Here is a 72,089-nt window from a genome sequence, read left to right as displayed (position 1 = left end):
AGGCTTCTATTGGCTCACCATGGAAAGATATTGTAACGAATATGCGAAGAAATGCCATGATTGTCAAATCCACGGAGATTATAATCACTTACCAGCTATGGAACTGCACGTGTTAGCACTCATTTGGCCGTTTGCGGCTTGGGGCATTGATATCATCGGGGAGGTGAGGCCTAATGCGTCAAACGGACATAAATTCATTGCGGTCGCCATTGATTACTTCACCAAGTGGGTAGAGGCAGAATCATTTAGCAAGTTGGGGTCTAAACAGATGAGGAAGTTCATTGAAAAGCACTTGATCACCAGGTTCGGAGTGCCTCATCACATGATCACGGATAATGGGGTCCAGTTTCAGGGAGAGGTGAGAAGTCTCTTCCAAGAATACGGTATTGAGCATCATAGGTCTTCTCCGTATCGTCCACAAGCTAATGGCGCAGTAGAGGCGGCTAATAAGAACCTTAAAAGGATTCTCGTAAAGACAGTAGAATCGCACCGGAATTGGCACGAGCAGCTTCCACTCGCTTTATGGGCTTATCGGACGACAGTTAGAACATCAACTGGGGCAACGCCGTTCTCCTTGGTATATGGGGCCGAAGCCGTCCTCCCAATTGAGATTGAAAAGCGATCGTTAAGAATCGCAGTAGAAGCAGAGATTCCCGAGACGGAATGGGTGAAAAAGCGATATGAGCAGTTAGCATTGGTGGACGAGAAAAGGATGGAGGCCCTTTACCACGTGCAGTTATATCAGAGAAGGATGGCCCGAGCCTTCAAAAAAAAGGTCAAGGCCAACCCTATCAAAGAAGGGGACCTGGTGCTGAAACAGATCCGAATGACGCACACCGACCCTAGGGGCAAGTTCAGGCCAAACTGGGAAGGACCATTCCTCGTGAAGAAAATCCTAAGCAAAGGGGTGGTGAAGCTTACTACTATGGACGGCATGGAGTTCTCCGAACCTACCAATCTGGATAGGCTTAAGAAATACTTTTCGTAAAAAAAAAAAAGAAATGAAAATTCCCGATAGGTTGAAAACCCGCAAAGGGCGACCTATGAAACAATAAGGGACATCCCAATGGGTGAAAACCTGAAAGGGCACTCATTTGAAAATTCCGGGATAGTAAAAGGAGAGATGAAACATCGCTCGGATCTGAAAACCGAAAAAAGGCGGGTCCTGGTAACGGTAGTTATATCTTGAGCAATTATGAAAATAATGTATAAGCGGCTAAGTATTTCTATTGTTTGTAAATAAATAAAGACATGAATATATTTGAAGAGAATGATTGGAATCATTATAATCTACTGAGTGCATAGTGTTATAAATCATGAGTTTTATCTCCTCTCATAAAGCAAGTTCTACTAAAACCCCACCCAAACCGAAAAGCCATAATCAATCGACTTCATTAAAGAGTACAAACCCCACACGTGGATTATTGGAAAGCATAAAATGGTACAACAAGCCAAAACCTCGACCCTCCTAAGCCCTACGGCTGGCCTCAGCCTTCAAAGCCAACACCCTCGCCTTGTAAGAATCATCTGTGACAAAGGTGGTCCCAAACCTCGGGGTGAAGTATGACGAAGTCCACGAAGCAAGGACCTCCGGGGTATAATTAGGCCAAGAACAACAGCTATAGATATCCGAGCGATTGTCCCAGTTAGCCTCTAGCGTCGCCAGGCCCCGGGCTGTCAAAGGATAGACCTCTATCGTCCCCAAGTCAGGGGTAAATGCTTGAAACACATTGTATTGGCGCGACACCCGAGGGGGATAATAGCATGAGGATGAGTGAAGACCAGCGCAAAACATTCTCCTCCCGCCAAAGACGGTCGAGACCCTAGTCAAACGCCACCAGGGGCACATCCACATGATATCCTGATCAGAAGCACCCTCTAAGAAAATTCTCCATTGATCAAAGGACAAGCCTCGCACCCTCAAAGTCCGATGGAGGTGACACTTGGGGGAATACGACGAATAGGGTCCACCGAAGTCATATCGAGTCAAAGGGGGAGTCATCATTTGGAACTTCTCTTGAAGCCAAATCTAAAAAGGAAAAGGAAGAAGGAATGAACCGATGGAACTCAAGGAGATATATACTGAAGCATAGAGTATACCTGAAGTAACAAAGGGCTCCCAGACAGACGGGAGGATCGTCCAACCATCCAACTTCTCTGGCAGTCATTCAAGCCTAACAGCGTCTCCATGAGGATGGTGGGATAAACCGAGTAACCATTTCCCATCCGAGAAAGCAAAGTTAGAATGTGATAATCCCCCTTTCCTGTAGAAGATACCATGAGGTAATGGCTAAGAAGGAGAAATCTCACCGAATTATTGAAACCGACAGTTGAGGGGGAGATGCTCAGTATATGGGAGAGGAGATCCGGCAACTTGACGAAGTGGTGCTGGTCTGTCATAGAATAAACCCTTGCCTTGGAAAGCTCGAGAAGGGAGCACATTCTCGGGTACAAGGGGTTAGGATCAGGAAGGGCTGGTCGAAGAGGGGTAACGAAGTGAGAACCCATAATGGCCTCAAACTCTTCTAGAAGGGGACACAACCCTGGGGACCGAAGCGAAACACATGGTAGTCAGGGTCCCAAAAGGTGATGGCAGCCCGGATTAAGAAGGCGTCTATTTTGACTTCGCGTAGATATTTTAAAGCAGCTAACTGTGGACAATCGAGAGCGTCCCAATCTAGGCGGCGCATGAAAGAGCGAAGAACATCAGAATTGGAATCAGCCATGATGAGAATGTTGGTCCCTTGAAAGGTTGCAAATATAGTTCCAAGGGGGGGTTAGGAACTATTTTACCTTTTTAAAATAATTTGGGCAGATTTCTTTTCTTTAAGAAAAGTTTATAAAACAGCGGCACTTAACACTCAGCAAGACACTGGCTTAGTCAACTAGTGACTAGGACAGCTTCGTTGCTTAGGTCAGGAAATAGCACTTAGAGTCTATTCCTGAACCTGCTCGTTTGTAGCGCACAACTCAGCTTGACCTCTTTTACTTGGTCAGTTTTAGTTTGTTTTAAGCAAGCAATATAAATAAGGAGTTAAGGTTTAAGAAAAACTTCACTCAGCAGATTTATCCAGGTTCGGCTTCTTCTAAGCCTACGTCCTGTCCCCGGAACACTTCCGAGATTTCAAATCCTCTAATGAGCTCTTTAAAGGTAGAGCCTCAAACCTTTTACAATATCAGAAATTGAGTATGACAAGAGTACCTTCCTCTATACTTCTACTCAATCCTAATCTCTCCGCTGAGTACTTAAAACCGAGTACTCAGCCTCTCCTTTCTATTTCTAGAAATGATAAGTGTTTTTGTCCTAATACAAAGATGTGCTAAGACACTTTAGACGATTTACAATCACTCTAGACTTTTACACAAATATGAAAATGTAGTGTAAGAAATTTGCTTTGCTTCTTGCTTGCAGAACTTGTAGAGATTTGGTCAGCGTAATGGCTTGATCAAGTTCTGTGTGTTGTGAAGCTTGTGATGGCACTATTTATAGAGACGTCTGGTCATTCGGTCATTTCGAATTTCGAAATAACCGTTGGAGGGAAACGGCTATATGTCGTTGTCATCCTGACTTGCATAGAGCTCTCGGCCAATCATAATCGTGTATCTTCTGTCCTCGGTCAGCACAGCAGATGGTCTCTCCTTTTATGGTAAAGTCAACTGGACAGCATACTGTGTAGTCTGAACTTTGCCAAAAGAGGAAACACTTTATCTGGAAGTTTTCCTTTGCCAGCTGCTGTCTTGTACGCTTTGTCGAGACTACTCAGCAGCTTCATCTTGAAGTTGTTCCCGAAGGTCTTCTAGATCCTTCCGATTGCTGAGTTGCGTTTTGAACAAAAACGGCAGCGTCTTGACATACGCGGGCCGAGTGTACTGAGTTGTTTAACTTGGGCCTTGGTTTCCGTATTGGGCTTGGGCCTTCCAATCCTTATGACTTATAACATTTATACTCAATATTGAACAAACACATTAGTAGAATAAATCAAAGCATTTAAACTTAGTGTGTTTAGGATATGTGTTATAATTTATATTTAAACAATTTTGTCAAATCAAAATTATGTGGAAAGGTATTTCAACAAACTCCCCCATTTTGATGTTGGCAAAACTATTCAGCAAGGTATTCAGTATGAGCTCCCCCATGATAGTTGACCTTGTATCATTCAGCAAACTCCCCCGTAAGGGTTGCACTACTGACTTAGTTTTAATTGCATCATTTAAGAATTTAAATGAGTGAGTTTAAGGTCAGTTTTTAGGTGTAGGTCAGCTATATTACATATTCTATTTACTCAGTGTTAAGCGGAAGTTTTAGATATACAGAGCGCGCTGAGCAAATTATTGTTCAATGAGTTCTTTATCAGAATGTTTCATAAGATCATAGTATGATGTCAAACATGTTATCAGCATATCATTTAGTCAATAAATATTATAAGTGTTAAGTATGGCTGATGAAGATACAAAGTAACTCAGTACTATAAAAGCATATATCATAACTCAGTATTGAAATCAGGAAATAAAGTATGATATATATATTGAGAGAAGTCAGCAAGTATATAGACAAAAGAAGTAAACTAGACAAAATGGGTTACACAGATGTGGCTTAAGCATGCTAGTCTATCTATTTCTTTTTCTTGCCCTATGACTGACTTCGCTCGTACCGACGTCGCTCATGCTGAGCTCTGGCAGCTTGCGCTTTCTCCCCCGTTTTGTCAACTTCAGGGAGCTTGAACGCATCGGTTAAGACAGCACGAGAAAGTTCTTGTGAAAGCTCTTTTAGTTTGTCAGCACTTTCGTTCACGCCATCAAAAATGGCAACCCCATCAGCTGAGACTTCTACTGGTATATGAAGATCAGCAGCACTGAGCATATTTACACTGAAAGCTTGAGCTTTGGCTTGCCAGATGAGAGCTTCAGAGAGGCCAGCGAAGACTTGGTGGAATGTCTTCAGAAGTGCTGAGTCATAGTGATGTCGTTGAATATTATTATGACGGATATGGTTGAAGGATTGTTGTGCGAGGGACAGCAATTCATTCTGCTTCAACGCGTCAGTATCCATTTCTTGCTTGTTCAGGTTAAGTAGCCTGACAGCCTCACTGATTTGCTCAAATGAGCACTGACTATAGGACACCATTTGCTCATTTGTCTTGAGTTGCTCAGTATGCAGCTAAGCAAAAAGCATCTTCAGTTCTGAGGAAGTGGCGTAGTCAGTGTTCACAGCAGATAACCTCTGGACTTGCTGATGTAGCGAGTTCAGATGTTGAATTGTGGATAGTTGAATCTCTGCCAACTTGGCAAGTGAGTCTTGCTTTGCTTGCTGGGCTTGAAATGATAAGACGACATTCAGCAGGTCCTTGAGTCCCTTGACTTCGTTGAGAAGTAGAGTGACTTGGGAGAGCTGAGTTGTCTCTGGGAATGAGGATCCAGCAGCAAGTGAAGCAGACTGTTGAAGATCTTGGATGAGAGCTTGCACTGAGTCGATGAGATTCTTGCCGGACTCAGTGGCATCCCTATGTACATCCGTATGACCAGAAGAGAAGGGTGTGAGAGGAGTACCCTGGTTAGTGACAGGATGAGTTTGCTCAATCTGCACTTGAGATGGAGGAATTGTTGTGTGATCGGCAGAGAGATTGGTTGTAGAGGTGTTAACTCGAACACTGTCTGTGCTGACGGCAGAAGGATGGGGAGTCAGCACCATGCTTGAGGAGACAGCATGAGCAGTGGTCGGTTCAACCTGACTGGTTGAAGTAGTGGAAGTATGATGCTCGGCATGTTCCTGTTGAGAAGAAACAGAGGCTTGTTTTTCCAACGGCGTTGTAGTAGAGGAAGTTGAGGGCCGTTTGAAAAATTTTAATTGGACGGTAGAAGGATCCTTTGTTGTCTTGGAGAGGACAAGTTCAGGAATAGATGGTGATTGCAAAGGGGGTTCACTGACCATTTTCTCACTGGCCTTAACCAGCTTTCGCCTTCTACGTGGTGGAGAGGTATGATGAGCAGGTTCTTCTGAGTGAGTAGGTTCTTTTTTCTCATTATGGGTCTGGTCAGCTTGATCCACTTGCTCAATTCCAGCAGCTAACTCAGTGTCAGTCTGCACAGCTCCACCAGCTAACCCAGTGTTATCGTCCTCAGCTTCAATTTCGCTGTCATACTCTTCAGACTCCTCAGTGTCATCCTGACCGCTGGTTTCATCGTCTTCTTCTTCTTCTTCTTCTTCAGTATTATCTCCATCAAGTTCTTCCTCAACTTGAGAGATGAAGTGGTCATCTAACTGGACCTCAGGTTCCTCAGCATCAGTACCTTGGCATTGAGTGAAATGAGAATCACCTGGTACAATAAAATCTGTCGGCATGACGTCGAGAGGTGCCAGTGTTGAAGACTTCTGCTTCTTCTGAGATAGCTCAGCAGCTTCCTCAGTGTCAGGCTCATCTTGCCTGCTTCTCTTCTCAGCTGACTTTCCAGCTGACCTCTGTCTCTTTGCTGGAGACACAGCATTAGGTGCCTCAGCAGATTTTCTCTTGTGAGAAACTGGGGCCTTAGTTCTTCGCCCTTTCTTAGGCTCAGCAATAGTCTCCTCAGTCTGATCAGCTTGGCCAGCAGCAGCAGCAACTTTTCCTTTCTTCAAGGGTTGTCCAAATTTAAGTGCCCTCAGCGAGGCAGCTGTGATTTCAGTTCCTCTAAAAGATTCCTCACCTTCGAGGTCAATCTTGTGGTCGATGAGGATCCTGGTGATGATTGATCCCAACCTCATTGTACCCGTGCTGCGTAGGAACCCAGCAACTAAGAAAACTGGCATGTTGATGGGGGTGTACGTCAGCATGTGCCATATGAAGCAATGTTCAAAGTTGGTTGCTGATGTAGTGCAGTTGATCTTTGGGTAAATGAAATAGCTCAGCAGGTAGTGAGCCATCTTCTGATGCTGTCCCATTGAAGATGCTGAGATCTCTCCTGAGTGACCCTCAGGTTTGCAGAAGGTATGGACGTAGTCGGTCTTGTCCTGATCTCCTGACTTTCTCAGCCTTACTCCCTCAGTTTTGAGCTGGAGGAGATTTCCTATGTACAGAGGGTTGATGAAGATGGTTTTCCCTTTTACTTCAGTGCTCAGGTAGTCGGCGGAGTCACTGGCAACCTTGAGGTTGTGGTAAAATTCCCTCACTAGGTCAGGATATGTCTCATCCCTGACCGAGAACAGCCCAGTCCATTCATTCTTGGAAATCCACTCAGCAAATGGCTGTTCGTTCTGTACAAAGTGCTCCGAAACCCATCTAGAGGGTTCTACCTTCCATTCACGTACATTGTCGAAGACCTTTGAGTAGGTCCTGATCTTAATAGCTTTCCCTTGGCCAGAGGTTTGGCCAGTTTTACCCTTGCTCGGTGTAGAGGGGTTTCGTGAAGGTTCATCGAAGCTGGACTTTTGGTGGCCGGCACCGGAGACGTTGAAGGATAGCTTAGTCATTCTTTTAAGATGGAGAGAATAGAGGTATTTGAGAGAGAGAAATTTGAGTAATTTCTTAGCCTTAAGAATTTGTTAAGCGTAAAGAGTAAAAAATGGGGAAATGCCCATAATTTATAGACAAGTTGAACGGTGTGGATCTTAACCAAATCCATGTGTCAGTTTTGCCTTGGGATTATGTACCGACAAGGATCCTGGCATTTATGACACATTACGGCGAATACGTCATCCTAGGTTATACGCGTGCTTGGCATTTATGCTAACAGATTAATCACTCAGTATTTAGAATGTCAAGCGTTTGATATTCTGAGTGGTTAGTGCATTATTTAAGGATGATTTTAAGTTCAAGTTCTAAACTAATTTACTCAGTGTGCAAGTTTACTCAGTATTGTATATTCAGTCAGTTTCAAGGAGATACTCAGCAAACAATAAATCATTCAGCATGTAATTCACTCAGCATTCAATATTCATTTAGCACAGGAATTTACTGAAGAGGATTAAACATACCAATTGCTTCTCTCAGTATGCTGAACTGCTCATGTGCCAGTGGCTTCGTGAAGATATCCGCAAGCTGTTCGTCCGTTGGGACAAAGGTCATCTTAATCTCACCCTTGAGTACATGGTCTCTAATGAAGTGATGTCGGATGCTGACATGCTTCATTCTGCTGTGTTGTATTGGGTTCTTGGACAGATCAATTGCACTTTTGTTGTCACATTTGACCTCAATTGTCTTCGTTTGAACACCATAATCTTCAAGTTGTTGCTTGATCCACAGGACTTGAGCAACACAGTGACCAGCAGCAATGTACTCAGCTTCAGTGGTGGACAAGGCTACTGACGCCTGCTTTTTGCTGAACCAGGATACAAGACAGCTTCCTAAAAAGTGGCATCCTCCAGAGGTGCTTTTACGTTCCAGCTTATCTCGTCCATAGTCAGCGTCAGTGTATCCGATAAGTGTAAAATCGTGAGTATTTGGATACCACAAACCTGCGTTCACTGAGCATTGCAAGTATCTAAGGATTCTTTTTACAGCAATGTAATGAGATTCCTTAGGGTTAGATTGATATCTAGCACAATAGCATACTGAAAACCGAATGTCCGGTCTACTGGCTGTTAAGTAAAGTAGAGAGCCTATCATACCTCGATATAACTTGCTGTCTACTGACTTACCATTCTCATCAGCGCAGAGGACAGTGTCAGTGCCCATAGGAGTGGATATTGGCTTGCAATTTTCCAAGTCATATTTCTTTAAGATCTCCTTGGCATATTTTGCTTGACTGATGAAGATGCCATTGTTTCCTTGTTTAATTTGAAGACCGAGGAAGAAGTTGAGTTCTCCCATCATAGACATTTCAAACTCAGTCTGCATTTGTTTGCTAAACTCCTTGCACATTGATTCGTTAGTTGCACCAAATATTATATCATCAACATAAATTTGGGCCAGCAGGGTATCTTTACCCTTTTTCTTAATGAATAAGGTTGTATCAGCTTTGACCCTGACGTAATTTCTAGTCAGCAGGAAACTGGTCAGCCTCTCGTACCAAGCATGTGGTGCTTGCTTGAGGCCGTACAGAGCCTTTTTGAGTTTGTAAACATGGTTTGGGAAATTAGGGTCCTCAAAACCTGGAGGTTGATTTACATAAACCTCCTCGTTTATAACTCCATTAAGAAATGCACTTTTGACATCCATTTGGAATAATTTAAAATTCATGTAAGATGCATATGCACATAATATTCTAATTGCCTCCAGCCTTGCCACTGGGGCAAAGGTCTCACCGTAGTCTATACCTTCTTACTGACTGTAGCCCTGAGCTACAAGCATTGCTTTGTTCCTGACTACGTTTCCTTGTTCGTCCATCTTGTTCCTGAAGACCCATCTTGTTCCGATGGTCTTTTGACTCTTTGGATGAGGCACTAACTCCCATACATCATTTCTTCGAAATTGATCGAGCTCCTCTTGCATTGCGTTCATCTAGAATTCATCGTGCTCAGCTTCAGCGAAATTCTTCGGTTCTTGTACTGAGACGAAAGCAACATTGCTGAGGTATTTCCTGAGTTGATTCCTCATCATCAGGGTATTCCCAGCAGAATCAAGGATTGCACTTTCGGAGTGCCCTTTAGGAATCCTTATTTCTTTGGGTAGATTCATGTCTTGTGCTGTTCCTGTTTCAACAATCTCTGCAGAAGTAGATGGGTCAGTAAAAGTAATCTTAGGTTCACTCTTACTCTTGGTCAGCCTTTTCGTGAATGACTCAGTAACTGGTTCTGAGTCAGCGATGGTTACTGAGTTTGGATCATCTTCGGTCAGCGGCTGGTATCTACCTGCAGGGTCAGTTTCATCGAACTCTACATGTATTGACTCTTCTAAAACTTGAGTTCGCTTATTAAAAACTCTTTATGCTTTGTTGTTTGTTGAGTAGCCCAAAAAGATAGCCTCATCAGCTTTTGAATCAAACTTTGCTAAGCTATCTTTGGTATTTAAAATAAAACATCTACAGCCAAAGGCACGAAAGTATCCAATATTGGGCTTTCGTCCTTTCCAAAGTTCATAGGGGGTTTTCTTGAGTATAGGTCTAACTAGAGCCCTATTAAGAATGTAGCATGCTGTGTTAACAGCCTCACCCCAAAAATACTTTGGAAGCCTATGCTCATCCAGCATTGTCCTGGCTATTTCAACCAGAGTTCTGTTCTTCCTTTCTACAACCCCATTTTGCTGAGGTGTTCTAGGAGCAGAAAAATTGTGGTCAATGCCGCTGGCTTCACAGAATTCAACAAACTTTTGGTTTTTGAATTCTCCACCGTTATCACTACGGATATGAGCTAATTTTAGGTCTTTTTCATTTTCAATTTTTCTAACCAAATTTGAAAATGTCTCAAAGGTCTCATCCTTGCTGGTCAGCAAGATAACCCACGTATACCGAGAGAAATCATCTACAATAACCAAGGAAAACCTTCTTCCACCCAGACTCAGCGGCTGGACTGGACCAAAGAGATCCAAGTGTAGCATTTCTAACGGACGCTTAGTTGAGACAATGTTTTTACTTTGAAAAGATTGCTTGGTTTGTTTTCCAGCTTGGCAGGCATGGTATAATTGATCTTTTTGAAATTTAAGTTCAGGCAGTCCCTCAACCAATTGCTTTCTTGCTAATTTGGCCAGGAGGTCCATGCTTACATGACCAAGTCTCCTGTGCCATAGCCAGGAATTTTCTTCCTTTGTGACTAAGCATACAGTTTTTGAAAACTTCTTTTCGAGGTTTAGCATAAAGACATTGTCTATCCGAGGGGCAGTTAAAATTAACTCATTTGATTTTCCCTCATATATTTTACATCCAGTTTCGTCAAATATAACTTTTCTTCCATTATCACATAGCTGAGCTACGCTGAGTAAGTTATATTTGAGTCCGCTGACTAGGGAGACAGATTCGATAGTGGGATTACCTCCAACGGTGCATGATCCTACTATTTTACCCTTTTTGTTGTCTCCAAAACTTACGCTTCCTCCTCGTTTACGTTCGAACGTGATGAATTGAGTTTCATCACCCGTCATATGCCTTGAGCATGCGCTGTCAATATACCACATTTTTTACTTCTCGGCACATCTCAGGCTTACCTGCATTGTAATCAGTTTCCTTTAGGTACCCAATTCTTTTTGGGTCCTGACTTGTTAGGTTCAACAGGTAAAGCATCATATTTTATTTTGTGGCGACATACATTAATAGTGTGGCCACTTTTTCCACAGAAGTCACAACTGACTTTCTATTTAGGACTCTTTACTGACTTGTCAGCACCCCAGTGCTGAGCGTGCCAGCACACCTTAGTGGTGTGTCCTAACTTCCCACAAAAGTCACACTGGACTCTTCGCTGGGGATTTCGTCTCTGCTGAGTACCTTGATACTTAGTTCTCAGAGGAAAATTATTTTTGTTTGGAACCTTTAGTTGGTTCTGAATGGTTGTGACATCCTTCCTCAGTTTCTTGGAAACTGACTGGACTTCAACGACAGACTCATGAATGGTTTTCATATTTTCATGCAAAACTGAGTTGTCTTGAAGAAGGTATCTGAGGTCACTCAGTTTGACCTCTTCCACCTCATCACAGCGCCGGTTGAGTGTTTTAATCTTTTTGTTACACTTTTTGACAAGTGTGTAAAGATCACTCAGGGCATTACCCATTTCATTTCTGAGTTGAGAGAGTGAGATTACCTCATTGGATTGCTCTTCATTGTCTGACTTATCAGATTGGTCAGCATGCTCAGAAATGCATGGCTCAGCAAGTTCGTCAGCTATGAGGCATATCTTCGCTGACTCGGTGGCCTCAGTTTCTGTTGATGAAGATTCATCACTGTCACTCCAAGTAGCCACCATTGCCTTCTTCCCACTTTTCTTGTCTTTCCTCAGCGTGGGGAAGTTTGACTTAATATGGCCATCTTGGTGGCACTCAAAGCATGTAATGGGCTTTGAGCTGTCCTTTCTGTATTTGTTGTCGCTTGAGTCAGCCTTATACTTATCAAACTTTTTGTAAGGCTTTTTGGAATATTTGTCGTTCTTCCTGAACAGCCTCTTCATCTTTCTTGTGAACATAGCCATCTCCTCATCATCAGTTGAACTCCCGTCAGTGGAGTCAGCCTTCATGACAAGTGACTTCTGCTTCTTGTCATCAGATTTTTCCTTCACCTCAAAGTTCTTCATTGATATCTCATGGTCAGCAATGAACCGATGAGTTCGTCATATTTGTAGGTGGTTAAATCCTGAGCTTCCTCAACTGTTGTCTTCTTTGCTTGCCAGTCTTTTGGAAGACTCCTGAGTATCTTTTTGACTTGTTCTTCCTCAGTGAAGATTTTCCCAAGTCTCTTGAGCTCATTAATGATGTTGGTGAACCTTGCGTTCATGTCTGAAATGCCCTCATCATTGTTCATCTCGAACAGCTCGTACAGTCTCATCTGCTGATTCACCTTTGATTCTTTTACTTTGTTTGTTCCCTCGTAGGTGACTTCCAGCTTTTTCCATATCTCTTGTGCCGACTCACAACCTGAGATTTTGTTATATTCTGCAGCATCGAGCGCACAGTGAAGCATATTGATAGCCGAAGCATGGTTTTGAAGCTTCTTAAGATCATCCTCTGTCCATTCAACCTCAGCTTTAACAACTGACTGGCCAGCTACAACTTTCACAGGTACAAACGGGCCTTGGACTATAGATAGCCAGGCACTCATGTTTGTAGCTTGAATGAAGTTTTTCATCCTATTCTTCCAAAAGGTATAGTTTGACCCGAAGAATAGGGGAGGCCTGGTAATGGACAGCCCCTCAGGTAATATCTGAGTTGTCTGGTTTCCAGGGAGAAACCGAGTGCTGTTTTCGCCCATGGTATGGATCAACTCAAGGTTGTTAGACCTTTAGTAATGAGCTTTTAGGCTCTGATACCACTTGTTGGTCCCTTGAAAGGTTGCAAATATAGTTCCAATGGGGGGTTAGGAACTATTTTACCTTTTTAAAATAATTTGGGCAGATTTCTTTTCTTTAAGAAAAGTTTATAAAACAGCGGCACTTAACACTCAGCAAGACACTGGCTTAGTCAACTAGTGACTAGGACAGCTTCGTTGCTTAGGTCAGGAAATAGCACTTAGAGTCTATTCCTGAACCTGCTCGTTTGTAGCGCACAACTCAGCTTGACCTCTTTTACTTGGTCAGTTTTAGTTTGTTTTAAGCAAGCAATATAAATAAGGAGTTAAGGTTTAAGAAAAACTTCACTCAGCAGATTTATCCAGGTTCGGCTTCTTCTAAGCCTACGTCCTGTCCCCGGAACACTTCCGAGATTTCAAATCCTCTAATGAGCTCTTTAAAGGTAGAGCCTCAAACCTTTTACAATATCAGAAATTGAGTATGACAAGAGTACCTTCCTCTATACTTCTACTCAATCCTAATCTCTCCGCTGAGTACTTAAAACCGAGTACTCAGCCTCTCCTTTCTATTTCTAGAAATGATAAGTGTTTTTGTCCTAATACAAAGATGTGCTAAGACACTTTAGACGATTTACAATCACTCTAGACTTTTACACAAATATGAAAATGTAGTGTAAGAAATTTGCTTTGCTTCTTGCTTGCAGAACTTGTAGAGATTTGGTCAGCGTAATGGCTTGATCAAGTTCTGTGTGTTGTGAAGCTTGTGATGGCACTATTTATAGAGACGTCTGGTCATTCGGTCATTTCGAATTTCGAAATAACCGTTGGAGGGAAACGGCTATATGTCGTTGTCATCCTGACTTGCATAGAGCTCTCGGCCAATCATAATCGTGTATCTTCTGTCCTCGGTCAGCACAGCAGATGGTCTCTCCTTTTATGGTAAAGTCAACTGGACAGCATACTGTGTAGTCTGAACTTTGCCAAAAGAGGAAACACTTTATCTGGAAGTTTTCCTTTGCCAGCTGCTGTCTTGTACGCTTTGTCGAGACTACTCAGCAGCTTCATCTTGAAGTTGTTCCCGAAGGTCTTCTAGATCCTTCCGATTGCTGAGTTGCGTTTTGAACAAAAACGGCAGCGTCTTGACATACGCGGGCCGAGTGTACTGAGTTGTTTAACTTGGGCCTTGGTTTCCGTATTGGGCTTGGGCCTTCCAATCCTTATGACTTATAACATTTATACTCAACATTGAACAAACACATTAGTAGAATAAATCAAAGCATTTAAACTTAGTGTGTTTAGGATATGTGTTATAATTTATATTTAAACAATTTTGTCAAATCAAAATTATGTGGAAAGGTATTTCAACAGAGAAGTGTGAGAGAAATGAAGGGAAGGAAGCCTTTTTTATAGGAAAATGGAATGATGTCATGGGCGTGAATGATGTCGTGGGCGTGAATGATGTCATGGGCGCAAATGATGTCATGGGCGCGAATGATGTCATGGGCGTAAGGACAAATGACGCTATAGGCGTAAGCACAAGTAAGGTCATGAGTACGATGGATATAGGGAAATAAGCGCAAATAATGTATTAAAAGGCGAAAGAGAGATAGCAATATTGGGGTGGGCGGAAGCCTGGTTCAGCAGAAGAATACAGCGGTAAGGCTAGTCGACGAGAGACAACCGGAAGATTGAAATTGCTGTAGAACGTCATTCATGCACATTCATTTCATATATACATGCATATACCACTACACGCATACAAAAATAAAAATAGGAGAAGGGAATGACATTCCCGTAAATAGTGAAAAAGGTACGATGTGACATAAAGGTAAAAAGTAAATAATTAATTACCAGGTGCACAGACCTCCGACTTGCAGTCCGTTTCAGCCTGCGTTTCTGCCAGGAGGTGACCAATACCCCAAGAATATGACTCCAGATGACAGTCGAAATTTTACAGAATAGTGGTGCCAGTCAAAATACAGACAACAGTCAATAGAAAAATAATTCTTAGTCTGAAGTGTTCCAGACGAAAAGATAAGGACGTTCCTATCAAACAACTCAAATACCCGAGACAATAGCTCTAGTGAAAATACAGACGACAGTGTTTTAGAATTCAGAATTGCTAGAAAGAACCTTTTTGCTTTTGAGCCATCTTACCTACGGTCCACGACCGGGGTTGCTTTTGAGCCGTCTTACCTACGGTCCACGGCCGGGGTTGCTTTTGAGCCATCTTACCTACGGTCCACGACCGAGGTTGCTTTTGAGCCATCTTACCTACGGTCCACGACCGAGGTTGCTTTTGAGCCATCTTACCTACGGTCCACGACCGAGGTTGCTTTTGAGAGGTTGCTTTTGAGCCATCTTACCTACGGTCCACGACCAAGGTTGCTTTTGAGCCATCTTACCTACGGTCCACGACCGAGGTTGCTTTTGACCCATCTTACCTACGGTCCACGACTAAGGTTGCTTTTGAGCCATCTTACCTTCGATCCACGATCAAGGTTGCTTTTGAGTCATCTTACCTACGGTCCACGACCGAGGTAGCTTTTGAGCCATCTTACCTTCGGTCCACGACCGAGGTTACTTTTGAGCCATCCTACCTACGGTCCACGATCGAGGTTGCTTTCGAGCCTTCTTACCTTTGGTCCACGATCGAGGTTGCTTTTGAGCCATTTTTACTCGCGATCTATTTAGAGACTAGGGTCGCTAGAAAGAGCTGTTTGCCCGCGGTCGATTTAGGCTAGGATCCTTAAGAAAAAAGTCCGCCGGCAGCCGATTCGAAGGTAAGGACGGAGAGGATCGAAGACGAAACTGGAGCGCGCAGCGCAGAGATCAGGTATTCTTCCTCCTACTCTATACGTGTCTTTTACTTTAATATGTTTACATTGCATGTGTTGCGTTAGCAAAAAACGTTTTCAAAACACACATATCACTGTCAAAATAGGAAAGTAGGGGCAACTGTAGACACCGAGTCGGAGGACCTGTGATGAAAACCTGTAACAAGACGGTTGAAGCGGTTGGTTCCGGGAGTTTTAAAGCAAAAAAATATAATAAAAAAACGAGAGGTCAGTAGGAGTTGCGGTCGTCGAGTGGACGGCTCGCGAGTGCTCAGCGACGTGGTGCGAGCGCATAGCGACAGTCGGTGCACGCCCGACAGCGCAGGGCGCACGCCCGACGGCCGCTGGGCGCGCGCGCCCGACAGCCGTTGGGTGAGCGCCCAACGACGTTGGGCGAGCACCCAACCTGCGTTGGGCGAACGCCCAACGCCTGTTGGGCGTTCGCCCAACGCAAGTTGGGCGCGTCGGGCTACGCCCAATTTTTTTGGGATCCGTGCCTATAAAAGGCACGGATCCCCATGCATTGAGGAAGATTTTTTAGGGGAGAGCTTTCTCACTCTATACATTTTTAGAGAGAGAAAGTGAATTTTTTTAAGGAAAATATTTTTTTTCTCAAAAAGTCTGAATTTCCTAAAAGTTAAATTTTTACTAAAAAACCCGAAAAACACAAAAAACGCAACTCGTGGAATCAACCGACTTCAGCCGTCAAATACCGATCTTGAGGTATTATCCGAGGACTAGACTCGTTTTATTTATTTTATTTATTTATTCATTTATTTTATTTTCTTAATTTATTTTTTAGGATATAGTTTTTATTTATTTAGTTATTTATTTATTACGTCTTATTTAATTTCCCGTATTTATTTATTTTTGTCTCGTATTAAATAAACGTTCGTTTTTATTTTGAAATAAAAAAAACCTCGTTTTAATATCCCAATACGAACCGTGATCCGATTCAAAGGTAGTTCGGGATTAAAAAACGTTGTAAGTATAAGTTTTTACAAATATTTCTAAATAATGTTTTAAAATAAAACATCGTTTTAGGATTCTCCGTTATAGACTATGATCCAATTTTGGTAGTTCGGGGATCCGAAATGATAGAATAGATCTAATCTAAAGCTTTTGAATAAATCTGGAAACTGTTGGACTGATTCTGTAAATTTCTATATTTATTTAATGTGTTTAGATATTATTTTTCATTAATTTGGTTTAATAAAAGTATATGTATATGTCCATATTTTTCTATTCCTTTAAACTATGCACATTTTGACATTTTGGGGGTTATTAGAAGGTTATTTTCTATATATACTTATCATAATAGTTTTGGGGTTAAAAAGCTAATTTCTTATTATTTGTGAATATAATTATCATTTCTATCCATTGATTATGGTATTTATTATTTACCCTTTCTTTTAAGTATATATGTATAGTATCATTTCTATCAAAAATATGTATATATATACTTTTCTTCTTTTCTTTTCAAATTTCTTATATGTATATATTATTTGGGAAAATGTTTTGATTGGGTGAATTTAGATTCAATTCATTACTTGTTGTCATTTTATTCACATGAAGGATAATTGAGTGAAAAAGGGGAAAATAAACCACAAAAAAGGAGTTTAACTTGTTTGTGTAAATTAAAGCTTTTCTAGATATTCCCAAAGTGTAAATAATGTTTTCTTGTTGTTTTTAAATCGTTTCTAAAATATCATGTGTTGAAACCTTAATTCGTTCCAACGACGGATTAAGCGAACCTTGTAATTAAAATTGCTTTTGTGAATAATGAAGTTTTGAATTGTTTTCCTAACTAAATGGTTTTTGTACAAAATAAATTGACTTGTATGCTTCACCACGCTTTTAGATTAAAAACGTTTGCTCAACGTTTTCAAACGCTCGAGTCGTTCCAACGGCGATTCGAGTGAACGTCATTAACGGGGTTTTGAAACGTGCCTAAATCGTTCCAACGGCGATTAAGGTACGAACCATGTAAATAAACTCGTTTTTGGGGAATGAGATTAGCGTAGAGTTAGTGTATAGTCTAAAGCATAAAATAACACTGTGAATAAATCAATTCTTTCTTCTCCCCCTCTCTCTCCTATATACTTTAAATTTAAGCAAAATGGGTGATTCTTTACTAAAATGGCTTTCGAATAACATGCTCAAAACGGTTTTCAAAGCGAGAAAGAAAAGGTTTCAAATGAATTTTAAACTTAAAGAAATATGTGATTAGTCCGTTATCGCCTAACACACTGAGTAGGAGGCCGGTGGTTCATAACCGGACGATGTCGGGGTGCCTAGTAGCCTTTCTCCGGAAAGGAGCTAGCCTTCTCGGCTCGTACCTAAGTTTCCCGAACCCTCACCGGTCTCCCGCAAGGGATCGGTGTTCATTTTCCCATTCGTGGGTGGCGACTCTTCCATACTCCGAGCTCCGGTCCTGCCGAGCAGCTTGATTCCATGATTGGTTGCTTTCGGCCCCAATCACCGCTTACGTCGCCATGAGGTGTCCACCCCCCGGTCCGCCCGGGCGAGGCCGTTCGGCACCTTGTCTAACACCAGGTCTGCCTGCTATGACATTGATGGTCCATTTTCCTTTCTTCTTCGGATCATCCCTGGAGCCATCCTTCTTAGCATCATTTTGGACGAACCGATCCAATTTGCCTCTTTCAATGAGACGTTCAATTTCTCTGGCCAACTCCCAACATGCGTCTGTGTCGTGGCCATTTTTCCTGTGGTATTTGCAATAATTTTTGGGATTTTTACCAGTGTTGGTGTACTCCCCCCCTTTTGGTTCGGGGTATGAAATGCTCCGTTTATGCTGACTGTTCTCGATCCATATGAGCACTTCACTTTTAGAGGCATTGAGTGGCGTAAATGATGAAACAAATGCCGATTTGTTCTTAGAGCCTCTTCGCCGACCTCTAGAGGATGAATCATGGTACTTATCTTTCTCCTTCTCCTGACGGCGAGATTCGCCTTTATTTTTTTTGAGCGGAGAAACTGATTCTCGGCGAATATCATCCACCTCCATGAAGTCTTTGCAGCGTTCCATCAATTCTGCCATGATGTTGGGCTTCTTTCGAATTAGATCCTCCTGCAAACTCTTACATGTTGTGTTCTTTACCAGGGATTCCACTGCCATGGAGATATCCACATCAACAATTTGTATACACAATTTGTTAAAATTGTTTACATACTCCCGAAGGGATTCATTCGCCTTCTGCTTTAATTCAAAAAGCTTCCGTGACTTGACCACTGGAGGGATACATCCGGCGAATTTAGCACAAAACTCTCTGCTTAGTTGATCCCAACTGTCTATCGTTCCAGGAGGTAAAGATTGGAACCAGTCATAAGCGGGACCTCCTAACGTGGTGATAAACATCTTGCATAGCACCGGGTCCGTTGCACGGTTAAGGCGAAGCAGTATTCGATACTTTCTGGCATGGGCCTCTGGGTTGTCAGCACCCGTGTATATTGGGAGATTAGGTATTTTAAAATGCCTATCCGTTTCCTCCACTTTGATCCAAGCCGTAAAGGGCGAATCACGATTGGCGAATGGATTATGTCGAGCATCCTCCTCATTCATGCGGAGCACCGCAGCTCGAACTCTATCATCAAAATTTTTCGGACCCGCCCTTGGACGTCCTCTCCGTGGAGATCTACTTGGAGAAGATGAAGAGCTGGATTCAGAAGACGGATCCGAGGGTGAATGTCCGCCTCCACTTCCACGTCTGCCGCCACCTCCACCTCCACCTCCTCCTCCTTGTCCGCCCGGAGGAGCTTGACCGTTACCCCCTCCATGGCCCCCTGAGGGAAGGTGCCTATCATTCCCTTGGCGTGGTGGTGGTGGTGGCCTATCCGAACGTGGTATCTTTACTGGCCTTTTGCTCTGTCTACGTCCAGTAGATGGGGGTGATCCACCCTTGCGAGAGGATCTCGGTCTCCGAGGCGAAGGTGATTCGGACCGCCTACTTTTCTCTTTTCTACGCTTTTTGTGCCTTCGCCCTTCTGATCCACCCAAGGAGAGATTCGATCGTGGCCGCCTTGGGACACTTGATCCGCCTAGGTTTATCCCCTGGCTTACAGACCCGCCAGGAAAAGTTTGATCGTTCCGTTGACTTCCTCCTGCGCCAGCAGGGAATAATTCCCGATTGAGCGGTCGATCCCCAAGCGCTGCCGTGGAGGTTACCATGGAATCTGTATTATGAGCTTGGAGAAATGAAGAATTGATGGTGTTTGATCCTATAGTTGCCTGGGGCCATGAAGATATCGTAGACGTGGGCGTCATGCTCCAAAACGGAGGAATGATCATGAATGACCGTAGGCGATTACCCATCTCAGGGCCAAACTCCCTTTCTATTGCTTCTGCACACATGGTGATGAATGCGTCTGGTGTCACACTACTTTCAGCTTGTGTTGTGGGAGCATTTGAATCAGCGCGTCCAGCACTAGTTACAGGTTGGCTCGATGGTGTTACTAATGGTGTTTCTTCCCCCGATGTGGGGTTCGGTTCTCCAGTTGCCATGTCCCTTTAAAGTGAACGAAAAACCCTTTATTTGATTAAGGATTCCACCTTCACCGCACCAATTGATGACTTGTGGAGAAATTCTGATCAGTTTTCGTCCCTGTGGGGGCGTCGTTGGGTTCGACAGGGGGAAGCTCCGATGCCAAAGTTAGTAAGGAAGAACAAGAGAACAAACTGAATTGACAAAGAATGAGTGAATGTGTACCTTGATAGCCTGAGACATAGGCTATATATAGTCATGAAGTTGTAACTTTCGGTAACTAGAAAGTCTCCATTAATGTCCCATTAATGGCGTTTACAGGTTACTCTTAAGTTGGCGGTTAGCTAATTGATAGCTCATTAATGGTCTTTATTGTCGGATCGGCCCAGCCGTTCTAGTGGCGGATTGAGAGCTTATGGAGATCCACCTCACAGGTTCGCCTGCGGGCTCTCTTGGCGAGTTCTAGGTGATCCGCCCGTCGGATCTCTTTACTTCGATACGTCGCGGAATTCCCGTATCAGGCAACCAACACGTGGCGTTCTTCAGGCGAATATCCCTTTTGATCCTTGGGATAATATCATAATGTTATCACCCGTATTTGAAGCAACCGTAAAAAAGTTTTCTCGGATTCGTATCACGCTAAAGATCAGATTATCATACTCCACGAGCGTTGCAGATTTTGCATTTCACGTGTTTCTTCAATTGCAGTCCATGTTAGCAATTTGGGGTTGTGTTTTACAATTGGACAAGTTTAAGGGGTATGTTGTTACAATTGGACAAGTTTGAGGGGTAAGTTGTTACAATTGAAAGTTGGAGGGGGCAGTTGCAACATTTGGACAAGTTCAGGGAGTTATTTGTGTATTAGGCCAAAAAAAGTTAATGAAAACTTTCAATCTTTTTTGTTGTTAACAAAAGTTTAGGTAAGGGTAGGTCTACCCACTTCCAAGATTAGGGCAAACCACAGACCTCGATGAGTGGGGAATCGAACCTCAAACCTGTCAAGCAGAGGTTCAACGTCTTACCACTCGGACCAACCCTCATTGGCTTTCAATCTTTTTTATTGATTGAGTTTTAGATGGATTTATTTACCGTTTTTTGTTTTCTGATGTGTTTGTTTGTTTAAAAAATAAATAAGTTAAAAAAAATTTAGGTTACTAAAATTTTTTTTGAAGAAAGTAAACATTTTGGAACCAATATACTCCATTTCTTCTTAACTTTTTTCAAGACAACAATCACTCACAACTTATTCATATTTTTCAGTATTGTTATAGATAAATACCAAAATATATTTTATTTTAAAAAAAAATCTTATCATATATTTTTCGACAAACAAATAAGACCTTAAATCTTTTAAAATAATATAAACAGTTTGACTTATTTTATGTATCTATATTTATGGTTTGATATATATATATTCCAACTATTAAAATAAAAAATTTTGTATTCAAAAAATTTACTTTTTTTTCTAAAAAAAGTAAATTTTTTTAATACAAATAAAATGAATAATGCTCTTAAAATCTAACCTTTTTATAATTAAAAATTTAACATATACGATTATAATTAATCAAGATAGAAAAAACTTAATATGTCAAATTAAAATATTAAAAATTTGATTAATAAAATTCGGAAACTAGAAACCTTATAATGCTTTATTTCTTTAATTTTGTTTGTTGGAGATTATATCCGATGTTTCTATCAATTTTTATTTTTATTTTTTTATGGAACCAATTTTTATACTTACTCCCTCAGTTTTAGGAGGAATTCTTTAAGGTTTTAATAAATAAATTGAAAATATTATTAAAACATACCAATTACAGTGTAATTTTATTAAAATATTTGTACAAATATGTTTTTTTTTTATGAAAATATCTACATCTTCATTAGATACGAAAAGAACAAGTACAACAAGAAACAGAAAAGGTAAAAAACATTACAAAATTCATAATAGGACGAACACGACTACAAAGAGCAATAAAATCCATAAAAGGTACTATAAAACATACAGAAAAACAATAACACATATACTTCATTGAAATCCTAATCCGCAGAAAAGCAACTGTAATCGAATCTTCATCATTTAGGCCCTTCCGAATATTTGGATCTGAGTCATTTCTTTTGTTGCAACCACGCAGATATATTGATCCACGTATAATTAAAAAATCGTTTCCGCTCTTACTAAATCCAAAAAAGGTATAAATAGCAGAATAATAGAGTAGATACAAATACAATAAACCTAATCCGATAAGAGGAGGAAGAATCCTTAAAGTAGATCCACAAAAGAGAAGGTTTGAAAACTCGAGTAAAATAGTAAAAAAAGAAAAAAAAAAAAAGAAGAAAGGAAGAACGCCAGTTCTTGTTTGAGAGAGAGAGAGCAGTTCTTGCTCTTCATTTGTACAAATATGTTGAGATTATATCTATTGTTTTATTTATTTTATCCTAAATATTAAATATAAGGATATGTTTGAAAAAATTACTAATATTTTCTTAATTTTTATAAATGATACAGATTTTTTCTAAAACAGTATCCCTTTAAAAATAGAAAGAATATATGTTTGCCTCACGCATTATTCTGCTTGCAAATGAAAAAAAAAAAAAAAAGAAGCTAAAAATCTAAAATATTTCTCAATTGCTTTTTAAGAAATAAAAAAGAAAATTGGATAACATAAGAATGTCGTGGAAAGTATCAAAATCCACCCAGAAATGTTGGATTTTCGTCTGAGTGGGGTCCAATTCGTTTTGGACTTCTTGTGGGCCCGCAAAAGAATTCTCATGTGCTTGTTGGTTAAGGTTCACGAGGCAATTATTACAAATAATAATAATAATAATAATAAAATAAAATGATTTATCAAAATAAAATAAAATGAATAAAAGCTTATCCAACATAAAACTGATTCTCCCTGAATTTTAAGGATTACTCGTACTTAAAATATCTAGTTAATCATTTAAATTCACATTATAAAATAAATAGACATATAACTTCCATCATAATAAATTAGAAGCGAATATACCAATTTAAATAAATTAAGAATTGATAAATTTTGTAAATAAATTTAATAAAACTAATGAGATACCCTTAGATCAATTAATTTTTTTAATCAAGTTAATGCCTAAAATTAAATAAAATAGGATAAAGAAGATAGTACATATTAGGTCCACCACCTTAACCTCTCCAAACAATGTATGCCATGGAATGGAATCTCTTCACTTTCATTTTCATTCATGAAACCATATTTCAAATAAAAATAATAAAATGGATTATTTTGTAATAACTGTATTTTATATATATATAACAATAAATATAATAAAAAAAATAATTATATCAACTGAGTCTTATTAAACAATTTATTTAAATTGGATTAAAAAAACCACCATCCAAAATGGGTATAAGGATTTATATATAAAATATACGGGAATAAGGATAAATTTTTTCCAGAAAAGTTGAGAAAACTTATTTTGTCATGGAAAAAAGTGGTTTAATTACTAAAAAGTGTATAGTTCAGTTGTATACAACTTTAAAATTAGAGGTGGGAAGATTGCGGATTCGACTTGTACTACTAATAATAATAATGAAAAAGTGGTTCAGTTTTGTCCCGTAATAAAAATCTTAGTTTAATTTTATCATTTTCCATTACATAGCATATATGAAAAAAATAACCTATTTTGTAGGATAAATATAAAACTAATCTCCTAACCAAACTTGGTCTAAAATGTCAAATGATTCTAAATTTAATTTGTTTAACGTGACATGGTTAACTTCATATATTACCACATGTAAGTTTAAGAGTAGATTTGGTCAAGTTAAAGTGTGTACCACTTTAAATAAGTTCAAAAAACCAGTAAAATACTTTAAACAAGTTAAGGGCGTCAATAAACCATTTTAAATAAGTTCAATGAGTCAATAGATTAAATTCAATAAGTTCAGAGTGTTAACAAGACATTCCCAACTTCAAAAGATCAATCGATTTTTTCAGATCAAATTCAAAGAATCCTAATATATCTAGCCTTGTCATTATTATCGGTGTAACTAACTAATAATAAAAAGTTCGTACTATCAAACTAGGGTTGATTACAAATCTTGAACATTCTTGAACCATATATTGAATATCTAAATAAAAATATTCAGAATTGGATTTAACGATGATTTTTTCATTAAAATCGAATCAAATTATATAACATTAAGTACAATTTTGTAAAATTTTTAATTCTCACTATCACTGAGCAAATGTATTGAAAATTCTTCAACCGGATCAAATATGCGAATAATTTAAAACTGAATTGTACCAGTGACTTCCAAATTTCCGAATTGGACTTAACCCATATCACTCATATCTCACACATAGTTTTGACCTTGTTTGTAGTTGTTATAAGAGCATCTCTAGTGGGAACCAACTTCATTGTTATCTAGTGAATTTGTTTATAACCAACTACTATGAGCCATGTTACTAATTGTGGTTTGTTATTGGCTTAATAGGCACCCAACCCTCTAAACTTGTAACTTTTTTTCACTTGGCCCCCTCAACTTAGGGGACAAGCTCTCAACTCCCTCAACTCTCCAAAAAATCACATACAGCCACTTACACCCCTATGTTCGGTCAAAATATTGACCCTTGTAGAAAACGCGCTTGACTGTTGACCACACCAATGCCACGTGTCATTTTTTATTAAATTTTTCCCTTGAGACCTGCTCGGCGAGCAAGCCCAATTGTGCTCGGCGAGCAACTACCAGAGATGGATTTCGATCAGAATTCTTATGTCAGAATGAAAAATTTTAATAAAAAAATGACACGTGACATTGGTGTGGTCAACAGTCAAGCGCGTTTTCTACACGGATCAATATTTTGACCGAACATAAGGGTGTAAGGGGCTGTATGTGATGTTTTTGGAGAGTTGAGGGGGTTGAGAGATTGTCCCCTAAGTTGAGGGGCCAGATGAAAAAAAGTTACAAGTTTAAGGGGCTAGGTACCTATTAAACCTTTGTTATTTCTTTTAGTTACAAACAGTGTTAACTTTGTTAAATTAGCAAAAAAATTAGAGGTTGAGACACACCAAGCATTGGTGGGTGGGTGATGGTGCTTTACACGCGCGTTTGGTGCCAACTTTTACAAATAATAATTATTTTATAGAGCACTAACTTTTTTCTATTTACACCCATTTTATATGGAAAATTTCATTTTCACTCCAATTTTATTAATTAGTAATTTTTTTTATCCTTTCAAAATTGAAAAGTAACAATAATTCTAATGGTATGTTATTTGTGCTTATTTGGCAACAAAGGTTGTAACTACCACTAGGGATGGTGTAAGTTGGTCCTTGGCCTAGACATGAAAAAGAAAGAAAGATAGATATAGCATTCTTGTGTGGATAGCCTAAGTGATAGCAACTAGTTCTTGTAATAGTAAGACAAGTCTATGGGAGATAGAAAAAAAAAAGGTGTTTGTGCATCCCAAATAGCTCACTGTCCAATCAATTTTGAGAATTAGTTTGGAGGTAGGACAGAAAGGCTGTCAGACATGTGAGAATAAAAGAATAATAAGGACAAAACCTAGACCACAAGCAATCACCTATTCTTACATTATTCTCTCCTACCTTTTTGTCTCTCTACTCTACACTCATCAAAAGTGTAATTCTGTTCCCATTTACCATTTGGATAAGGTCAATTTTGTTCTATGGTTTCCTTTAAAAGTGTAAATTTATTGTTAATGTACACAAATTAATTTTACTCTTATATCCAATAGAAGATTTGAAAGAACTGGCTATTATTACACATGCGAATTTCGTGTTCGAGTCGTATCATTTTCGGGTTTCTATTAAAAAGAGTAATCCAAATTCAACCCAAAAACTTTTGTATCATAATCGTATTAACATGTTCGGGTTACTGTCGATTTCGTATCATGTTTTCAGGTTAAACGTAATTTTGTTATGTATATATATTAATGATAAAAAAATATAAGAAATATGCTATTATTTTTAAATACTTTATGTCATTTTTAGATTAGTATGTTAACACTAATCATCGAAAAGTCCGTTAATATAATGTTAGAGGGTCATGTAATGTGTTTATAACAATTTAGGAGGTTTTAATCATATTTGCAAGTAATAATCATAATTTTATTATTTTTATTAATAAACTGACATATAAAAATACGAGAGAATATAACAATAATTTTAAATATTCGTGTCATTTCGTGTCGTTTTTGGGTTAGCACATCAACCCTAACCCAACCCAAAAATTTACTACTCAGTTTCGTGTCAATCCAAAAATGACACATTACCTACTAAGCTAAACTCAAACATTACAATTGCGTGTCGTGTGTACTTTTGCCACCTCTAACTATTATTAGATGTTTTAATATTATTGACAAATTAAAGTAGTTTCATGCATTTTGACAAGTTGTGGGGATAGTGCTAGTGTTAATAATATAGTAAATATTTTAATCATTTTTTTTTTGTGATTAACTTATATGTGGAAGACTTAGGCATCTCCAAGAAACTCTTAGTGCACTCCCTAAAAATAATATAAATAATTGACTCTTAGTGATTTAAGAGTGACTAAAATATATTATCTCCAACAATACTCCTTATATTCACTCCTTATTTATTATTTTATCATTAAAATTATTGATTGTTGTTATATTTACCAATAGTGTGAGGAGAGAGACTTCTCAATAATAAATTATTAATAAAAAATGAATTAAGAGACACTAAGAGGTGGAGAGAGAGAGGCTCTCTATTAATAGAGAAGATGAAAATGCTCTTGGTGATTTGAGGAGCTGATTTTTCATTCTCCCTCCTCAAATTTTAATTTAAGAGTCAACTTAAAATACTGTTGGAGATGCTCTTAGTTGTTAAAACTTTGACAAGTTGTTTGTAACTATGTAACAAAAACATTTTAGAGTAGTTAAATAAACAGTCATATAACTGTAAATGTAAATTTGACCTTGTTTGGAAACATTAGGAATATATTTTTACCATTTTATGTGTTAAAAGTAAATACGCACTTTTCTAAAAATGATAAGAGAAAATTGAATTTTATACCATAAATAAAAGTTAAATAATAATCAGGAGTGAGATTGATTCGATTCGATTCATATGTACCAAAAAAAGTCACAAAACAATTCTGTTATATCCTTGAAAAAAATCAACTATTCAAATCAATTTTAATACTTTTTATTTCAATGTTTGGTTGGTTCGATCAAACAATCTCCAAGATTTATAACATCAAACAACAGGTAGGATTGTAACCGAGCGGAGCTTTGACCTGTTCAAGCTCAGCTTGTCATAATGTTAACAAGCTCGAGCCGAGTTTCGAGGCTCGAGCTCAAATTTGTATTTGAACTCGGTTCATTTAGAAACTTGTTTGTTCGCGAGGTACTCACAAGCCGACTCGTTTATCCTGTTCACGAGTTTAGCTCGCGAGCTGTTCATTTATTTTGTTCACGAGCTTTGCTCGCAAGCAGTTCGTTAAGCAATTTCGTTTATAAATCGAACCGAATTGATTCGAGCATTTATCAAGCCGAACACCGAACCGTTCATGAGTGGCTCGGTTCATTTACAGCCCTAGGTAAAACAAACGGGCTTTTATAGAACAATAGGACTTTTAAACTATAAAAGAAAATCATCAGAATTATACCTAATAAAAACCAAGGGTAAATTACACCCATGGCCACTGAACTTTACCTATTTTCACATTATGGCCACTCAACTTCATTTCTTCCCGGTATGGCAACTGAACTTTACACTTTTTAACACCGGTGGCCACTTAACACCTCAAAACGACCATTGACGGCTAAAAATAAAAAATCCAAAGCGTTAATGATATTCTAAAGAACTTTAATTCTTGAAAATTTTCGTTTTGAGATCATTTAGGTGTTGTTTAGTTATGAGAGAGAAAGCTCCAAAAAATGTGATTTTTGAAAATAAAAAATGTGGTTTCATGGTAAATGTCATTCTGAATAACTTTAATTCTTGAATATTTTCATTTTAAGATCGTTAACGGTCATTAACGGCCATTTTGAGAAGTTAGTTAAAATTGAGTGGCCACCGGTGTTAAAAAGTGTAAAGTTCAGTGGCCATACCGGGAAGAAATGAAGTTGAGTGGCCATAATGTGAAAATGGATAAAGTTCAGTGGCCATGGGTGTAATTTACTCTAAAAACCAAGAGTAGAATGTGATTCGATCTTAAAGAAAAAAGTTTAACATTTCAATCTAACATGCGATATTTAGTTAGCTTTCAAAAGAGGAAACTTTATCTTAGTGGAATGTCAAGTTGAAGTGTATATATATTAAAATTACTATATATATGCAAATGTTTCCTCATCCCCTTGCTCTTGGAATGATTGTGTAGACCTACAAATATACATGCTCAACCATAACATATAATCATTACATCCCACATAACAGAGACAAGTTTTCCCATCCCAACAAAACTGTCACTCTTCTAAGGGCATGATTGCACAACTCCACACCTTCTAGGGATCATTTGGGTATGACTTTAGGAACCTTCTAACCAACCAAGTGGCCTATTCTCATATCATATCCCATTTTCATAAAGAAATATCAAGCTAATGATTTTGCCTAATCATAGAAAGTGAACCCACCAATTTCTATGAACTCAAGTGCTTCATAACATTTTGGCAAAGAGATTATGCCATTGTTTTCTTCCATTGCCCACTTAAAACACAAATCAATGAGCATGTTGGAAGTTGATACCGTTACTTTAACGACACGGTCCTGAGAAATGGTATCGGAGTAAAGGTCTGAGTGAGAAACGATCATAAAAGATGATGATAGGAGCAGAAATGGACTTAATTTTCCACATTAAAATGGAGAGAGAGCGACTACTGATTAAACTATATTAATAAGGTGTGACTATATAAGTAAGGTGTGTTTTCTAGATATGTAAGCGTGCTTTAAAGTCGTGAGACTCAAGAAATGACACTTGGATCAAAACGAACAATATCTACATAGTATTGAATCAAGGTGTTAAAGTTGCAATTAGAGTTGTAATAATCCAGTTCTGAGGGGTGACGACGGGTGAAAAGTCTGAGCAAATAGAGACTCTAAAGAATGAAGATGAGGTCAAAAGAAAAATTGAACCAAATGCTACATCGAAAATGAAAAGAGAATGATATTAGTAAATGTGTTTCCAATATATGTACATGCGTTTTAAAGCTGTAAAATCTAAGAATAAGAACTTGAATCAAAATAGATAAAATTTACATATTATTAGACCGGACTGCTAGCTTGTAGCATATAAATAACATGGAATTGTAGACTACATAAACTCTATGTTGCACGCATACTTCTCTTTAGTAGCGTTTTCACGCTTCATATCCATGTATGTTTTTGTTTAAAGACTATTTTATGAAAGTTATGGTTTAAAAATAACATTTCAAATGTCAGTTTCCCTGTCTGTATCTGTATTTGTTTCCATATCCGTGCAACATAGATATTTATCAAACAACAGAAGAGCTAACAATTACCTGAAGCAGATTAGCAGCAGCCTGCACAGCTCCTGCTCAAAATAATAAACATTTTTGCATTTGGATATTACCACTGGATTTCATTTTTCCATTTAGATAATGACGTATTTGTAGTCAATCCCTAAACCATTTCTTTATTTTTGGTGGATTTGGAACTATTTCTGGTTTTATGGTGTTTTTAGTTCACTCTACCAATTATAATGCCATTGCCAAAGATTTTTATTAGACATTCATGCGGGTAGATGGATAGAAATCTGGTGGCGAGAATCTCCAGCTCTTTGAGCAACTCTCACCACCAGTCCGCCTGTCTGATAACCGGACTATCAGAGAAAGCAGTCCGTCTGTCAGACAGGCGGACTATTTTGAATGTTTGATAAAAACTTTGGCATGTCATTATGACTAGCTCAGTGAACCAAAAACACCACAAAACCGGAAATAGTTTCGAATCCACCATAAATACATAAATAAATAGTTTATAAGTTGACCACAAAAGTGTCGGTATCCCGAACTCTTCCAGGTTTTGGCCAAAAAAACCTGAATGATCTTAATAATCCCAATACAATTCTGAACACAAATGAGATGGTGTGTCAGTATCCCAATTCGAAGTTAATCAAGCACGCTTTAGATCACCCCTCTCTCAATTGTGGGCGAGGAGGGATTCGAACCCCCGGCAATGTGGTTCATAGCCACGTGCTCTAATCCTCTGAGCTACAGGCCCCACCCCATCTCCACTATTTGTTGTGTAAGAATTAAGCTCGAAGCCTAGCTTCTGCGACCTACATTGGTCTCGAAAATATTGTCTGCTTCATGGGACTAGGATCTCGCGACTTGAAAACGTGTTTACATGTATTGGAACACACTTTACCCTATATCCCAATTTCCAATGTGGAATTCACTTTATTCCTGCTCTCATCCTATCACCATTTTTAAGATGGCTCCTTACTCGGGCATTCCACCCTGGCACCAATCCGTCAGAGCCGGGTCAGCAGACTCTATTTGCCTCGTTAGCTGGATTAAACAACCATACACCTGGGCAGATTGTGGGTGCATTTTATCCTTAGCAATAAACTCAGAGACAACACCATTCACTTCAATTGCACTAGAACCAGGAACCTTTTCAACTCCTCTTTCTCTCATCATTCTCCTTACAGTCCTAGCCTCCTCCAGCTTATTGGATTCCCTATACATATTAGCCAGCAACACGTATGTTCCGCTGTCGTTCGGGTCCAACTCCAGAAGCTTTGAAGCAGCTCTTTCCCCCATTGGAAGATTCCCATGGACTCTACAAGCAAAGAACAATGCACCCCATACTGCAGCATCTGCCTCTATTGGCATGCTTTGAATCAGCTCGTCCGCCTCCTCTAGTAAACCTGCTCTGCCCAGAAGATCCACCATGGAAGAGTAGTGTTTAAGCTCAGGAGAAATGTTAAATCTTTGCTTCATTTGTGTAAAATGTAGTTTACCCTCTTCAACTAATCCTCCATGGCAACAAGCTGATAAAACCCCGAGATATGTGATCTCGTCCGGGATCAACCCAACATCAATCATTCTGGAGAAATAAGAAATGGCATCAATTGCATTCCCATGAAGTGCTAAACCACCAATGATGGATGTCCATGTCAAAGCGTTTTTACAAGGCATCTCATCGAAAACCTGAAGCGCCTTACTAATGTTCCCACATTTCGCATACATGTCAACTAAAGAAGTACCCAAAACAACATCTAAAGAAAGATTGTGCCTTTTGATGTAATGGTGAATCCATATTCCAATCTCCAGTGCTCCAAGTTGAGAGCACGCTGATAAGCAATGAATCAGAGTCACCCGATCGGGTTTAATATTGTTCGTTTGCATTTCATTGAACAAAACTATTGCCTCCTTGCTTTGCTTGGCTTTGACATAAGATCCAATCATGGCATTCCATGTCACAACATTTTTCTCCGGCATAGCGAGGAAAAGCTGCTTCGCTGTATCGAAAAACCCGTGTTTTGCATACCCAAGCACCATTGTTGTCCACGAAACAACAGTGTTATCCGCCATGTTATCGAATAATCCCTTTGCTGCCGCAAGATCTCCACACTTCACATACATATCCATAAGTGCATTAGAAAGCGGAATTGTCAAAATCAGTCCATTTTCTTCAATATGCCGATGAAATTCTCTGCCGAGTTTCAAATTCCCCAATTGTGCGCACGATGATACAACACCGATCATCGTCACCGCATCCGATTTTATTTGATTGTTCATCATTTCTCTAAAAACCCCTATTGCTTCAATTGCTTTTCCACATTTTGCATACCCATTAATCAACGAATTCCAAGAAACTAAATTTCTCACAGGACTTTCATCAAACACCTTACGTGCTAACTCTAATTCTCCAATTGCAACCATCATATGAATCGACGCATTGCGCACAAACATGTCCTGATCAAAACCGAACTTCAAGACATGCCCAAGAATCTGATGCCCCATGAAATTCAACAATAAGCAAGTACAAACTTTGAATAACAAAGGGTAAGTATAATTGTCAGGCATAGAACCATCACTTCTTAACATTCTTCTGTACAGAACTATGGCTTCCTTAGGGTTTTCACTCTCTAAATATCCTCTAATTGCTACATTCCATGAAAATGAATTGGGGTTTTGTGTATTAAGCAATAATTTAGCGCAATAATCTAGGTTCTTCTGTTCTGAACCTGCACAGAAGGCAATTAAGCGACTTGAGGCAAACCCATCTGTGATCAAACCAGTGCGGATCATTTGGGCTTGAATTTGCTTCATTTGAGAAAAGGATTCGCATTTCTGTAGCAGGAAAAGAAGCGGGTTTGAGAGAAGAGAGTTGTTGGCTTTATTCCCGCATGTGGGTTTGAGAGAAGAAGCGCGAATAGAATGATTCAGGGAAGGTTTTGGAATAAAATGTTGAGATCTGATTATGCAGACATGAGAAATTCTCATTAGATTTTGATTCTGTTTGCAAATACAAAGCTGAATTCCTAATCCTTTTTATATGTGTTCTGTAAATAGTGTCAAGGGGCAACGGGCAAAACTTATGGCGGGAAGGTTAACGGCTACCATATTTTTCTATTTATTTTTAAACACTCCCAAAGTCTAAATGGTTTTTAGAGAATTATGAAAAACAATTTGTTTTTCCGTAATTAATAAAGTTTTTTGGTAAATTCAAAAAAAAAAAACCTCTGTGGTTTGATGTTGTTCCAAAAAAACACATGTGGTTTGTTTTTACAAAAAAAAGACCGTGGTTTCACCGTTACCCGAAAAACGGAAAATCACTTAACACCGTTAAAAATGCTGACGTGGCAAGGGGTAGAGTTGGAAAATTATTTTTTTTACGTCTGGTTTTCAGACGTTCAACGTCTGGATTTCAGACATTGAACGTTTGAAATCCAGACGTTCAACGTCTGAAACCCAGATATTCTTAAGAACGTCTGGATTTCAGACGTCCAAAATTTTGGAAAAATTCCAGAATTCTGGAAAATAAAAAAAAAAGAAAAAAAAGATGAAAAAAAGAAGAAGAAGAGAAGAGATAGAGGAAGAAGAAGAAAAAAGAAGAAGAAGAAGAAGGAGAAGAAGAAAAAGAAGAAAAGGAGGAGGAGAGGAAGAAGAAGAAAAAGAAAAATTAAAAAAAATAAAAAAAATATTTTTCCAACTCTACCCCTTGCCACGTCAGCATTTTTAACGGTGTTAAGCCCTTTTCCGTTTTTCGGGTAACGGTGAAACCACGATCCTTTTTTTTTGTAAAAACAAACCATAGGGGTTTTTTTGGAACAAAATCAAACCACATGGGTTTTTTTTTGAAATTTACCCAAGTTTTTTTTAAGTAAACTAATTAATAAAGTAAAGTATTATATCAATGCATGTGAATTAATTGGTGTCTATATTTGAAGGTATCGAACACATAAATAAGATAGATCATTTCATTCAAGCTAGATGACAAACAACAGACTGTCATTCACAAAAACAACAAATTGGCATTCAATTTTAATATTTATGAATCTCCCTGTTTCCAAGACATTAATGGAAAACATAAATTTTGAAAGATAATATGGGTGTTGGTTCCATATTTCTGACAATGAGTCCTAGTATTATATCAAAAAATAAAAAGAAAAAAATGGGAATACTAACGGATATAATGACAGTGTCAATTTGAGCTTAAGATAATAATAAAAGAAAAATGGGAATGGTAGGAGAAGCTTACAATAATAAAGAAAAATGAGAATAGTAGGAGAAGCTCACAGTGTTAGGATTTTAGGTTCAGGAGAACAAATGATATTACTATCTCATGGTTTTGGTACTGATCATTCTATATGAAAATATGTGATTTCATATTTGCTTAAAAATTACGGAATTGTTTTATATGATAATATGTGGTCCACTAATCCAGAATATTATAATTTTAAAAAAATTGGAAGGTTTTGTTCATGGTTTGCTTGCTATCTTAGAAGCATTAGAGGTGAAGTCTTATATACTCTATCAAAAGCATGGTTGATACTCTTGATTTTCTAGTTCCCGTTCGGGTCTTGTCTCTAAACTGGTCACTCTTTATGCTATCTCTAGACAATATTTATTTGAACTTTTAGTTTCTTTTATATAGATATATATTTGAGTGCTACCTCTAGGCAATATTTATTTAAACTTTTAGTTTCATATATATATATTTGTTTATATCTACCAGTTAGAACAAGAAAAATCTCAACAAAGTTATCGAGTTAAGGGTTCAAAATACTCCTAAATTCAGTTATAGGGTTAATGCTTTCAATGGTATAATTTTATCCACCTGTTTACCCTAATCAAATTTTAACATTTTTGAAGTGTATACATCCACAAATTTATTTACATTTTCAGATGGATTATGGATTTGAAAAAGGATAAAAATGACGAGGTTAAAATTGTATCTTTATATATGTATTGTTGAGGTATCAGACATCTCTACAGGTTCTAATAGTTTTTTTCAATAATCAAGAGATACTATTGAAACTGCTCATAATGCTGCTGGATGAAACTGGCCTTGAATACCTCATGTCTTCAGGTCTTTGCCAGCAACTTATATAATTTTTCTCCCCTTCGGTCCCATTACCAGAACTTCCAACCTTCAAATTCAAACACAAGATGGATTCACAGAATGAATGAGGTTTAATATATAATTGCACACAGAAACTTGTCGCGTTTTGTCGTTTGGCATCCTCAACTTATAGTTGGTCGTTTGGCATCCTCAACTTATAGTTGGACCCATGGACACTTAAAATTGTCGATTTTGAACTTCAACACCCTTATTTGCTAATCAATCCAAGTATAAGTTCAGAGTGCCAAACGGAAACACCTAACAAGTTTAGGTGCAATTATGTATTAAAAACATGCGTAGACCCAGAAAGTTCACTATCCAAGTCTGAAATTTATGAAATGCACATTGCAAGTTCCGTCATTCTTCAGCTTCACCAACCATGCGTAGACCCATAAATATTAAAAACATGTAACCACCATGGAAGCAAGCCTGAAGCATTGAATTAACTTTAATTTTTGATTCTGTTGAAACAAAAAAAAAAAAAAAAAGTTAACAAGACCATGATTTTAACTTTGAAGTGCCTCAGTTTCAAAAGCATCATAAAATGAAACTATAACTCCTCTTAGTTATACATAAACCCAAGCAAAAACTTCTTTCAAACACGTACCTAAAGCGAGTTCAAAACCAGCTCAAATTTAATGTAAAACAACCTAAAAGGCATCTCTCCGCTATTTTACCTTGGAATGAATCACAATTGCATGAAAGAGTTAACAATTTATGACTTGATTTGGCATAGGAGAATGTTATTACGCACATAATCACAAAGCACACTACAAAAGATACAGGCATTTGACCTATTTATCACTCAACAAAACAGAAGTCCACTATCCAAGTCTCAAATGCATATTGCAAGTATCACCCTCTCGAACTCTAAGTCCAACGAATACTTTGCTATTTCAAATAAAGTCAACAAATTATAAATCGAAAACTATAAAGATAAAACTAGAATTGGAGGGGTGAGCCAGGCCAACGCTATAGTGCAACGCAATGGCGACTCTTGAAGACCCCAATGGCAAGCCATTGATATAGGCTTCCCCCTAAAAAAATTAATTTAATATCGTGTGGACCATTGGTCCACATATCAGATATTAAACTGATAAGAACAGATACTACACTTGATCTTAGCCAAAAGGCCGAGAAAGGTATGCTTCTACTAGTGTTAGGTTCCTCTTTTTATATTTCACTTCTTGGTCCTCAAAGTGCTTTCTTTCCAATGTGGGATTTTTGTGTATACACTAGCAGCAGTAGTTAATTGGGAAGCACCAAAGTCTGTAGCAGAAGTAAGAAGTTTTCTGGGGTTAGCTGGATACTACAGACGTTTTGTTGATGGGTTTTCTCTTATTGCTGCTCCATTGACTAAACTCTTAAGAAAGAACATTTCATTTCAGTGGACAAACGCTTGTCAGAAAAGTTTTGAGGAGTTAAAAAGACGATTGACTTCTGCTCCAATTTTGACGATTCCTTCTGGCACGGGAGGATTTGTGGTATATAGTGATGCGTCTCATCAAGGTTTAGGGTGTGTTCTAATGCAGCATGGTAAGGTAATTGCATATGCATCGAGACAACTAAAACCATATGAATTATCTTATCCAGTGCATGATTTAGAACTTGCTGCTGTGGTGTTTGCTTTGAAGAGCTTTCCCTCTGATCCCCTCAGTAAGTTAGTATCATAATCTAGCATATTAAGTTGGTCATAATGCTTCACAGTAAGATAATGACTCTGGTCAGCCAACAATCAATCCCTAAGCGATCAACAGAGAACACACTTCTACGTAAGGCACCATAGCCAATGCTTGGTTGAGGTTACAGGAGAGGCACCTATGTGCCTCTGCAATAACTAACCCAATACTCGAAACCATTGCATTATGGAGCACATCTGTTTCTGATTTGGCTAAATAACATCATTCTAGAGAGGGAAGACTAAACACATTAAGCTCATTAAAATGCCTCAGAAGATATGATAATTCATAAAGATTGTACAGTTTGAGGGGAAACAAAACAAAAGAATAACCTAACCTCATCAGGGACTCCACAAAAATGAAACTTCACCATCCAAGTATAAAATTTACCAAATGCACATTGAGAATTCCATCATTCTTCAGCTTCACCAATCATACGACAGATAAAATATTAAAAACGTGTAACCACCAATACAACAAGCCTGAATCACTGAATTAACGGAAAAAAAAGGTCAGAAAGCAAAACTAAAGTAATATGTTGAGACGTTTGATGTCCAATTTAATATCTTGATTATGTTGAAACAATAAAACAAATTAACTCCTTCCAGTTATTCATATACCCAAACAAAAACTTCTTTCATCACATACTAATGAACAAAGGAGTTCAAAACCAGTTCAAAATTTTATGAAAACCTAAAAAGCAGTTCAATATTTACCTTGCAATGGATGCCCTACGGCTGTCTATAGCACAAAAGAACAAGCTAAAAAACATAAAACTGAAGTCGATCAAATTAACGTAAACTAGGATTGGAAGGGGCCGCGCGAACGCAGGCCCCAACTGCCACAAATTATGATGTAAGCTCTCCCTCTTGGGGAGACTTTAGGGAAGCACCCCTCCAGAGTGCAATGGAGATCACAACCCTAGACCATGAGCCTCATTGATCACCCATTGACCCCGTCCAGGTAAGTATGTTGTTGTTTTGATCTAGAGTCTTATTTATACCCTGATGCTTCATTGTTCTGGTCGTGCATTTCCGATGTGGGATTGGTTCTGTTTTGTATATTTTTCTTCCTTCGTTATGAGTTACGATCCAGAGAAGGACTATGAGCCACAGTAGATGTATGACCCGGGGTCAGACTGCTAGACATGGTTTTGCTAATTCGAATTCGAATTGAAGGGTTTAAAATTAATAAATCTGTTGGGACAAAAATGGATATTTTCAATCTAAACACACAACGAAAATGAGAAAAATAGTTACATATCCTCATTCCAATTATTTAATTTGGCCTTTTGAAAGTTATATACCTTAAAAAATCTTAAATTTTGATGTCCCTATAATGAACTCTCTGAAAAATCAGCTATATTGGACGTTTAAGGAGAGCAAGAGAAGTAAACAAATGGTAGTTCTAACATTGCAACTATGGGTGTAGCAGTAAATATGCTCGATCAAGATGTCTGACCGGTTGAGTCTCAGGAAAGGGTACCGAAACATTATTTCTAAAACACAATCTTTATAAAATACCCTTCAAACAAAAGCAGACACAGAAATGATATGCACACAAAAACACAGAAACTCTTAACGATAGAACTAGAATTGGAGGGGTGAGCCAAGCCAATGCTATAGTGCAACACAATGGCGACTCTTGAAGACCCCAATGGCAAGCCATTGATATAGGCCTTCACCCTAAAAAAAATTAATTTAATATCGTGTGGACCATTGGTCCACGTATCAGATATTAAACTGATAAGAACAGATACTACACTTGATCTTAGCCAAAAGGCCGAGAAAGGTATGCTTCTACTAGTGTTAGGTTTCTCTTTTTATATTTCACTTCTTGGTCCTCAAAGTGCTTTCTTTCCAATGTGGGATTTTTGTGTATACACTAGCAACACTAACTTTCCCTCTGATGGCCATAATACTTAGGAAACCAACTATTTTATCTGAGCACATGTTGGGTTGTGAAGCAAGACAAAGCATATTGACCTTCATATGAGTATTTTCGGTTAATCTATATTCAGAACCTCTCTGACCATGCCTATGATTGATGGAAAACGCGCCCCTGGTACGGGAATGGATGACACGAAGTATATTGAGAGAACTTAGCCTCTAATAAGGGAAGGGATGACATGAAGAATCAAAGCCAAATACAAGCATCAGATGAACAAACTTAGTTCAAGAATTTGAGACACAACGGGTCAACAAAGCGTTAATATTCAGATAGTAGACGTCCAGAATAATAATTTAATAAACTCCCTAGAAAATCAGCAAGGTTTAAACAAAAGATAATGACTCTGGTTATTAGCCAACATCCAATCCCTAAAAGATCAACAGAAGACATGCTTCTACATAAGGCACCGTAGCCAATGCTTGGTCGAGGTTACAAGAAAGGCATCTATGTGCCTCTGCAATAACTAACCCAAGCCTCGAAGGCATTGCCTTATGGAGCACATCTGTTTCTCATTAAAATGCCTCAGAAGATATGATAATTGATAAAGATTGGATAATGAATCACAAAAAGATATTACACTTTGAATCACAATATAATTTAATTTCATTGAAGGATAAGACTTTCTTGATTGAGCAAACTACCTTTGAACTGCTTATCAGTCCACAAAAATGAAACTTCACCACCCAAGTATGGAATTTACCAAACTGCACATTGAGAATCCCATCGATCCTCAGCTTCACCAAAATGAAACTTCACCACCAGTACAACAAGCCTGAATCACTGAATTAATTAAAAAAAAGGTACAGAAAGCAAAACTAAAGTAATATGTTGAGACTTTTGGATTTCCAATTTAATACTTTTAATTATGTTGAAACAATAAAACAAATTAACAAACATCTGATCTCCATGATTTGAACTTTGAAGTATCTCGGTTTCAAAAGCATCGAACAAAATGAAACTACAACTCCTTCCAGTTATTCATATACCCAAACAAAAACTTCTTGCATCACATACTAATGAACAAAGGGAACTGTAACAAAAAAAATGAACAAAGGGAGTTCAAAATTTGATGAAAACCTAAAACCAGTTCAATTTTTACCTTGCAATGGATGCCCAAAGAAGAAGCTGAACGAATCTTTGCACCAACATAGCCTCCAAACAGAAAGAAATTATTACCTAATCGATAACGAGAAATAGTGAACAATGATGTTCCAAGAGAAGCAAAATAAGCATTGTTTGCTCAATAAATAAATAAACAATCACTATTGCTGGAATAATGAAATGATAACAGGAATTACATCAGAAACCCATCTTTCACATGGTTATGAAGTCGATAAATCAACATAAAACTGAAACTAGGATTGGAAGGGGCCGCGCGAACGCAGGCCCCAACTGCCACAAATTATGACGTAAGCTCTCCCTCTTGGGGAGACTTTAGGGAAGCACCCCTCCAAAGTGCAATGGAGGTCACAACCCTAGGCCATGAGCCTCATTGATCTCCCATTGACCCCGTCCAGGTAAGTATGTTACTCTGTTGATCTAGAGGCTTATTTATATGATGATGCTTCATTGTTCTGGTCGTGCATTTCCGATGTGGGATTGTGTCTCAATGTTTTTTTTCCTTAGTTACGAGTTACGACCGGAGAAGGACTATGAGCCGCAGTAGATGTATGAGTCGGGGTCAGACTGCGAGACATTGCTTTTGCTAATTCGAATTGAAGGGTTTAAAATTACAAAAATCAGTTGGGACGAAAATGGAGATTTTCAATCTAAAGTCGACCGAAAATGGGAAAAAGTAGTTTCATATCCTCACTCCAATCCACCCCATTTACAATATTATATGCCTCAATTGCATTATGGAAAATTAAACTCCAAGTAACACAAAATATGTGATCTTTTCTTTTCAACCACTTCTCAGCTATGTTGCACACGCGCGGAAACAGATATGGATACAGAAACAGATATCGGAACATTATTTCTAAAACACAACCTTTATAAAATAGCCTTCAAACAAAAGCAGACACGGAAACGATACCGACACGGACACAAAATGCAGAAACGCTACTAAAGAGAATCAATAGAGAGATCTACTGTCTAACTAACTAGCAGTGGAAAAAACTCCATTGCCCAAGCATAAAGCCGAATACGAACTGAATTCCCGAAAGATGTCTTTCACAATCTAAACTCTCACATATATATATAACCTATAGTATTCTCTCCTTCTCTCTCAACAAACTCCAGCTAAGCCGATAAACCATATGTCATTCGATTCCCAATTTACCCTCTTATTCCATTATCACATTTTTTATCAGACTCCAAGATAATTAATATTCCATGGATCTAAAATTCTGGTATAGTAAAATTGAGACCAGAAAATATGATCAAAATTTATGCACTGAAATTGTAATATGATCTAACTAAAGCTGCATGTTTGGATACTAGAAAATAACAAAAAGGACTGTACCTTCAAAACTTGTAGAGAAGAATAAACTTCAGCAGTCATCGAAAGCGAATAAAGCTGTGCTAAACCGATAATGGATTCCAACACAGTATGCTAAAAGAACTGAATTGAGTTGATTCGGTTCAGTAATTCGCCTAATTTTACCCCATTTCTTCCTATATAAACATGCGTCTCCCTCGTGGATTTCAACAACACACATAACTCGTTTTACATACTTTTTTTCCCAAACATTATATCACCATGGTCACTCTTCAATGCATTCAAGAACACCAGCAACATCAGGAAAGAACATGTTCAAACCCGCACCATCCATGAATATGATGAGCATAAAAACAGCCATGGCCAAGACATGTTAGCTCAGCTATGTCACAACCAAACCAATGGACAGCAGCAGAACCACCATCATGCCAAGATCGAAAAGCACCACGAATCGAGCCATGGCCAAAACATGTTGGCTCAGCTATGTCACAATAAAGGCAATGGACAGCAATTGAACCATAATGCTCAACAGGCTAAGATCGAAAAGCACCATGAATCCAGCCGTGGGCAAGACATGTTGGCTCAGTTATGTCACAACAAAGGACATGACTCTTCTGCTATATGAACATTTGCTCCTCTTCCATCAATTGTTTTGAATGAGCTCATTATTAACTCTTCTTTTAGAGTGATTACCATGTCTCCATAAAGCTTCATCTTGAATTACTGCAGATCTTAAAGTTCCTGGCTTTGGAGTCACTGGATCCTCGTTTTGTGAATCCATGACAATGTAAATTTTTCCATCTCTTTATGGTATGGCATGTTTTCCAAACCCAATTATTGCACAATCATCTGGGTCACATCTCCAGCAATCATCAATTGGGTTCCCATTACCACAGGAAAGAAAACCCAGTTTCCTCCTTGAGGCATTGATGCTCCTGAACCCAAAAAAATAAAAAATAAAACTCACATTCCATATGATATAACATGAAGGATCAAGTTTGTTTTTTTAGAGGAAAGAGCTTCTAGTCGCTTAAAAGCTCGGTTTTTAATTCAGATAGTAGACGTCCAGACTAATAATTTAATAAACTCCCTATCAGTATGCGTAGGAAGAGCGGAGAAGTCTAAATAACATCATTCCAGAGAGGGAAGACTAAAAAAATTAAGCTCATTGCTCAGAAGATATGATAAAGATTGTGGTATGAGGGACAAACGAAAATGAAAATACCCTTATTAGGGACTAATTAATACTCCATGGATGTAAAATTCTAGCATTACAGATAAAATGGGACACCATGAAGCACAAAAAGATTACAGACTTTGAATCCCAATAAAATCTAACTTTAGGACAGATAGCTATCTTATACTCTTAGTCCACTCTTTATTTTAATTGACTTGAGTATCAACCAATACTTTGCTATTTCAAATAAAAGTCAACAAATTATAAATCGGAAACTCTAACGATAAAACTGGAATTGGAGGGGTGGGTGAGCCAGGCCAATGCTATAGTGCAACGCAATGGCGACTCTTGAAGACCCCAATGGCAAGCCATTGATACAAGCTTTCCCCTAAAAAAATTAATTTAATATCATGTTAACCATTGGTCCACATATCAGATATTAAACTGATAAGAACAGATACTACACTTGATCTTAGCCAAAAGGCCGAGAAAGGTATTCTTCTACTAGTGTTAGGTTTCTCTTTTTATATTTCACTTCTTGGTCCTCAAATTGATTTCTTTCCAATGTGGGATTTTTGTAAACACTGGCAACAATTTTTGTAAACACTGGCAACATACTAATGGAAAAAGGGAGTTCAAAATTTGATGAAAACCTAAAACCAGTTCAATTTTTACCTTGCAATGTATGTCTATAGCACCAAACGAATCCAGTAGATAATCTTTGCCCCAACATAGCCTCCAAACAGAAAGAATTGATTACCTAATCGATAACGAGAAGCAAAATAGGCAATAACCTATACATTGTTTGATCAATAAATAAATAAACAAACAAATAAACAATCGCTATTGCTGGACTAATTTAATGATAAAAGAACAGAAACAGATCCTTCGCATGATTATAAAGTCGATCAAATTAACATAAAATAAAACTGAAACTAGGATTGGGAAGGGGCCGCGCGAACGCAGGCCCCAACTGCCACAAATTATGACGTAAGCTCTCCCTCTTGGGGAGACTTTAGGGAAGCACCCCTCCAGAGTGCAATGGAGGTCACAACCCTAGGCCATGAGCCTCATTGATCACCCATTGACCCCGTCCAGGTAAGTATGTTGCTCTGTTGATCTAGAGTCGTTTTTATACCATGATGCTTCATTGTTCCGGTCGTGCATTTCCGATGTGGGATTGGCTCTGAAGTGAATATTTGTCTTCCTTCGTTACGAGTTACCACCGGAGAAGGACTGTACCGCAGTAGATGTATGAGCCGGAGTCGGACTGCGAGACATTGCTTTTTCTAATTCGAATTAAAGGTTTTAAAATTAAAAATAAAAGAACTTAAAGTGTTATTTAATTTTTTATTTTTTTTTATGAAAATGCTTATGACTTTCACCGTAGACCTGTCCATCGGGCCGGATCGGGCTCGGGCCAGACCGGGTTAGGCTTATGGTTAAAATCAAATCTCAATCTCAATTCATATAAACCCACCTCTCTCTCTATATATATATATATATATATATATATATATATATTTGTTAATTATAAAAAATAAATATTAATATAAATTTATTAATTAATATTAATAGACGGATGAGGCTGGCCTGTGTTATTTTTATTAATCTCAAGCCCCCAAAAAATAAACGGGTTTTACTGGGTCTGGGCCTAAGATCAATTTTCATTGTCCAAGCCCAGCCCAAGGGACACGGGTCTGGACGGGGCGGGTGGGTACCCGGACCCGTGGACAGATTTACTTCACAGAGTGTTTGTTAGAAGGATATAGGAGGTGAGATAGGGATAAAAAAAACGAGATAACTTATCCCGTGTTCGTTTGAGAGATAGGAGAGTGAGACACGGGAGGATATTTTATCCCACTAAAGTTATATCTAGATGGGAGGTGGTATAAGATATGGGGATAACTGATTTAGATGGAAAAGTTTAATTTGTCCCTTAAATTTTATTATTTATTCTATTTGTCTTATTTTGAAAATTTAGTAGAGTGTTCCAAATATTTCTAAAGCTAATTTTAATGTTCGAAGTTTTGAAAACTTCAGTTTGTCCATATATTATTGTACTATCAATTTGGAATGAAATTAATTAAATTTATTCTACCATCTTTACTTGAGAAATACTCGAAATACTGTATTAAATTTTCAAAATATAAAAAATATATATTTAAGATGGAAAATATACATATTTAAGATGATAGATTAAATTTAATTAATTTCATTCTAAATTGATACTATAATAATATGTGTCTATTTAAATTTGGATAGAGATAATATAATCATTTTATCCGTATCTCTATCCTACATACCACACATGAGATAATAAGTTGTTCAATCTTATTTTTATCCTTATCTCTATCTCAACATTTATCTCTATCCATATCCTCATAGAATACCAAACGTTCTGTCATTAGATTAAAACACAATAAGTACAACAAGAAAACAACGGTAAGGAATCAAAACTTACAAGATCTACAAATAGAATAAAATGGCTATATAGAGCAAAAAAAACACAAAACAACAATGAATCATATATTTCTCGTAAATCGGAATCTGCGGAAAAGTAGATGCAATCCAAATTTCACCATTTAGGTCATTCCGAATATTTGGATCTGAGTCATTTCTTTTGTTGCAACCATGTAGATTTATTGATCCACTGATAAGATAAATCGTTTATGCTTTTGCTAAATCGGAAAAAAGTATAAACGATAAAATAGTAGAAAGCAGATAAAATTCAGACGGATAAAGAGATCCGAAAAAATATATGAACACAGACTAAAAAGAAAAAATACAATAATAAAAAAATACAAAACCCCAACCCGGTGGGAGGAGGAAGGAGGAAGACAGTCTTTCTTCGTCATCTTCAAAATAGGTCAACAAAATAGAAACCTTTAATACAAAAGGGGAAGAGAATTAGGTACATGAACTATTTCAATCGGTGAAATTTCTTCTAATTTGAATTTAGACTTGACAAAACCATATCCCATTATATGTGGTGATATTTTGACACATGGATTTCACACGTCGCACGTCTTAAAGTTTATTTGTCACATAAAATTTTTATGTAAAAATAATTAATTAGATTAAAAAAAAGTAAAAAAATCAAATCAAATTCCTAAACTAAAATTTATCAAGTCTAAATGTTAAAATATCATTAAGTGTCAATGGGATAACAGTTACGTTAAGTCTCCATCTAAATTTGGTGAAATTTTACTAATTGAGATAAATTAGAGACCAAATAATAAAATTTTGAATAGATTGAAAGTCAAATAGTAGTTTACACCATTAAAAATATCAATTGAGACAAAATTGAGATTTTCAATCTATAAAAAAGAACGAAAATAGGAAAAGTAGTTCCATATAATCCACCATTGTTTAGGAATGGCAACATGTACTGTATCCGCGGATACCCGATAATAATGAGACTACATGTATACCCTGTATAAAAGGGTATATGACGGATATGAGATTCAAACCATTATCTGTGATGTGTGTGGGAAAACCTCCAGGGTACCCGTTACCTGTCATAAATTTTATATATCTAAAAATTATTATTATTTTTAGATGTAAGATGTGAGATTCATACCCCAACCTTTTGTTTTTCAACCAATGAGTGATGCTATTAAACTAATTTTTTTTATTATTGATTAAGGTTAAATTTATTCAATTTTTAGATGAATGATTTATTAAATTTATACTTTGTTAAATTTGTAATATTTTTTTGTTTCGTGTACTGATTCTTAACAGGTAAGGGTATCCGGAAATTAAATGGGATGGATATGTGATGCAAAAAGTATACCCCTTAAGTAATGAGATGGGTACAGATAATTAAAAAAATAAACGGGTCAGAGTTTGAGATTTGCACTACCCGCAGATATCCTACCCAATGTATACGTTGCCATCCCTACCCTCATTTACAATATTAACTAGTTTTTTCTTCAAGAAAGTTATTTTCTCTTTTAATGTGCCTATATTATATATATATATATATATAATATGAAAACAAAATAACACACAGTAGGATATTAAACTCTCTAATATGATTTGGTACAATAAGGTAAGAGACTCATGTGTCTATTTAATAGAATTTTAAAATTTTTTGAAAATTATATATCTTAATTGAAGCAATAACATAATAAATTCAATAAAACCAAATTCCTTTAACTTATTTAATTGAAACAATTGTATAATAAATTCAATAAAACCAAAATTACTTTAATATTTTTAAAAGTTTACCATTATTCCCCTTCTCCAATTTTCCATATCTATCTATTATATAATAAAATGTGGAAATAAAATAACATAAAGTCGAATATTAAACTCTCTAATATGATGTGGCTCAATAAAACAATAGACTTATATGTCAATTTAATAGAATTTTAAATTTTTTGAAAATTATATATTTTAATCGAAGCAATAGTATAATAAATTCAATAAAACCAAAATTCTTTTAACTTATTTAATCGAAGCAATTGCATAATAAATTCAATAAAACCAAAATTACTTTAATATTTTTGAAAGTTTATCATTATTCCTCTTCTCCAAGTTTCCATATTCCGATGAACTCTCGTTCCAAAAGTTTTCTGATGAATCCCTCCTTCCCAAAGTTTTCCGATGAAGATACATGAGGATGAAGGAGGTTTCCGAATTAGATTTGAAAAACTCTCTTCCCTGCATGTTTATATTTGAAGGAGATTTCCTATTTGTTTAGAGATCTTTTAAGATGACATCGAAGAAACATCTGTTTAGTTCATTTTCTAGTGACATCGAAGACACATCTGAATGAGGTTTCTAATTTGTTCAGATTTAGACGAGGTTTCTGGTTTCCGAGTAGGAGGTTTCCCATTTTTGTGAAATCCGTCATTTACTTCCCGTTTTTTCCTTATAAATGGGGTGGCAAAAGGCTTTGTTAAGCTGAGTCAGGATCTTCGACAGAGGGATCCTCTTTCACCTTATTTGTTTTGAATTTGTGCAGAAGGGCTATTGGCTTTGATTAGAAAATCAGAGAGTATTAGAGCTTTGCATGGTCTTCAAGTTAGCAACATTGGGCCTATTATTTCATATCTTTTCTTTATAGATGATTTAGTTATCTTTTCTGAGCAACTTCTATATAGTGTTTTACTGTTTCTAAGTTGTTGAGTATGAATCAACTTCTACACAACAAATAAATTTTGAAAAAATGGATATCACATTTAATAAGGGTGTGGCTGCTGATAGTCCATCAGATGTGCGGCGTTGTTAGGCGTAGGTGAGGTGCAGTCCTTTGTGAAATATTTGGGATTACCATCCATGATTGGATGATAAAAAAAGTAGTCTTTGATTTTGTGAAGGAAAGATTATTAAAGAGGATTAGTGGCTGGTAAGAGAAGTGCTTACCTCGTGAGGGTAAAGAAATATTGTTAAAAGTTGTGGCACAAGCGGTCCCTGATTCTCTATATTCCCAAGTTTTTAAGCATAAGTATTTTCCAATAGTGGGTGTGATGGAGGCAAATGTTAGTTTATGCTAGTCATGTCTGACAGGGTCTTTTAAAAGTTAGACATGTTATTACTGATGGAAGTTATTGGAGAATTGGTGAAGGGTCTATGTTAACTTGTTACAATCTCGTTGGACTCCTAATGTTCAGTGTAATCATCCACTCTATCTACTGAATCCAACGCCCTCATAAAGTGTTTCCTGTTTGATTGGTTTTGATGAATTCTGTTGGAAAAAAGAATTGATAGATTTTTGTTTTTCTACAGATGTTGCTGTAGCTATTTTGAAAATTTCATTGAGCAAAAGGATTATCTCTTATTCTTTATTTTGGTTTTTTTCAAAAAAGAAAGGGGGGTATCTTGTGAAATCAGGTTAGAAAGTTATAATTAGTGGTTTATGTTGAAACCCAATTTTGATAAAGTTTTTTATATGACAAAAACTACAATTAAGGAATTAGATCCCCCAAAGTATTAAAAATTCAGAATTAATTTTGTATGTTTATTTGCTAACAATTGTATTAAAGTGTTTTAATTGTTTAGAAGAAATATACACAAAAAAAGCAAAAAAAAACCTTAAAGAAATAAAGGTCCAGCCGAAAAAGTGCAGAACCCGGAAGTAAAAGCCCATGTGAAAGTCAAACAGAAGACTTTCCTAAGCTGGCAATATATCAGAAGACAGAAAACTTTGTCAGAAACTCATCTCTCTCTGTAATCATAAATAAGGAAATGCACAACCTGCAAGTTTGCAAATTCATATTCAAAAGAAGATCATTGGACGCCCTTCTTAATGGTCGATAGTCCTTTGAATTTAGAAACGGCTATTTCCTTAAATGGCAAAATGGACCCAGCAATCAGAAGTTCTAGAGAAGAATAGAAGTTGGTTCTTTCCAACGGCTCTCTTCTGATTCAAACGACTAGTTTGAATGCTCCACCTATAAAAGTAAAGTCCAAACTCCATTTTTACAACTGTTGGGATCTGATGCTGCAGACGTGAGAAATTCAGGAAAAGGTTTTGGAATAAAATGTTGAGATATGATGCTGTAGACATGAGAAATTATTATTAAATTTTGATTCTATTTGCAAATGCAAAACTAAACTCCTAATCCTTTTTTATATGTGTTTTGTAAATAGTGTCAAGCGGCAACAGTCAACATTAACAGGTAAAACTTATAGTGGAAGTTGGGGTGAGCATGATCCGATATGGTTCAAAAACCGAATCGAACCAAATAAAATCGAACCAAACAAATGTAATTTGTATAAACCAAACCAAATCGATTTTTAATTTGATCCAATAAACCGAATTGCATTAGTTATTAAAAGTCCCTGTAATTTTTTTTTTTTTGGAACTTTTTGTAAGACTTCTAACTCTGTAACTTTTTTTCATAATTATATATTAATACAATAATTATAATTCCACAATAAAAGGTTAATTCCAAATTCAAACCAAATTAATAGTATAATATTGGGTTGGGACTTAGGTTGGAAAGTTTATGTAACTTTTTACCTTTTTAACTTATTTTTTTAATTTTGCACATGCAAATACATGGGCTTAGTGTTAAACTTTAATTTTGGATTTTTGGGCTTGGCACACTACTAAAATCCGTAAAATAAAATGGTGTAATTCGATTTTTGGTTTTTTTTCGGTTTATACTCAAAACAAACCAAACCAAAAAAACATCAAAAACGCTGAGAAATCAGAATCAAATCAAACCGAATTACATTTTGGTTCGATTTGATTCGGTTTTTTCGATTCGATTTTCGATATTTAGTATGGTTTTGCTCACCCCTAACGTGAAATGTTAATGGCTCTACCGTATTTTTATATTTATTTTAAACACTTCCAATTTATTTATTTATTAATTTTTAACCATTCTTATCCAAAACTATCTTCTTTTTACATCTAGGGTATCTTCTTTCCACCAAAAGACACTTGGTAACTTCTTTTTTTCTCAAGATTACAATTTTAGCTAATATGGTAACTTCTTTTTTTCTCAAGATTACAATTTTAGGTATTAGCTTAGTAACTTCTTTTTTTCTCAAGATAAATTTTTTTCTTATTTCTTATGGTATTTGAAAGTTATTCCATTCTACTACTAGCAGTGATTTCTAATTTTGAAATTCAGGAGCATCATGTTTTTTTTAAAAAAAAAAATTGCACACAATGGCGCTTACATTAAAGAAGAAAAAAAATCTCCACCTAACCCGGATGTGATTCGAACCCATGACCTCCCTAATAATATGTAAGCTCTCAATCACTAGACTAAGAATTTCACCACATGAGCATCATGTTAATAACACTAAAGTTGAGGGTCATTGATGTATTTTACCTTATTATTATTGGAAACTATGTGAAAACCAAATATAAGCATAAACAAGAAGAAACTAGACCAAAACAGGGTTAAATGCATTATTGGTTAAGTTGTTGATGAAGTGGAGCGGGCCTTAAACTATTTGGAGAAAACGGACCCGAAACTGAGATTTTGAAGATAAAAACGGGTTGTTGGAATTTAGCGATTTCGGATCCTAATTTGGTTGGAATCGGCCCATTGAATCAAACCCATCGGTCTATGAACCCATGGTGAACGTGTTTTTTAGCCATCCGAGGTCGTTTTGGGCCTCAAATCGGCCTTTTTGTGTTTTTTTCGTAATTTTCTTATTTTGTTATCCTTTTCCTTTTAGGGTTCGGATTAGGTTTTTATTTTGTCGGCCTATATAAAGGCTCGACCTCTACTTATGTAAGACAGTTATTGATTAATAAGAATTTCAGAGTTTATCCTCTTTTCTCCAATTTTCGTTAGTCGTGCGCGATTCAACGATAGTTGACGGTTTTAAGCTTTGTTCGTGCGCGAGCAAGTGTTTAGAACAAAAGTCTGTTTATTCCGCTGCATCAATTGTGTTAAAATAATGTTCATTCAACTTCAATTTGTCACAACAAAATCATTCAACTAATATGGCATGACTTTCATTTCAGCACCACTCAACTTTCACCGCCGAGCGAAACGACGCATGACTACCACCTAGCTAACACGTGTCGTTTCGGTCATCTAGGTGGAAGTCACATGTTGCTTCGTTCAGCAGTGAAAGTTAACTATTACTAATTTGACAACCACATCTTTTTCGGTGTCTTTTTGCTCTTGAAGTCGCCATTGACTTAATTGATACAAAATTCAAAGTTGAATGATTTTATTGACACAAATTGAAGTTGTGTTACCATCTCGAACAACTATAAAATTTCAATGACCAATATGCATTTAACCCGATCAAAATATGAACAAACATACATTCAAGAATGTAAGAGAACGGCTTACAAATTGTCGAGAAGCAGATAACAGTTGCACAATAATTAACTAGCCCTGCCAAGTATTAACACAATAACAAACAATGACAATTTCATAACTCAGTATTATAATCGAAGATTGCTTCAAAAAAAACTCTTTCATCATATGGAAAATTATATGCCTCAATTGCGTTAGAAGAAGAATCTAATTCCATATCTTAATAACTGAGACAATCAAATATACAACTTCCAAGGAAACATTTAGAATGATTGGTAACTTATAGGACTATACCTTCAAAGCTTGTAGAGAAGAAAGCTTGAGCAGTCATCGAAACCGGATAAACTGTGCTAAACCGATAATCGATTCCAACCCAGTATGCTAAAGAACTGAATTGAGTCGATTTGGTTCAGTAACTCGACTAATTTTACCCCATTTCTTCCTATATAAACATGCGTCTTCCTCATGGATTTCAGCAGCATACATAACTTGTTTTACATACCCTTTTGCCCCAAATATCATATCACCATGGCCACTCTTCAATGCATTCAAAAACACCAGCAACATCAGGAAGAACATGTTCAAACCCACACCATCCATGAATATGATGAGCACAAAAACAGCCATGGCCAAGACATGCTATGTCACAACCAAACCAATGGACAGCAGCAGAACCACCATGTTAAGCAGGCTAAGATCGAAAAGCACCATGAATCGAGCCATGGCCAAAACATGTTAGCTCAGCTATGTCACAATAAAGGCAAAGGACAGCAGTTGAACCATCATGCTCAGCAGGCTAAGATCAAAAAGCACCACGAATTGAGCTGTGGCCAAGACATGTTGGCTCAGTTATGTCACAACAAAGGCAATGGGCAGCAGCTGAACCCAAAAAAATAAAAAATAACACATTAGATATGATAACATGAAGGATAAAGTTTGTTTGTTTTTTTGAGAGGAATCTCTAGTCGCTTAAATGCTCGGTTTTTAATTCAGAGACTAATAATTTAATAAGCTCCCTATCAGCTACGCATAGGAAAAGCAGGAGAAGTAAACCAGTATATCTCAATCACGACAACCAGACAGCTAACTCGTATCAACTATGGTAGTTAACACAACCGAAAAGCATACACTAGAATTAAGTTAAAGGAAAATATAACCATCCATGAACTGACCCATGAATTCTGTAACCCCAATAATACACCATGTGATTTTGTTTATCCGCTTCTCAGCAATGGCATTTGCAGCTCTTCCTCCATATGGAGTAATAAATATTTTGCTATTTCAAATAAAAGTCAACAAATTATAAATAAAAAACTCTAAAGATAAAACTGGAATTGAAGGGGTGAGCCAGGCCAATGCTATAGTGCAACACAATGGCAACTCTTGAAGATAGGTCTTCCCCCTGAAAAAATTAATTTAATATCGTGTGTACCATTAGTCCACATATCAGATATTAAACTGATAAGAACAGATACTACACTTATCTTAGCCAAAAGGCCGAGAAAGGTATGCCTTTACTAGTGTTAGGCTTCTCTTTTTATATTTCACTTCTTGGTCTTCAAAGAGCTTTCTTTCCAATGTGGGATTTTTGTATACACTAGCAACAACAACTAGCTTTCCCTCTGATCCTCTTAGTAAGAATAAGCCACAAATTATGACGTAAACTCTCCCTCTTGGGGAGACTTTAGGGAAGCACCCCTCCAGAGTGCAATGGAGGTCACAACCCTAGGCCATGAGCCTCATTGATCACCCATTGACCCCGTCCAGGTAAGTATGTTACTTTGTTGATCTAGAGTCTTATTTATACCTGATGCTTCATTGTTCCGGTCGTGCATTTTCGATGTGGGATTGGCTCTGAAGTGAATACTTTTCTTCCTTCGTTACGAGTTACGACAGGAGGTCTATGAGCCAGCAGTAGAGTATGAGCCGGGGTCGCACTGCGAGACGTTGGTTTTGCTAATTCGAATTGAAGGGTTTAAATTTACAAAAAAACCTATGAAGCACGGACTCTTCCCCGGGGTCGCCGTGGCCGAGTCGGACTCGCCGGACTCGGGGACACGGCCGGACACGGCGGGAACACGGCCGGAAAATGGGACACGGATGGGGACACGACGGGACATGGGGGGACACGGATGGGGACACGGCGGGACACGGGGGGACACGGCTGGGGTAAAAAAAAGTTAAAAATTAGGGGTTTTTTAAATTTTTTTATAAAATTTAAGGATTAATTATGCAATTTGTCAAAAATCCTAAATTATAATCTCTATCGCACGAATTAGAATTAGGTCTTCTCTCCTTCCTGCGCAAATCGCGATTTCGACCCCTGTGCTGCGTACATCGCAGTTCTCCTAACATCACGATTTCGTTTTTGTTTGGGAATAATCAGAAACAATTTCTTCTCTCCTGGGTTCTTCCTTCTTATGCGCTGCGATTCTTCTCCTGGGTTCTTCTCCTAACATCACGATTCCGATTTGTGATTTAGCATGTTTTTTTATATATTTTTATATCTAATATATATATAATTAATTATATAAAATTTGCCTTGTCCCCGCCGCACCCGTGTCTCATATTTTCTAAAAATGTCGTTTGCCGTGTCCGCCCCCTGTGTCTGCACCCGTGTCCGTGCTTCATAGCAAAAAACAGTTGGGACAAAAATGGAGATTTTCAATCTACAGACGAAAGAAAATGGGAAAAAGTAGTTTCATATCCTCAATCCAATCCACCCCATTTATAATATTATATGCCTCAATTGCATCATGGCAAATTAAACTCTTCTGTCAGCACACACTCCAAGTAACACAAAATATGTGATCTTTTCTTTTCAACCACTTCTCAGCTATGTTGCACACGCAACGGACACGGATACAGAAACGGACACCGGAACATTATTTCTAAAACACAACCTTTATAAAATAGCCTTAAAACAAAAGCAGACACGGTAACGACACGGACGGACAGACACAAAATGCAGAAACGCTAATAAAGAGAATCAATAGAGAGATCTACTACCTAAACTAACTATCGGTGGAAAAAACTCCATTGCCCAAGCATAAAGCCGAATACTAACTGAATTCCCGAAAGATGTCTTTCACAATCTAAACTCTCACATATATATAACCTATAGTATTCTCTCGGTCTCTCTCAACAAACTCCAGCTAAGCCGATAAACCATGTCATTCGATTCCCAATTTACCCTCTTATTCCATTATCACATTCTTTATCAGACTCCAAGATAATTAATATTCCATGGATCTACAATTCTGGTATCATAGCACAACAAAATTTATAGACACTGAATTGTAATATGATTTAACTAAATCTGCATGTTTGGATACTAGAAAATAACAAAAAGGACTATACCTTCAAAGCTTGTAGAGAAGAATAAACTTGAGCAGTCATCGAAACCGGATAAACTGTGCTAAACCGATAATAGATTCCAACCCAGCATGCTAAAAGAACTGAATTGAGTCGATTGGGATCAGTAATTCGCCTAATTTTACCCCATTTCTTCCTATATAAACATCCGTCTCCCTCATGGATTTCAACAACATACATAACATAACTCCTTTTACATACCCTTCTGCCCCAAATATCAAATCACCATGGCCACTCTTCAATGCATTCAAGAACACCAGCAACATCAGGAAGAACATGTTCAAACCCACACCATCCATGAATATGATGAGCACAGAAACAGCCATGGCCAAGACATGTTAGCTCAGCTATGACACAACCAAACCAATGGACAGCAGCAGAACCACCAGCTGAGCAGGCTAAGATTGAAAAGGAGTATGTTATGTAGTAGGAGAATGTTATTTCGCACATAATCACAAAGCATACTACAAAAGATATAGGCATTTGACCTATTTATCACTCAACAAAACAGAAAGTTCACTATCCAAGTCTCAAATGCATATTGCTTTTGCTAATTCGAATTGAAGGGTTTTAAATTAAAAAATAGTTGGGATGAAAGTAGAGATTTTCAATCTAAAGACGAACGGAAATGGCCAAGACATGTTAGCTCAGCTATGTCACAACCAAACCAATGGACAGCAGCAGAACCAGCATGCTGAGGTTACACGAGAGGCATCTATCTGGCTCTGTCATAACTAACCCAAGCCTTGAAGGCATTGCCTTATGGAGCACATCTGTTTCTGATTTGGCTAAATAACATCATCATTCCAGAGAGGGGGAACTAAAAATATTAAGCTCATTGGAATGCCTCAGAAGATATGATAAAGATTGTGTGGTTTGAGGAACAACCAAAAACGAAAATAACCTTATCAGGGACTAATTAACACTCAATGGTGTAAAATTCTAGCATAAAATGGAACATCATGAAGCACAAAAAAGATTATAGACTTTGAATCCCAATTAAATCTAACTTTAGGAACGATCGCTTCCTTGAACTCTTAATCCACTCTCTAAAAATAATATAAACAATTGACTCTAATATCAACCAATACTATGCTATTTCAAATAAAAGTCGACAAATTATCAAAAACTCTTAAAGATAAAACTGGAATTGGAGGGGTGAGCCAGGCCAATGCTTTAGTGCAACACAATGACGACTCTTGAAGACCCCAATGGCAAGCCATTGATATAGGCCTTCCCCCTAAAAAATTAATTTAATATCGTGTGGACCATTGGTCCACATATCAGATATTAAACTGATAAGAACAGATACTACACTTGATCTTAGCCAAAAGGCCGAGAAAGGTATGCTTCTAATAATGTTAGGGTTCTCTTTTTATATTTCACTTCTTGGTCCTCAAAGAGCTTTCTTTGCAATGTGGGATTTTTGTGTATACACTAGCAACAACTAGCTTTCCATCTGATCCCCTTGGTAAGTTAGTATCATCATCTAACACATCAAGATGGCCATAATGCTTCACAACAAAATAGCAAGACAAAGCATATTGATCTTCATATGAGTATTTTCAAGTAATCTATATTCAGAACCTCTCTGGCCATACCTATGATTGACGGAAACCGCGGCCCTGGTACTTAAATTCCCCTGAAAATTGAGAGAACTTAGCCTCTAATAAGGGAATGGATGACACGAAGTATCAAAGCCAAATATAAGCATCAGATGAACAAACTTAGTTCAAGAATGTGAGACACAACGGGTCAACAAAGAGTCAAAGATTCAGATAGTAGACGTCTAGAATCATAATTTAATGAACTCCCTAGAAAATCAGCTAGGTTTAAGAAGAGCAGGACAAGTAAAGTAGTATCTCTCAATACACTTCAACCAAACAACTAACTTGTATCAAACAAATGCTAGTTCACACAGAACAGATGCACATTGAGAATTCCATTATTCTTCAGCTTCACCAATCATACGACCCATAAAATATTAAAAGCGTGTAACCACCAGTACAGAAACCAAAACTAAAGTAATATGTTGAGACTTTTGGATGTCCAATTTAATGTTTTTGATTATGTTGAAACAATAGAACAAATTAACAAGCATCTGATCTCCAGGATTTGAACTTTGAAGCGTCGAACAAAATGAAACTATAACTCCTTCCAGTTATTCATATACCCAAACAAAAACTTCTTTCATCACATACTAATGAACAAAAGGAGTTCAAAACCAGTTCAAATTTTGATGAAAACCTAAAACCAGTTCAATTTTTACCTTGCAATGGATGCCAGAGGATAATCTTTGCCCCAACATAGCCTCCAAAAAGAAAGAATTGATTACCTAATCGATAACCAGAAGCAAAATAAGCAATAACCTATACATTGTTTGATCAATAAATAAACAATCGCTATTGCTGGACTAATGAAATGATAACAGGAATTAAATGTTAAATTTCTTGTCAGGATAGAGAAAAGAACAGGATTGGAAGGGGCCGCGCGAACTAGGATTGGAACAACATACTATAAAGTCGATCAAATTAACATAAAATAAGCAATAACCCATCTTTCGCATGATTATAAAGTCGATCAAATTAACATAAAATAAAACTGAAACTAGGATTGGAAGGAGCCGCGCGAACGCAGGCCCCAACTGCCACAAATTATGACGTAAGCTCTCCCTCTTGGGGAGACTTTAGGGAAGCACCCCTCCAGAGTGCAATGGAGGTCACAACCCCAGGCCATGAGCCTCATTGATCACCCATTGACCCCGTCCAGGTAAGTATGTTGCTCTGTTGATCTAGAGTCGTTTTTATACCATGATGCTTCGTTGTTCCGGTCGTGCATTTCCGATGTGGGATTGCTCTGAAGTGAATATTTTTCTTCCTTCGTTACGAGTTACTACCGGAGAAGGACTGTACCGCAGTAGATGTATGAGCCGGAGTCGGACTGCGAGACATTGCTTTTCTAATTCGAATTAAAGGTTTTAAAATTAAAAAGGCTTAATGCTTCTCTAGTCCCTTAACTTATTCAAATTGGTCATTTTACCCCTCCAACTCATCGAATGTCCTATTTACCCTCTTAACTTCATAAAAATAGTATTTCTCACTCCCTTAACTTGTCCAAATTTGTCATTTTACCCATTCTCAACTCATCGAATATCCTATTTACCCCCTTAACTCCATAAAAGTGGTATTTCTCACCACTTATGATCCTTTTTTTTTTATAGTAATACTAATATTTCATTAAATCATAACATTGGAAGTACATAAGAGACCAGTAAGAAATAAAACCTTACATACATATAGGCTAAGCCTAATACAAAGTCCACGTGGGCAAGAAAATGACTATTAAAAGCAAGAAAATGACTATTAAAAGCAAAAGAAGCCATTAAAGGTACATTAAAAACAACCAACATTTGAACCATACATAGATGGTAACTCCAAATTCGCCGCAAATCAACTGTAGTCCAATCTCCAGTCTTTGAACCATTCTGAAACTTCGGATCTAAGTCCTTTCTTTTGCAACCACGTAGATCCAGTGATCTACGGATAAAATCTACCGTTTCTGTCCTTCCTAAAACAGAAAAGGTTACAAAAACAAAGAGATTAGCCAAAAGACGCAGTTCAAACGGATTCAGATCTACGATAAACTATATAAGATCCAACTAAACAAACTGACACAAACAAAAGAAAAATAACAACGAGAACAGAAAATAAAAAACGGTGGGAGGCTTCCTTCTTCCTCCTCAACGAGACAGTAGCGGAGAGGAAGGCAGACGAGGTGACGGCGGTTTAAGAAGGGTGGGGGAGAAGAAGAAACAGAAAGTGGAGGAGGAGGGAGGCGAGATCTGGAAAAGAGAAAGGAAAGGAGCGTGTGAGAGATCACCACTTATGATCCTATTTACCCTTTTAGCTCCATAAAAATGGTATTTCTTATCCATTTATAGTAGTAAAAAAAGTTGAAAAGAGAAAGAACGAATAAAAAATATAAATAACAAGAACATTAATATAAACAAGTTAATGTACCAAAATAGGCCTATGATTTTTGGGGAAGTATCAATTTAGGTTCCACTTACAAAATAGCATAAATATAGGTTTAATGTTTAAAAAAAGTTATCAATTTAGGCTTCGATAACGAATTGTAAGGGGTGAAAAATACCACTTTTATGGAGTTAAGGGGGTAAATAGGACATTCGATGAGTTGAGGGAGTAAAGTGACCAATTTGGACAAGTTAAGGGGGCTGAGGAAGCATTAGGCCAATTAAAAATAAAAGAACTTAAAGTGTTATTTAACCATTTTTATTATTATTATTATGAAAATGATTACGACTTCACGGTAGACCTGTCTATAGGCGACCTATCAGCGTTTTAGGTAAAAATGCTTAGTCAAATCCCAGTCCAATCCACTATTAATTTAGACGGGTTCGGGCCGAACCGGGCTGGAGTCAGGTTTAAAAATCAAATCTCAATCTCAATTCATATAAACACACCTATATATATATATATATATATATAGGGGTGAGATCCAGCGTGACAAAGGCTTAAGTTGTGACAATAAACTTATTGTGTGACACAACAAAACTACGTCGTTTTGGCAATAAAATTCAAACAAAAAACACGCGTCAATTCTCCTCTGTTCTTCACAGGAAAAACGCGCGAATCAAACTCATTCTTCAACATTCTTGATCGATTTTCTTCTCTCACAATCATCGATCGATTTCTAATCTGAGATTAAACTCTGATTTTCTTCTCCGTTGAATTATCGATCGATTTCCTACTATCAACATTACTGATCGATTCTCTTGACATCAACATTATCGATTGATTTCTCATCTGTATTCATGTAATTCAATCTGAATATAGAATACGAACACCAAAATATGGAATCTGAAGACAACAATCAGTGCAATATGGCACAGACCACAACATCATCTCCAGGTATTTTGCTTATATCTGAAACTTTACATTTATCTGATATATATGGATTTGTTGATAATAGATTTATCTGAAATTTATCTGATATATATGGATTTCTTGATAATAGTTGTTCTAAACTTATTCTCAGACTTGATAATAGCTTTCTTACATTAATGAGCAAACAAAAACTGTACTGTAAATTCTAACAAATTGTAATTCTTGTTCCATGTGAATATATCATTTGTTCCATATTAATATATTATTTGTTCAAACTAGATATACTAATTGTTCCGAACTAATGTACCATTTGTTCAAAGTACATATTTGTCCTAATCTCAACTCTCTTACCTGTTTTGTAGATTTGCTTTCGCCTAGTTACTCTTCTACTGCAATTGTACCTTACACACCAGAAGTAATCACAAGACTCAGCCCTAACGGAACAAAAATATGGATTCCTAATTGTTCAAATGAGTTAAAACTTTCTCTTGGAATGATATTTGAGAATTATAATAAAGCTCAAGAATTCTACAAATCATATGCATGTGCTGCTGGATTTAATAGTAGAATATCAACTTCAAGAAAGAAACAAGGTGTTATAAAAGAACAATTTTTTGTATGCAATAAAGAAGGTTACAAATATCACAAAAGAAAAGCAACATCCAGTGATATAAAAACCAGAAAAAGGACACTCAGTCGCGTAGGATGCAGTGCTAAAATGATTATCAAACTTTCCGACAATGGAAACTATGAAGTGACACAGTTTAAAGAAGAACATAATCATCTTCTATACACTCCAGGATGTGTACAATATCAAAAAAAGGGCAGGAACATGAACCTTCTACTGAAAAAGATGGTAGTTAATAATGCAAAGGTAAAAAATCTTCTTCATAATAGTTATGCATTATAAATAATGTATTCTGTTTTCTTGTAGAATTTTACTCATTTCATCTAAAAATAAATAAATTCTGATTTGGTTGAACAGATGAATGTTGGTCCTCTAAGAACTTATAGACAAGCAAAGGAACTTTATGGAGGATATGAAAATATTGGTGCATCGAAGATAGATTTTAAAAACTTCCAGAGAGACTTGAAAGCATATATTAAGGATTCAGATGCACAAATGTTTGTAGATAATTTTCAGAAAAAAAGGAGTTATGGAGTGCATTATTTTTTGAATTTGAAGTAGATCAAGAAGGCAGACTCTGTAGAGCTTTATGGGCAGACCCTGTGTGTATCAAAAACTACGCTCTTTATGGTGATATGGTCTCATTTGACACAACATATAGCACAAACAGGTACTACATAATAATCTTTGGCATAAAATTATTGTTTTCTGCCATTCATATACTGATTTTGAAACACAAAAATTGTATCATGTTCTTCAAACAGAAAACTTATTTTTATGTTACAATGAACAGGTATAATATGATATTTGGACCATTTACTGGGGTTGACAACCACAAAAAATGTATTACATTTGCATCTTGTTTCGTGGCTAACGAAGATATTGCATCATTTGAGTGGGTTTTTAAAACATTTCTGAAAGCAATGGACAACAATGAGCCGACTTTCTTGATAACAGACCAAGATCCAACAATGATAGTTGCAATAAAAATGTTTTTAAAAAAACAGAACACAGATTTTGCATGTGGCACATTATGAAGAAGATGTCAGACAAAATAGGTACGAAAAATAATTCTATACTATTTATTTTCTATTGTCCCATTCAATAAATACAATGTTCCAACATAATACATGTGTTGTTCCATATGAATACATAAAATGTTCTAAAATGATATATGTGTTGTTCAATACGCATACATTAATTGTATTCTAAACTATTTTCTTACAAATACAGGAAGACAAATAATGCAAGAAACAGATTTTATTACAAAGATAAATTCTTGCGTGTGGAGTGTAGAATTGGAACCAGAAGAGTTTGAACAAAAATGGATGGAAATTATTTTGGAATTCAATTTACAAGAACATGGATGGCTGAAACACATGTATGATATAAGATCAAAATGGATTCCTGCTTATTTCAGAGACTCATTCCTAGCGGGCTTAATGAGAACAACCTCAAGGTCAGAAAGTGAAAATCACTTCTTCACTTCTTTCACAAAAAGTCATTTAACTCTCATTGAATTCCTCCTCCGGTTTGAGGGTGCAATGGAAGCACAAAGACATGCACAAGGAAAAAATGACAATGATTCTAAACACTCAATACCTATGACTCAAACACCAATTCCTATCAAAAAGCATGGATCAGAAGTATTTACAAGAACAATCTTCTATGAATTTCAAAAACAAGTGATAGATGCTTCATTTAAATGTGGCGTTGATGATATACAGAAACACACTGACAAATGCAGAATCACTGTAAGAGAAAAAGGTAAAAAAACAACATATCAGATTGTTTATAATACAGACAACAGTGACACAACATGTTTGTGCAAGATGTTCAATAGAGCAGGAATTCCCTGTAGACATATGGTGCTCGTATGGAAGGATAAGATGCTGGAAAAAATTCCTGACCAGTATGTGCTAAACAGATGGAAAATATTACCAGAGATAACATTGCAAAATAATGTTATAGAGGAATGTGCTAGAACAATGGGAAAGAAAATAATGTTGAATAACTTATGGAGTGAGATTCACATGACTGTGTGTTTGGCTGAAGGGGATGAAGAGGACCTAAATAATCTCACAAGAAACATTCAAACATTGAGGACAGAGCTGGAAGCAAAGAAAAGAAAGAACATCAACAATTCTACTAAAATTCAAGACATAGAGATGTTGGTTGGAACAAGTCGGCCCTCTGAAGTTCTAATCAAAGAACCTAAAATTTCTAAAAACAAAGGAACTGGGATTCAGCTTACAAATAGTGAGAAAAGATTGAAGGGAGAAAAAGAGAAAGCAATTGAACAATCACAGAAAAAACAAAGGATGTGCAAATGATGTCACCAATTGTGCAACCATGACATTAGAAACTGCCCAGAAAAAGCAAAGAGATAAGGTAAAATCTCTATATCTAAACTTTCTTTACTCTAACAGTATATTTTGTTATTTGACTTCACTTTGAAACCTGTGATTTTTTTTGGAACAACTTGTTATTATATGTCTTGATAATACATTTCTTACAAAGATCAAATAAGATCATTATTGCGACCTAAAACATCATTGTTACATTGCTCAGTCTTGTGTTTCAGATTCTTCTTCACTTCCTTCAGCTTCTCCTTCAAATCCACTTTCTTCTACTCTCGTTTCAGAATAAAACACATCACGGACACACAAAATAAAGACATAAAAGCGTTTATGCCCTTCAGCTTCACCATGATGCAATCAACATTCCCCTCCATAAACGTTTCCTCCATATCAACAATGACCTTAAAAAGTTCATCAGTAATATAACTACCTGCTTTACGTACTGAACCTGTGTGTTAATTTCAAACAACATATCTTTACACTAACAATATATGAACATCAATAATATATAGCAGTATAAAAAACATAACAAAAAAAATATATCATTAAATAAAAAAAAACATACAAACATAAAAAACATAAAAATATAAACAATTGTTCACAATTAAAAAAAACATTAAATAAAATCATTATCAGGACCCATAACATCATTGTTATATTTCTTAATCTGGTCCTTCAGATTCTTCTTCACTTCCTCCAGCTCCTCCTTCAACTCCACTTTCTCCTCCATTCCTTTCTCAATGAAAGACATCATTGAGTCATAAAATAAAGACATGAAAGCCTTCATGCCCTTCAGCTTCTTTATGATGTCGTCAATATCCCCTTCCATAAAAGTTTCCTCCATATCTTCAATAACTTTAAATAGCTCATCAGGAATTTCACTTCGTTCATTACGTACTAAAGGTTCAACAGGAGAAGAAGACCTCGTTCTCTTAGACGAACTCGAACTGCTTCCTGACATCTTTGCTCCAATTCAACTTCTACTAAAAAAATACTATCAATAAAGAGAGCAATACTATTTATAGAATTTTATTTAGTCTCTTCAACTTCATACTATCAAACACGCTTTCTTTCATTCAAATGATTATCTATTGGGAAACTCAGAAGCTTTTAATAATTTAGACTCTTCAAATTCTACTTTTCCTGCAATGAAACACGGTTTTTCATTCAAAATAAATGTATATTGGGAATCTCAATAGTATTAAGAATATTACGTACATGAATATATTTATTAAATGCAAACTAAATTAAAACTGTGAATCAGTCTCTTAAACTATTGGTATTATTTCCTATATAAATATGTAAATCAGTCTATTAAACTATTCGTATCAGAATCAATAAGTATTTCCTCATTTATTTATTATTGCAAAGGGTATGAATTAAAATCAGATTAAAATAAATCTGTATTCATTTTATTAACAATTAAAACTTTAATGAAACATATACCATGTATTAATTATATTCAAACAAACAGTAATTACTTATTGATCCATTATTACTGAAAAAATGTAACTATATCATTTCATTTTCTATTTTACAGGGTGAATCTTCAAAAGCAAACTTAATGATCAATTGGATATACTCTTATATTCTTCCAACGGTATACGTACTATGTTCCATTCCATGAACTTTATTGTTCAATCCGAATACATATGTTGTTCCGGAATAAATATTACATTATTCCATCAGAAATAGTTACATTTTTTTTTATTTCCTCTAATGTGATCTAAACTCATTTCCCATTACAACATAATTAGAACTATGTTCCAACACAATTTGTTTAATAAAATGATGTTTATTAAATGACTAATGTATATAAGGTAGTTGTGAGTGTGAACCATTGGATATGCTCTTGTATTGATCCAAACGTATACATAAATTATACAAATTCTTTAATATAACTATATCATTTGTTCCAACTTAATGTACAATTAAGTGGTTGTGAGTATTGAAAAATGATGTATACTGAATTCTACCAAATTGTACCACTTGTTCCATGTAACTATATCATTTGTTCCGAAATAATGAACCATTTGTTCCATTCCATGAACTGTATTGTTCAATCCGAATACATATGTTGTTCCGGAATAAATATTACATTGTTCCATCAGAAATAGTTACATTCTTTTTATTTACTTTAATGTGATCTAAACTCATTTCCCATTACAACATAATTAGTACTATGTTCCAACACAAATTGTTTAATAAAATGATGTTTATTAAATGGCTAATGTATATAAGGTGGTTGTGAGTGTGAACCATTGGATATGCTCTTATATTAATCCAAAGGTATACATAAATTGTACAAATTCTTTAATAAAACTATATCATTTGTTCCAACTTAATGTACCATTAAGTGGTTGTGAGTATTGAAAAATGTTGTATACTGAATTCTACCAAATTGTACCACTTGTTCCAGAGTAAATTACACCAATAGTACCTGAAATATATCTCAATTCACACTTTGGTACCTAAATTACATTTTGTCACAAAAATATACCTAAACTTTGGACGACTGGACAATATAATATTTATGACCTGCTATAATAGGTTAAGTATTAAAAATGATGATATGGCATAGTTTGACCAGGTCTTTAGTTTAAATATGGGTCATATCCATTATAAATACAATTTTACCCTTCTTTTATTTCCATCCCTAACTTTCTCTCCCTAACGTTTCATTTCCATTATTGTTCTATCCCTCTTCAACAATTCCAGAAACTCAAGAACACCTAAAAAAAATCTAAGAAACCCAACAAATTTGATTTGTGGTCAGGTTAAATTGTCCTCTCTCTCTCTTTGCTTATGTTTCTGAGTTTATTTTATAAACAGTTTCTGGGTTTATCCCAAAACCCCCCATATTCCAATCTGTCAAAAAAAAAATTAATTCAAAGATTAGAATTTTACTAGAATAAAGGGTCACTCATTTGAACAATAAACTCAATCTCACACCGAGGATAAAACACCATGAACAAAAAAAAATTGAAGCTTTAAACTCAATCTCCAAGAAAAAATGGAAAGCCTTAAACTCAATCTCAGACCAAAGAAAAAACATCATTTCCTCTGTGTTCTTATTACTCCATTTTCTTCTTCCTAATAGTGTTTCCTTCTTTCTAAAATTTCAAAATCAACATTTACAAATCAATAACTCCATTTTTACAAAATCGAGCTACAGGATAATCAAATTGGTATTTGGTTTCTGAAGATGTATGTCCCTATCCGAAACCACCGTCATGCTAGTTCTCCGACCGCCACGAGTTGTCAGATCTGTAGAAAATGAAAGGGAGACCGTGGCCATGTCTTCCAAAATTTCGATCTCTAAAAATAGAAAGGAAAAGGAAGATGAAGGATGAAGATGGAGGACGCCACGGGAGAGTTTCTTTGAATAAATAAGAGATGAAGAATCCAGATTTGTCTGGAGAAGGAAAAAAAGGCAAATGAAGAATAGGAAGAAAGTAGAAATATTAAAAAAAGAAAACATTTTGGGTCTAGTTTATTATTTTTTAACACTGTAACTTAAATTCATCTTTGACTACCCAGAATAATTTGACTACAAGTAAATGAATTTAATGGAGAGATTGATAAAACAAAAATTAATGGAGAGAGAGTATAGTGGGTCCCAGCCATTAATTAAAAATGGTCAAACTTGTGTTGACCCGTATTGACTGGTCATTGACCGGTTAAAAGCATTAAATTGTCCAGTCATCCTTATTTAGGGTATATTTTTGGGATAAAATGTAATTCAGGTACCAAGGTGTGAAGTAAGGTATAGTTTAGGTACCATTGGTGTAATTTACTCACTTGTTCCATGTAACTATATCATTTGTTCCGAAATAATGAACCATTTGTTCCATTCCGTGAACTGTATTGTTCAATCCGAATACATATGTTGTTCCGGAATAAATATTACGTTGATTAATCAAAAATATTTACATTCTTTTTATTTACTATAATGTGATCTAAAATCATTTCCTATTCAAATATAATTAGTACTATGTTCCAACACAATTTGTTTAATCAAATGATGTTTTATTAAATGGATGATATATATAAAGTGATTGTGAGTATGAACCATTGGATATGCTCTTATATTGATCCAAAAGTATACATAAATTGTACAAATTGGTTAATATAACTATAACATTTGTTCCAACTTAATGTACCATTAAGTGGTTGTGAGTATTGAAAAAAGGTTGTGGATGAATTCTACAAAATTTTACGACTTGTTCAATGTAATTATATAGTTTGTTCCGAATTAATATACCATTTGTTCAAAATAAATGTAACGTCTGTTCCAAATGAATTATATATGCTAAATATTGAATAAATTGACATCTGTTAAGAATAAACAAACATAATTTGAAAAACCTTTTTAAATATAAAATTTTATATACAAATTCTAAAGTATATTTACAAATTCTAAAATATATTTACAAATTTAACATAAAAAATATGCTATTCTAAATTTAATCCAGCTCCAACAACCCATTCTTTTGACTTCTCATCAATTTCTTCAATAAGTTGATTTATTGGATTCAAAAGAATGTTCCAGCAATAAAAAATTCTAAGCTTTCTAAACTCTTTTCCCTGTAAAAAAATGATATAATAAAATAGAATAATAGTAATACAAACTGTTACATAAAGAATTTACAAGATATACCTTAGAATTCTTTGTCAATCAAATATTTCACTCCTTCACACTCTGACCAATGTATGTTTCCATATGCTTCAAAAGAAAAATACCACAATCATTGTGGTTATTATTGCTTCTCCACTTCATCCTCAGGATTTGCACTTTGTATGCACACATTTGTTTTAATGAAGAAGCATCATTTTTTAAAACAAAATGAGCATAGGATTTTAACTACAACAAACAAATCAGAAAATATGTTATCACATATACAAAAAAAAAACAAAGAATGAAATAAATCAAGTTACAACATACCAATTATTCTGGACAATCATCATACTTATCAGCACGACTGATTTTTCGAGGGAGTGTCATATTATCCAATATTTCAACAGTCTTTGAAAGATTGTTGACAACAATCAGATAAAAATGTCCATAAGAAATAACAGGGAAAAACACCTAATAAACACAAAAAAACATTAGTATCTCAATACATTTAACAGTATTCAACAGCTGCTGTTCCACCATAAAACTTACCAATTCAACATCAGCCAAGTTTTTAAATTTGAAAAAAGAAAGTTCATTCTGAAGCCTTTCCTTAAAATTATATTCTCTTGATCTACTAGCTCCAGAAAACAGAAGAGTCTACAAAATAATCAAAACAACATTTAGCAAAACAATTATTAACAGAATGAAAACAAAAAACAAAATTACAAAGTTAGGAAACATACAAAAGGATATGTACTGAAAAAAAATCTTTTCGGTTTTCCATTATATTTCTTCAATTCTTCAGTGTTCAAAATTGAACTCCAAGCATCCGCAATATTATTGACAATATGATCATGACCAGACATTGATAAAATCTCCCGTTTATCAATAAAGGTTTGTCCATCACTGAAAAATACATCACTTCAAAACAAGGGAAAAAACTATCAGTATATGCCAAAATAACATATAAATTCATATAACAAACATAACTTCAACTTCTTACCTGCTTAAAACAGGACTCAGTGCAAATTCAACAATCCTCCTTTTACGACTATCCATGTTATCCAGCAACTTTGGATGCCGAGAAATAAAAGGAGAACAGAGGTACTTAGATTCCTTAATAATCATCCTTACACGACCTCCTCCACCATTTTCATTATCAAGACCATATCTCAAAATAATATCTCCCAAATCTCGACGTAATTCATTCATCACATCTACACCGTAAGATGGCCTCCTAGCATATTTATCCCACTAAAAAACATATCACAATTAAAATAATGAATCAAAACTATAACTTCAAAATGTCATATATTAAAACTCATTGTTCCAAAAATAAACACCAATTGTTCAAAGAATAAACACTTACAATATTGTCAATTTTCAACACTTTCTCAGACACTATATCATCCATATACTTCATTACATAATACCCACAGCTTTTTGTATCTTTCTGAGATGGAATATTCTGCAAAATAAAACACAAACAACTTAAAAACAATAAAAAAAAATACACAAATATACATACAAATTAAACACGTACCACAGGGCAAATCCACTTTACCAAAACCTTCTCATGATAAAAAGAAATAATAGATCTGCAAAACAAATTCATATACAGTAAAACCTCTGTAAATTAATAATGTTGGGACTATGGAATTTTATTAATTTATAGAGTTATTAATTAATCGATAAATTAATAATTATTAATTTATAGAGTGAGTTTAAATTTTTTTTAAAATAAATTTTAAATTACTAATTTAAATAAAGTTTTTGTTTAAAATCAATGAGCAAATAAAAGTAAATGTGTATTATATAAGTTAATTGAACTTGGAAGTTCATTGTATTTATGTTAAAAATATTCAATGCATCATATTTAATGAATTACTATATAAATTTATATGCAGTACTGTTTCAAATCATACAAAAAATGGCTTCTCATCTAAAAAGTGTCAATAAATCAACCATGACCGATGAAATTAGATAAGCATTGCGTGAATACAAGAGAGATCACCTTGCAAGTACTCAAAAGGGTTTACAAGATTGGCTAAATGAAACATATCATTTGAAAGTTAGTCAAGGTACGATATTAGAATAGTTAGAGATGAAATTCAACTAGATTTAAATTTCAAGAAAAAACAAAATACTATAGATTCATATTTTGCTAAATTATCCTAGTATGTATATCTATATATATTTCGCATATGTATTTGAGAAATTATTAATTTATAGAGGTAATAATATAATGTATTTATAAAGGGTTGTTCCAGAAAATTATTATCTTATTAATTTATTAAAATTGATCATTTTTAGAACTGGCCCAAGTCAGGACCAGGAGAAATTATTATTTTAAAGAGTTTATTAATTTATCGAGTATTAATTTATAGAGGTTTTACTGTATATGTCAAACTATTGCATTCAATAAATAAAATACATTATAAAAGAGCATTTAATTATTAAACATACTCATCAATAACATATCTCCATTGATCATTTTCCAAACCCAAACGAGTTTTCAATGGATCCAAAAGGAAAACATGTTTCCGCTCAAGATCAACCATAGTCAAAGTCCAATGATAATTGAAGAAAACAAACACATTAGTAAAACTATAATACATTATTAAACAAAAAAAAATCATCAGTATAGACAAATAATGCATACTCTTTGTTTCGCGGTATCAGATACAAACATTTGTTGCCGGACTGTTCATATCTCTCAGTCAAAAACTTGATCTTCTCCCCAATCTTATGAACTCTTTCAATATGATTAGTTATGTTTGGATCAACAAGGGAGAAGGTGGTATCCAATCTATCATTATTCACAATCACATCATAAAGGTGCCTGTAGAAAACACACACGAAACATATACAGTAAACATGTCATTCAAAAAAATAAAACAATATAACCACTAATACAAACATGCAATTATAGATAAAAAAAAAATACCTCATGTAATACAAAATTGGGCCACAGCCTATTGGAGCTAGATCAGCCAATTCACAAATATCCTTCCTCAATATAACTGCTTTCACCGGATGACCAAAAATGTAATCTTCAAACGTGGTAAAAACTGTCCTCATATTACATAAATAATTGTTAGCCCATCTACACATATCGGCAAAATCATCTGGAACATCTCCAGGCAAACACTCCAAGTCTATATCATCATCAGAATCAGAATCAGACGTCTCTAACTCAATCGCATCATCGATATCACTGGTGAAAATATAAAACAACTCAAATATATAACAAAAAAAAATGTTCCACACATAAACAAGAAAGGTTCCAAAAAACGAACCATTTGTTCAATAAAATAATAACTTACACAATTTCATCAGCAGGATCAACAAACTCATCCCCTTCATCTTGATTTACACAAACTAAAGGACCAGCCCCAGAAACTATATCAGCAGCCCTACAAACAAAAAAAAAACATTAATTAAGCCACAAATATTAAATGACATGTTCCAAAACAAAAAACAGGAATTATTCAAACATAAATAAATTACATTTCAGATGAATCAGATTGATCAGCTACAGACTGGCTTAACAACTCAAATTGAGGAGCAGAATTCATCTTTATTCTCAACCTCAGACCTTCAGATGACCCTACTTTCCCTCTAACTTTCCTCATTACTCCTCTCTTCTTCTTCGTATTCTTCTCCTTCTCCGCTCCTCCTCTCTCTTTTTCTAAACCTTCAGCTATCTTTCTCTGTACTTGTTTGTTATATTCTTCATTAACAGCATTATATTCTTCCCAAAAGCCAGGCAGATTAAAAAATTCATTATCCTCATCAGATTCATTAGATAATCTTCCTGAATGCTCACTTGTTGGCATTCGCTCAGAACGCTGGCTCATCCTCTCTTCCTTACTAACTCTGTACTTAGTAAAAATGTTTTCAACAATTGTATTCATCCGTACAGGTAAGTCATTCTCATCAAACATATTTTCAGCTTCATCCACCAACATATACATCTCAATTACAGCATTAGCTAACTTTCTAGCCACTGATTTAAACCTGACAGTGAATTCCTGCATTTATAAAAACACTATTTACTAATTTATCAAAACGAAACACAAACTTCTATATAAAAGAAAAACACAGATGCATAACATGAAGTGACTGGGACAGCCAGAAACTCCTTCTTGAGTATCTTCTTCTTCTACATGCTTCTTCTTCTTCTCTTCTTCTCTCTTCTTCTTCTTCTTCTTACCTTTAACATTAGGCCCTTCACATTCTACCTCTGCTTCAGATTTCACTAATCTCTTCAACACAATTCCCTTGCCAAAACCACTGGCTTTTTCCAACTTAATTCTTTCAGAGATTAGAACACTATTCCACACAGAAGTTAGTGGAAAGGAACGTGGCCTCAAATCAACCCCACGTTGCAAACGATCAAAATAACATATCTACAATAAAAAATGAGAAAAACAAATTATAAGCAAATACATAAATTATTCAAAATAAATTCCAACATATTAAAACAATTACCAGTATAAATGGAAGAGGGCCTGTGAAAAAATATGGATTAGAATCGTTCTTGAAAGAACGAACAGAATCTATAAGATGCTTAAAACTAAACCGGCACCAATCTAACTTCGAAATTTCATTCACATTCATGCAACTGAATAAAAACTTATTGTACAATGCCCTATTCTTGTTTGAACGAATGCAAGAATTAACAACAATAACAATGAAGTTCCAAATGAACTCATTACAAACATCCACTTCCAACAGATTTTTCAGCCTACAAAGCACATCTTTATCCTTAGGACTGCCACTACTTAAACCAAAAGACTTCCTCCAAGTGTTTAAAAAATTACACCAACTATCCCCACTGTTACTATTCGCTTCCTTAATTTCCTTTCCTCCACATGGCAGGCCATAAACACAATGGAAATCCTCTTCACTCAAATCAATCCGGTCATTACCAGGAAGAATAAAACAGCATCTGTCAGGATCAACAGAATCCACAACCTTGCCACAAAAAATTCCATTAAGCTTCCCAATATCCAGACACAAAAAACCACCAAACCCTATCTTCCTAATGGCAGCTTTGTGTGTCTCTGGCATAGTTTTAACAAACTTAATAAATGTTGTTGGACGCACCCTCTGATTCAATACTACACCAGATAAATCTTGCTCCATAACAGAATAGCAACTATCCTTCTTCACAATCCTTCTTCCACAATCACGGTTCACAGATCTAGGAGAACCAACTCCTTTCACAACCTCAACTTTATTCCTTTTCAATCTAGAACGACCAGATACTTTCACAACCTCAACCTTCTTCATCTTCAACCTAGAAGAACCATCTCCCTTCAAATTAACTCCAACTTTTCTTTTCTTTCCAACACAACCAGAAACAACATATTCATCATCTGCTTGTTCTTCAGATGGTGTACTCGCACTGATAACAAAATCAGGATCATTCAGATTATCACGATCTTCGGAAGAACTTTCATCAGCATCAGAA

General features: G+C 36.2%; 1 protein-coding gene, 2 long non-coding RNA genes, 9 other non-coding genes and 3 pseudogenes across 17 annotated transcripts; all 15 read right to left on the bottom strand.

Moving 5' to 3' along the window:
* Positions 1–29,342: 29,342 nt before the first annotated feature.
* Positions 29,343–32,678, bottom strand: LOC136222937 (pentatricopeptide repeat-containing protein At2g22410, mitochondrial). The gene has a single exon (XM_066010634.1). It carries the CDS (start codon positions 32,608–32,610, stop codon positions 30,598–30,600), a length of 2,013 nt encoding a protein of 670 aa, XP_065866706.1. The 5' UTR covers positions 32,611–32,678; the 3' UTR covers positions 29,343–30,597.
* A 1,879-nt stretch (positions 32,679–34,557) lies between these two features.
* Positions 34,558–43,262, bottom strand: LOC136222923 (uncharacterized). Of its 6 annotated transcripts, XR_010685759.1 has the most exons (7): positions 43,117–43,262; positions 42,654–42,738; positions 40,826–41,736; positions 39,461–39,537; positions 39,003–39,133; positions 36,749–36,834; positions 34,558–35,193 (listed from the first exon to the last, which is right to left on the bottom strand). It is a non-coding gene; the product is annotated as an uncharacterized lncRNA (long non-coding RNA). The 6 variants fall into 6 exon arrangements; XR_010685756.1 differs by having other exon boundaries at positions 36,749–39,133; XR_010685755.1 differs by having other exon boundaries at positions 34,558–36,901.
* On the bottom strand, positions 35,684–35,878 carry LOC136215815 (U2 spliceosomal RNA). The gene has a single exon (XR_010682821.1). It is a non-coding gene; the product is annotated as a U2 spliceosomal RNA (small nuclear RNA).
* Positions 36,500–36,642, bottom strand: LOC136216292 (small nucleolar RNA snoR127). Its single transcript, XR_010683285.1, has one exon. It is a non-coding gene; the product is annotated as a small nucleolar RNA snoR127 (small nucleolar RNA).
* LOC136215807 (U1 spliceosomal RNA) lies at positions 37,222–37,382 on the bottom strand. The gene has a single exon (XR_010682815.1). It is a non-coding gene; the product is annotated as a U1 spliceosomal RNA (small nuclear RNA).
* Positions 38,010–38,206, bottom strand: LOC136215814 (U2 spliceosomal RNA). The gene has a single exon (XR_010682820.1). It is a non-coding gene; the product is annotated as a U2 spliceosomal RNA (small nuclear RNA).
* On the bottom strand, positions 39,726–39,886 carry LOC136215801 (U1 spliceosomal RNA). Its single transcript, XR_010682809.1, has one exon. It is a non-coding gene; the product is annotated as a U1 spliceosomal RNA (small nuclear RNA).
* LOC136215819 (U2 spliceosomal RNA) lies at positions 42,281–42,475 on the bottom strand. The gene has a single exon (XR_010682825.1). It is a non-coding gene; the product is annotated as a U2 spliceosomal RNA (small nuclear RNA).
* LOC136215800 (U1 spliceosomal RNA) lies at positions 42,924–43,084 on the bottom strand. Its single transcript, XR_010682808.1, has one exon. It is a non-coding gene; the product is annotated as a U1 spliceosomal RNA (small nuclear RNA).
* An 8,797-nt stretch (positions 43,263–52,059) lies between the features above and the next one.
* LOC136215821 (U2 spliceosomal RNA) lies at positions 52,060–52,232 on the bottom strand (annotated as a pseudogene).
* A 115-nt stretch (positions 52,233–52,347) lies between these two features.
* Positions 52,348–52,497, bottom strand: LOC136215809 (U1 spliceosomal RNA; annotated as a pseudogene).
* Positions 52,498–54,815: 2,318 nt separating this feature from the next.
* Positions 54,816–54,907, bottom strand: LOC136216291 (small nucleolar RNA snoR127; annotated as a pseudogene).
* A 343-nt stretch (positions 54,908–55,250) lies between these two features.
* LOC136215816 (U2 spliceosomal RNA) lies at positions 55,251–55,445 on the bottom strand. The gene has a single exon (XR_010682822.1). It is a non-coding gene; the product is annotated as a U2 spliceosomal RNA (small nuclear RNA).
* Positions 55,446–56,713: 1,268 nt separating this feature from the next.
* LOC136215802 (U1 spliceosomal RNA) lies at positions 56,714–56,874 on the bottom strand. Its single transcript, XR_010682810.1, has one exon. It is a non-coding gene; the product is annotated as a U1 spliceosomal RNA (small nuclear RNA).
* A 10,187-nt stretch (positions 56,875–67,061) lies between these two features.
* On the bottom strand, positions 67,062–67,521 carry LOC136217977 (uncharacterized). Its single transcript, XR_010683615.1, has 3 exons — positions 67,354–67,521; positions 67,160–67,267; positions 67,062–67,081 (listed from the first exon to the last, which is right to left on the bottom strand). It is a non-coding gene; the product is annotated as an uncharacterized lncRNA (long non-coding RNA).
* Positions 67,522–72,089: the final 4,568 nt, after the last annotated feature.

Source organism: Euphorbia lathyris, chromosome 1, assembly GCF_963576675.1.
Source record: "Euphorbia lathyris chromosome 1, ddEupLath1.1, whole genome shotgun sequence".
Lineage (NCBI taxonomy): Eukaryota > Viridiplantae > Streptophyta > Magnoliopsida > Malpighiales > Euphorbiaceae > Euphorbia > Euphorbia lathyris.
This window is presented reverse-complemented; position numbering and strand designations above follow the sequence as displayed.

Coding starts and splice junctions, on each gene's coding strand:
- LOC136222937 (XM_066010634.1), bottom strand. CDS start 32,610: ATGAGAATTTCTCATGTCTGCATAATCAGATCTCAACATTTTATTCCA.